Genomic DNA, 72,089 nt, shown 5'->3' with positions numbered 1-72,089 from the left:
GTGGGTGCATATCTCTAGCCATGGGCCAGGCCCCAAGCTCTCGGCGCAATAGCGCGTAGTTCGAATTATCTGTGGCAGAACCTACTCGTGTTCGAATTAATGGACTTTAATTCGCATGGGCTTCTATGGAGACTTGGCCGGACCAAATCTTACTGTTCGAGTTATGCATAAATTCGAATTATTGAAGTTCGAATTGACGAGCTTTCACTGTATTGTAATGGAAGAAGGAGCACGTACAGATTGGATTGCATGCCAGTTGGGTGGCCCTCTCACATGCGTCTTTGTTTTATTTTACATCCTCCGACACACGCCCTGAAATCAGAGCGCACGACCTGCAATGCACGGTGGGGTGCAAGCTTGGGACGGCAGTGCTGTGGCTGTGGATGTAGCAATGTGCGAATATTCAGAGCATTGAATACTTCGTAAATAGTGTTTGCTATTTGATTCGATTCACAGTGCAGCTTTACTGTTTGAAGTATTCGAAGTTTACGAACGATTGAGCTATAAAAGTTGCCTCTGTTGCTCAATATGCAAAGTTTTAAGCTTCACTGCATGGCTTGCCCTACTGGGTTGGCCTTTTTGCATAATGCTGGAGCAATGCAGAAAAGCCTGACTTGTATAAGCCTTGCGCAAAGCAAGTTTTGCATGCTAACTTTTTGGTGTATGCTAGCTGAAGTAGAGTGCTGCATGTGAAAAATTTGAGAGTCGAAGTTTACTGGCACGAGTGAGGAATCAAGGGTTATTACCTGTTGGCAATGCTTGAAGCCACCAGCCACTGGCATACCTAGCAAGGGCCTCTTTCGAGGACTGGAGGTAGCAGCCAAATAATTTCCTGTAAGTATGTTGTGGCTCCCGCATTCCTTCATGGCAATGTATGCCAAATATTTTTTTCACTGCTTTGCCATCTTGCCTTATATTTTTTAATTTTAGTACCGTTTTCTTATCAACTGAACTGGATCATACATGAACTGGATCTGTTAGGTCCTGACTGCCAAAGTTATGCTTTTTTCTGTAGCTATGTTCTAGAAGCTCTGTACACGCCAGCAAAGATATTTGTGTTCGAAAATATTCGCTTTGATTTGCAGTCCTAAATTTGGTGTTCACACACATCTGCTTACATGCAATACACAACATTTCTCATCTTTCATCCGAAGTTATCTGGTTTCGTATGGGGCACCAGGCATCATCTCAATGCCACAAACGAGTCCCATCTAGTTTGGCATAAATTTCTTAGTCTAGCTTGCCCCAAGGAACTTAGCCCTGACATGTACTTGGAAGCCGACGTCCTGGCTCGTCTTATAAAAGCGCATCTTTCTTTTTCCTTTTCCAGGCTGTTTTAGCTAGTGCATCTAAAGCTACCCGATGAGAGATAGAAAGGTTTTGAGCTAGCTCCCTGCGGTTGTTCTCCACAGTATTGTAGATCTTTAGGCACTTTGCGAGTTAGGCTTGGGACTGTCATAACCATGAAGGAGGAGGGTGAAGGGTGTCTATGTAGTTCCTTCGTGTACTGTAGTGTTGAGTGAAAATATGAGGAATGGTATTCCCACTCGTCCAAATCTCTCTGTTGAGGAGCAACGCAATGGGACAATGTTGTCGGTAATGTCTTGTTTAGCCTGCAATTTAGTTTTCCCGAGCAAGTTGTAGACCGCATGTATGACCCGAGAGTAAAATCTGTGCTGACATCGGTGAGAAGTTGACCCTGAGTTTTAACATCACACCCGACATTAGAGCCGATCTTCTGGTTCCAGCATTGTTACTATAATGTTCCACAAATGCTAATACTTACCTACTGAAGTTGTCGGTAGAGGGCCCACAATGTTCATTGCAGTATGCTTGAAAGTCTCACTAAGCCTTGCAGATGTTGTCAAAGGTGCATGCTGATTTTGGGGGGCTGTTACGAATTGTGTAAGAGGAGCTGTTATGACAGCATTCCAGCATATCTCCCGCATTCCAGGCCAAAAGCAGGCTTCACTTTTTTGCTGGCAAGTTTTACGGCGTACCTTGGTGGCCTGCATATGAGGCATCATAGGGAAGCTGCATCGAACACTTGCGCCACGAATGTTTCTGCATGCTTGCACAAGAATCTCAAGTATGGGTTCTGCAAATGGCATGTCATGCCTATATAAACGTATAAAAAAATGTTTAGGCCAAAATTTTGGCCCAAGTGCCTGATAACAAACCTCCAGACTCAGTGCTGTGCAAACCAGTTTCGTGAGGGCCCTTGAGTGCCACAGTTTCAGCACCTTCTTGTCAAGAAAGCTTTATCGCAGTGCCTAGGAGCATGAAGCTAGACAAGGTCCGATATAGAAAAAAAAGAACATTACACGTTTAAAAAAAAGATCTACATTTCGCATCATCTGATCAGAATACAAGGGACTTGGGGATTATGTCAATACGTAGCTGCGTTTTCCTATCTAGAGGGTGCTGACCAGAGCAGCTTGAGCGCGATTACGTTGTCATTATGTTGTGACTATACTAATAAGAGGTTCAGTCAACAACATGCAGTTATTTGGGAACCTGTTGCACAATTATTTAACCGGATGATTGAGGAGCACCGTTTTACAGCCCGTGTATAACCGGGCAAGTTCATTTGCTACTTTATGGTTTTATAATCTAGTGTTGTTTAGCATGCTTTGTAGGCTACATTTTTTAATGTTGCAAACAATCCTGGCTGTTTCAGGCACCGTTGAGAAGGAACACAAACCATCAATTGTAGGGCAGCCACAACAAAAAATTTTTTGTTCACCGTAAGGTAAGCATCCAAGAAGCTTGGCTTACAATGACAGGTTGCATAAATCTAGCTGGACCTGGAATGTTCACTGCACTGGCGCGTTAATCATTTCATTCACACCTCCGGCTGCACGCTTAAATAACTGATACGGTGGCATTAATTATCAAACCTACCTTCAGTGTCACCAAAATTTGTCTTAAACAATAGCTGCACATAGGAGGATGCCATTCGAATATTTGCAGCTACATCCGTGCGTACATTAAAACTGAGACTTTTACGTTGCCTCCTGCATGTTACAAGATATCCCAAGCTCCTGTTGTGAATGTGAGAGCCGTGCAGCGCTGTTAGCTTCTTGGAGCTTCCCACTAATGCAGTTATACATTACGATAACAAAGAAAGGGCTTGAAACTGCTTTCATTGATTGGCTCCCCTGAGATTCGAATAATTGTTAAAAGTCATTCTCAAGAGAGTGCTTGCTACAAGCCATGACATAGATGTTACATGTCGCCATTTTGGCCATTCAGTGATTCCCTGCTGGTCGCCGCTTTTTCAGCATAGCTATTCCAAGTTCATTGCCGCTTCCATGCAGTACATTGAACATTGAGGAACTGATCAATAGTGCACCCTTCTAGTCTACGTATTTCATGAGCACTTTACGTGCAAAATAGACACGTGTGCGCCCATAGCATGTAGGTATTCGCATGCTACCATCAGCAGAGCATCCACACTAACAGCGCGGCAAGTTACAATGAGCAAGTTATAATATCACTTCTGCGCCATTGTGCCACATGGGAGGCAGCGTCTCAAATTTTTCGTAGGTGTTTTGATGCTTTTGAAAGCTGTGCAAACCATCCCAATTGTGAGTACTTACCTGTCTGCTCCCAGCAGTATTTGAACTGTGGCCTTATAATCGTGTTTTTAAATTGTGCCTTTTATTTGGGCAACAGTTTGTACCTATTGCTTGCTCAAATTCCCGAGTGTTGCTTACTAGCAGGCGCCGGATAGCAGATGCCTTTAAGCCCTTTTGTGCTACCAAGGGATGCCCATGTTTGTTGTAACTCATGGGTTCTGAAACCATTTCAAATGAACGTGTGGAACGTTGAAAAGGTTTCTGTTTATCTTGCCTACGTTGTTTTTCGGTAGTGAAAAGGTAAAATTTGATTATTAGCTCCCTTTCCAGCCTTCTTACAGCTTACTGTGAATCACGAAGCACATGAGTTTTAAAACAATTGACATTTTCAGTCCAGTGGCCAAGAAGACTCTCCAAGTTCCCATTCAAACCAATCATCCAGAGACATTATTTCCCACCCCTTTTCACCTCTATGAGAGTGATGCGAATGCTGGCTGCATGCAGAATGCCGAATATGAAAACGAAAGGTCAGACTCCCCTCTGTTGACAGACAATAAAAGCAAAGGCACTTCCTCAGTGGCGAGTTCATTGGACACTGGAAACTTTGTAGATAAGAAGTTGACAACTTCTCCAAGAGGTATTTGTTGGGGAGCCCCATTCGCAGCCGCCAGAAAATTATAGGTTCACACACTCCGTCCACAAGACAGGCGGCAAAGAAGAGGAGAGATACTTGAGCCACTCGCATTTGCTTAAATTCAAGTGGCTTGTTTTGTCAGGCATTCAAAGACGTTTCTAATACAAATACTGCACATTGTTCGCAACAGACAGCATAGGAGGTTACCAAAAAAATGTCTGACTTCGAAAACTCGTCACAAGACTGCTCAGAACATTTGCGAGGCTGCTAGGCAAAGATTGTGATCTTCCTCAATATGAAGCCACTAGATACCATGAGGAAGCAGTGGTAACTGAACTTTCGTGTGTGTGCTGATGCACCAGAAAAAAATGTTGCCAACCAATTTTCCAACCGCCATCCTCTCCAAGTGACTGAGAACAGAAACCGCCTGCTACCTATCCTAGAATTCGTCACATTTCTAGGGCATCAAGGCATACCGCTCCATCAACATAGGGACGATGGAATGGTTCTTGGCAGCTTACAAGAGGTTTCGTCAGTTGCTAACAAGGGCAAATTTTGTGAACTTTTGATCTTTGGGTCTCCAGTGGTTACAAGGAACTTAAAAAACATCTTGCAAGCATGTGATCTCAGGCCACATATATCAGCAGTACAACTTAAAATGAGTTGATCAAGTGCTATGGGGAAAGAGTTCTTTCTAGGGTCCAACAGGTACTAGAAGCCAGCATGTACAGTATTATGTTCGATGACACCAGTGATAGCCCACATATCACAGTTGTGTCTTGTTCCACGATATTCCCACAACATGGTTCAAGAAGACTTTGTGCAGTTTCAAGACATTCGTAGTTGCATTGGGGGCTCGAATCCTGGCACCAGTATAAGTGAATCCATTGTAACAGGAAGGGTGCTCGGAGAACAAGTTATTAAGACTTTGAAGGCATTACGACTTTACCTTGAAAAGTGCATTAGATAGGTGTCGATGGCTGCAGTGCCATGGTTGTCAGGCTTGCGGTGCTGTGTCTGAAACGAAGCACTCTGCACCCAATGCTGTGCACTGTCCTTGCTTCAACCATGCGCTTACCTTGCTGTTGTCAAAGTTATTGAGGCTCCAATTCATTAGGAACGCTGTTGGAATTATGAAGGAAATAATTTCCTTTATGGCATCCCCTAAATGGACTACCATTCTGAAGACCATCCTTGGTGGCCAACTTAAAGGCCTCTGCGAACCAAAAGGGTTTTAATGACACAACAGCATTATCCAGTTTCAGGATTCACTTGGGAGCATGGCAAAAGCTCTGGATAGCACTTCCAGCGGGACAGAAATGCACAACTCTGTGAAAGGTACGAAACTGCATGCAACTATTAGCGACAGCGAATTCCTGGTTGCAATTATTTCCATGGCAGCTAAGCTAGCTTATACACTGCTTAGTCACCAGTTCCAAAAAAGTGCGTTGACATCTGAACTGCTAACAATGCTTTGGGTAGACACCAAGGCAGTTCTGGATAACCCAAAAGTGGACTCTGCAAAACATTTTCACAGCTCTACAAAGACTCTGTCATTTCGGCGGATGATCTGGAAATGGAGATTTGGTCCCCTCGTGTAACTAAAAGAAAGACATACGGTGCAACGCGCCTATGCTTGATGTAGAGAGCTACCACAAAACGGCTGTGTGCACTTCATTACTAAACAACGTGCTGACCGATTTAAAAACGAGATTCACAGTTGATGCGGAAAGTGCATACAAACTGTTCCTTTTTGTGCCATCTCAGATATGCCCTGTGAGAAAACCGCTCCTTGGCGTCTAGTGGCACCCGAGAAAGGAGAGGCAAAACCAGGCATCTGTGTCAGCAAGCGTCTTGTTCTTTCAAGTTCACAAAGCACAAAGCCCAGAGAGAGAGAGAGAGAGAGAATAAACAGACTTTATTTGAGCACTAGTTGGACTAACGACGAGGGGTGACCAGCGCTTGGAGGGTGCCGATGACCTGAGCTGGTCATTCAGCAAGTCCTCGCTGGACTTGAGGGTCCGAGCTGCCTAACACTGCCTCCCAGTGCTCCTCAGAAGAGATGAGAGGGAATGAGTTGTGGGGGCATTGCCAAATGATATGAGAGACCGTTTCAGGGGCTCCGCAGTCGGGGCATTGGCGAGAAGGAAATACAGTAAAACCTCGTTACAAGAGACACTGTTACAGGAGACACTTGGTTTTGTGGGACATTTGAATGAAGGCGGTTTGGTTGGTTTTCCTGTTTGCCATGTTAGCAACATTGCATACAAGAGACCTTGGTTACAAGAGATGTTTTTTGGTTCCCTTGAGTGTCTCTTGTTACAAGGTTTTACTGTATTGAGGGAAAAATTGTGTGTAGTCTGGCACGACAAGGGAGGGTATTGGTTTGGAGAAGGCGCCAGGATTGTTCCTCTGTGATAGAAAGTGACCAGTGGGTTGGAGAGTAGCGCTGGCGAGAGAGGCGGTAGTGGCAGGTAATTTCCTGGAAAGTTAAAAGGCTGCCGTGAGTTGATTGGAGCCCAGCACGTGCTTTGGGCCGCACATACATCCCTCCTTCATGGTCCTCTTCGTGGCATGGCTCATTCGAACCAAGTGACAGTTTCGCAGGAGGTTCAAACGCAATTTGCAACATGCACCTCAAAAGAGGATGATAAAAAATTTCTCGCAAATATCACTCAGTGATATTCCGCGTTTGTGGGGACAAATGCTTCGGTGGTAACAAAGATAGGTCAAGCTGAGCTAGGTTTGTGGCGGCAGAAAGGGCAGAACAAGGGCAAAGACTGTGCGCAAGTTTCCACTACATCATTTCGGATACTGGCCTGTGGTGGCTAGATAAGGAGATGAGCACATCGCAGCTGGCCGCCTATGCGAGGCGCAGTAGCAGTCGTTAATGCTAGTGACAGGTGGCACTTGCGCTTCAACATAGGTCTCTTCTCCGTCGGTTCAATGCTGGCCGATCTGCATCTCCATCGTCAGCCAGCTGTGCATGCCTTCTTTGAGTCTGCTCTGACCTTTTCTGTGCCATCTGCTACCTTAATGTGCCATGAATGCTAACATGGCAGTGGAAAACTGCCATGACCAACAAACACACTGCTTCACCCCCGTTCGCACATCAGGGCACGTCTCCATAGGACATCTCCAGGGTATGCCTCCACCTTTGCTGCCCCCAGTGATGGGAGGCTTGCGGTGTGGCAGCGGGTGATCTCATGAGCAGACAAGCCCCTGGAGAGGACATCTGTGCTTTGTGAGCTGCACTTTGAGCAAAGATTCATCGAGCGCGACTACACCCATGTCATGAATGGTGAGGTTGTAAAGATTCCCCACGACCAACCATGCTTCACTAAGGACGCAGTACCGACACTGTTTTCTAACACACCCTCGTATCTGCCTAAAAGATTGCTTGAAAAGTGGCAGCCAAGAATATAAAGAAGAAAAGTATTCAGCTGTGAAATGAAACGAATGAAAGGAAATGACGGAACGTTGTGGGTGGCTACAATTTGTGGAGCTGACAGCACTGATGAAACCATGGCCACAGACACCCTATCAGTGCTTCATGATGCCTGCACTGTGGACAAGTTAGACCACTTGAAACGTGAAAAGCTCCCAAGTTCAAGCTGGGCCAGAAACTTAGTTGCGAAAGTGCCAAACACACTCTCATTTAGTGAGATTTGTGTGCTGGCTGGTGACAGCATGTGCTTTAGGAAGCCAGTGTTGTGCTTGGCCGAGAGTGCGCACTACCACTGCTTCATGTTTGTACAAGGTGCAACTTTTAAAAAGTTGATGTGCCTGACACCCAAGCTGTCAAATATCTTCCTAGCTCTGTCGACGAAATGCGTGTGTGTCCTGGGTTTGAGCAGAGCTTGGTGCTCAGTGAAGTGTTGAAGCTGCAGCCAAGCTAACTGCTGGCTGAGTGGAAGTAAACTGCACAGTGAAGGTTTTCAATGGTTATTGCAAGATGAAAGGCCATGTATGCAATGCAGGTAGTTTAGGAAGCTGCGGATAAACCAAGCCGGTTATAAAAGAAAGATGACAATGCCTGCAGTGTGTCAAAAAAAACTCGCCAAATGTAACCTGCAGCTATGTCATGAAAAAGCAAAAGTTTGTAAACTAAAAACTGCAATTTCAAAAATGAAACAAGACAATGCCACTATGTCTGAGAAAAAGCTGGAACAGAGCCTCACGGGATTACCCGAAAAGCAGTGGCAGCAAGTACAGGCACGCTTTCAAGCATCCAAAAAAAAAAGGAATGTAGGGAATGGAGTACAGTCAGGAAGGGACTGTACTCCAAGGTATTAGACTGCATTTTAATGAGGAAAAAGTGCCCCAAGCTGTACAAGCATATTCGCAAGAACTACATAATGGTGCTTCCCAGCAAGATCTGTCTGCACAAATACATGAAAGGCTATCAGAGCTCTTTCAGTCTGAATGAGAATGCTTTTGTGCTAATCACAGAAAAAGCCAAGGACTTGGATGAGTTTGAAAGGCATGGGGGCATCTTGATTGATAAAATGAAGCTGTTGGAGTGCCTGAAAGGGACAAGCAGTGGGTCTATTAAAGGCTTTGTGGACCTGGGTGCTTACATCTCTTTACGTCAGGCCATGGAGACCTGTGACAATGGTTTGGTGGTACTGTTTCAGCCATTAGCCATTTTCCGGCAGCTTTCAACAGATTCTTGGCATCTTCAGGTCACACTGCAACTTAAAGGCAGACACTCTCTCCAATTGATCATCATTGACACCACGCTGACAGCAGAAAATTCTGGTCTGTTCCTGGGCTTGGTGTGAAAACAGGTGCTGCGTTCTGTAACCGCAGCATGTGGTGGCCATTTGGTATCAGAGGAACAGCTGACAATATGATCCGCAACGTTCAGCACCCTGCAGATGACAACAGGATTTCGCACTTTTTGTTGGGCTTTGCTCACCTGATTAAGTGTGTCCACAAGCAATCATATACCTGAATGATATATATGTCCGAATGTGATGACCAGGATGTCGTGATGCTTGATGCTGAAAGCAATGCCTCATGTGACTAACGTGGTAATTGAGGTGAACGGATTTCAAAAAATGAAAGTGAACTTTGCCTTTTCACTTTTTCACGATGAGGTGTTGAGAGGGCTGTATGCCTATTGTGATGACATTGAAAGAGTATGCTGTTCTCACTGAAGTTCAGCAACGGCATCCTTTGTAAGAGACGGTTGTCGAAGCTCATAAGAGCCATGACATCCAGGTGTAGCCACGGTGCTTGCACATTGGGTCGATTAGCCACACTGAGGTGAACAGTTTCCTAGCATACTTAAATGCCTGGGAGGCACATGTTGGGAAGCTAGGCTTCCTCACACCTGGCACTTCAGAAGGCTCTCGTGTGACACTAGCCAGCACATTCTCCGTGAATGTGTCATTACAAAGCTTGGCTACAAGTACCTTTATACTGCTCGTCTAAGTCGGGATCTGTTAGAAAATTTGTTTGGAACGTTAAGGCAGATGTCTGGGAGTAACAACAACTCTACTCCAGCGCAGTTTTAAATGTCTGTAAATTCTGTGTCGTTTTGTTGTTAGGAAAAAGCTCCGGCAAATGGCAATGCTTAGCCTGCGCTGGTAAGCGGCCTGCTGTCTAAAAGTAGTGAAAGACCAAAACAAATTCAGGGAAAACTGGACAGCTTATAGCTGTTGGGTGCCTGAATGAAGTCAACGAGGTGCTTTAATCATCTGACTTTAAAAGGGACCATAATGCCCCCCGTCTCAACTTTCAGGTCACCTACTATGTCACCAACTACATTGGTCAGAAGATGCTGAGAAATGAGGTATGCAGATTGCTTGAAGGCATTAAGCTCAGAACTTCCTGATGATGCCTGCTTGACATAGGGGGTGGACAAAGGTGGGTTGCTGAACCTGTCACCAGAACCTCAGAGACTAATTGTAAATCTGGAGGACTCATTCACACATTGTTTTAGTTTTAACAGGCTGAAGGCAGACAGCATGATGGATTTGGTTTCTTGCTTGGGTAGAAACAGACTGAACATGGTTGGCTGTGGCCAACACAACAAAGAATTGACAAACGCAGTCATAAGATTCTACTCTCTAACCATGCTTCATTTTACAGTCCAAGCAGAGAACAAGTCAAAGGAGGGGAAGAGGCAAAGAATGCGCCAGCTCAAGCTAAGGCGTGTTACTCGAGTGTGCCGTGACACTTTCTGCATTAGTTCCCTGCACGATTATCTCCGATTGTAGTTTCTTGTGCCTTTATCATTGGCTGTTTTCACAAGTTCTTGCTAGCTCCTAAGACTATTCTGCTGTCTTTACTTTGTCTATGTTCTCTGTGTTTATCCTAAGCTATCGTGCCACCTTGTGGTCTTATTGACTGGGATTGACAATACCTGTCTGATCCTGCAATAAAATCCCAGTGTTGCACTGCCACGTTCTTGTTTTCTTCTTGTTTTCCCCCCCCAGCTTGGATGCAAAGGAAAGGTGTGCAGGTCTGCCCTCGACATTTCTTAGGTGTTTGTTTTGACTCAGCATAAATAGAGGACAGGCTTCTTAATTAAATGTAAGTCCAACAGCTAGCAATGTCCTCTCTCAGCTTATTCCCATGCTCTACTCATATAGGTGCAGGTCAGGGGCCTTACTAGTTACCAGTTGAAGCTAACCTAATATTCCAAGAGCATTCAAAAACCTGTTCCTTTGTACATTTTGCTAAACGTTGCTTCGCAGCGCAACCTGGTCGAGCGATTTGTAGTTCACAGCTGGGTACACGCATCATAAAGTCTTAGCATGCTGGTTGATGGATATGAAACAAGAAAAACACAAGTGAAAGACTGTGTTTTGACCACCTGGGGATCTTCAAAGTGTGCCGAAATCTCGACACACGGGTTTTTTTTTTCTTTTTGCCTTCATTGGAAAAGCATCCACCGGGGCCGAGATAGAACCCGCATCCTTGGGCTTAGCAGCACAACGCCTTAGACACTGAGCCTCTGCAACGGGTAGTCACATAATAATTCATTGATCATTGTCATGTGAAACTCAGTTAATCCTTTTCACTCATTCCTTGCACAACATTCTCAGTAAAGGTTGTGGTAACCGGGCAACAGTGGCAGGAGACAGTCCCACGGGATGGACATGTGCCAAGTGAAGAGGAAGATGTGGCAACAAGACTGAGATTAGAACATGGCGGACTGGGCTGGACTAGGTGTGTGCAGCCAGATCGGCTGAGGAGTGGACCTTGGCGGAACGGGACTCCCAGTAAAGGTGTGGTTTTAGGGGCCACAGTGTCTTTCTGGGGAACCGTGGCCGGGCGCAAGAAGCCCAGTACCATGAGGTTCGCAGGCAGATTGCATTTTTCTTCATTTCCAGAAGGCATTTGATAAAGTTAACCACGCAGTGCTAATGTTACAATGCCGTAGATGAAATTTAGATGCGATAATATTAAAATGGCTTGAATGATTGCTTGCTAACCGTGAACAGTATGTCTCTAATAAAGACCGAAATTCCTCGCTAATCAAAGTTTATTTGTTTATTTATTTTAAATTATTTATTTATTTATGTAAGGGTACCCTCAAGGCCCGGGTAGGGCATTACAGAGCGGAGTGTGTATAACAGGTACACATATACAATAGAATAAGCAGACAAGATAAACAAGTATACAAGGTAAAATAAAGAAGTAACAACGAAACAACAAAATCAAATTATATGTCTGCTGTACCTCAAGGTCCAGTATTTGGCCAAGTACTGTTTGTCATTTACAATAATGATTTGCCCCGCTGTGTCTCTTATGTACATGTATATGCAGACGACTGCATCATTTATCATGACATTCATAATGACTATGACAAATTTAAACTGAAACAAGATTTAGGTAACATGTTTTGGTGTGAAAATTGAAAGATGGAACTAGATTGAGATAAATGTAAACCAGTGCGCATCTTGCTTCAGAACATGGATCCCCCAATAAATAGACTAAACGACATTAACTTAGAAAGCACAACATCTTACTGGTATCTTGGTGTTCACTTAACTTCCACACTATCATGGAAACCACAGCAATATTAAGAAAATAATATGCAGTGCAAACCGTATACTTTGTTATCTGTGGAGTAATTTCACCAAAGTCCGTTTTTTTTAAAGTGCTTTTGTATAAAACATTTTTGTATGAAATGGTAGTTCGTTAAAAACGAATAAATGTACACAGTGTCTAGAGTTACCTGCGACGTAACCCAAAATAAAAAAACTAAAGTTACGCCCGATGGAGCTTTAAGACAATTATTTTCGTCCGACGGAACCCAGAATTGAAAACTAAAGTTCTGTCCGATGGAACTTTAAGCCAACGTGTCTAGAGTTACGTCCGACTTAACTTGTAAATGATATTGAAGTTACATCCGACGGAAATGAAAATTAAAGGTACGCCGGATGTATTTCGACCCCAGCGGTTTAAGATACTTCGGACGTACGCCGACCCCGAAAATCTTACGCTACATATGAAGTCCCTCCTTCGTTGAACGGACTTTACGTCGGACATACTCGATGCCTAGAGGCTAAAGAAAGGTATGGCGGACTGACAGTGCAGGCCCGTCTGACACACCCGCAGGTGTATCCTGAGGTTGTGCTATGTGGTTGCTATGTGGTTGACTTGGTCGCTTGATTGTTTGTCTTGTTGGGCGTCTGTTGGTGCGATCCTGCCTGGCTTCATGGCAGCGAGGAACCGCCTTGCGCTCGCGAACACAAGTCCTAGGGTCGAATCACCATGGTTTACTTTCCTTTTTTTTTTTTTTGACAATGACCATTGTTATGCATTTTTCTATCATTTTTATAAGATGAACCTTCCTAGGTGCCAGCCGCCACTTGTAAGTTTTCCCCCGCACGCGGTGCGAAAAAAAGAGGACCCATCTGCAGCTTTTTATCTATAGGTCTCTTCAATTTGGCCTGCACTTTCTGCACGAGTTCAGAATGAGTTCAGCCAGTTCAGCGCAGGCGCCGCCACTGCAGAACCGGTCCTGCACTTTTGTCGTCTGCTTTTGCACCTCCTCCCTGGGAGGTGCAGGGAAAGCCGTGAACTCATCCTGCACTCTGCACCGTCGGTAAATCGAAGAGAAAAGTGCAGGCACTGTGTGCTGCACTCGAAAATCGAAGAGGCGAGTGCTGCACTATCTGAATGAGTGCAGTGAGTGCAGCCAAATTGAAGACACCTTATGTCTGTGTTGCTTTATAGCATCCTCGATAAACACACACACCGGGGGTGCCCTCAAAACTGGCGCGGAGCACCGTGCCCCGCGACGGTGCTCACCAGCACGGCCGGGCACGGTGCGTTGATCAAGGACAAACTGAGCAGTTCTACCCTAGCACCATCTCTTAGACTGCGAAACCAACTCATTAAAACGCTCACAAGTGGTTACAAAGCAGCGTAATATGACACAGTGCCTCGACGAAGTGATATTTATTGAAAGCCAATGATTATATGTACACACAAGCCATATCCGTCACACATGTGCGACAATGTACTTCACCGCTTCCACTAAACAGCTACCTACAAGCTGCTTCTCATCTTCGTGCTGAGAGCCATAACGCGAGTGCTTGTTATGCTCTGCCCTTCAGCAAAGCATGTAGGTCTTCGTGGTCTGGGCACTTCAGTAACTGTTCGTGTAATTCAATCGAACGAAACGAATGCAAATGTGACAGTCGTGTGTGTGCCCCGGCTACTCCGAACCAGATGGAAGAACTTTGGCCGTAGGAAGTTTTCCCGTGGGAACGCGCGGCCGCTTTGCTAAGGACACATGGTTCCTCTTTGCCTCGGGGCGAGCCAGACTTCCCTCCGTTCGACGCGTCCTTGGCGGATGGGCAGAAAGCCACGTCGTCCACCGCCGCTTGAAGCCGGCCCTTCTCCCCCTTTTCCCCGCCGCTGCTCGGACGTAGGAGGAGGAGGAGATAAAGAGGAGCGAACAGAGAAGATGAGGTTTGACTTGGGGCGACCGCCTTGCCATTCGGACGCAGCCGTAGGAGCAATCCGAAAGCGCGTCGCTCCCAGGATCCCGCTCGCTGCCAGTGTTTCCTGCCCCGGTCTACTTCTCGAGCCCGCCGAGCTACCGGTCCTGCCCGGCCTCCTCTTCCTGACCGTGGCCTGCAGTCCGAGCTCGCCGAACTACCGGTCCGGTACTGCCTCCCGTTCCTGTCCTCGGGTTCACCGCGTAAGAACCTTTCGAGCCACCGGCCCCGCACTGCCTCTATCTCCTGGCCCTGAGACTCACTTGGCCCGTCGGCGTCCCGGCGTCGATTGACCACCCCTGCAACCCGAACGATTCCGCCCAACCGGGTGAGGAAGCCGGCACCACTGAGGCACCCTATTAAACTAATTGTTAATGTTTTTCGCCCGCCTCAGTGTGTCTCCTTTCTTCCAAGCTCTGCGTGGACCCACCTTAATATAAGTTGTGACTAACCAATTAACGAGCGTCACACAAAGCTCTAGCTGGCTAGCCATGCATTTAGCCTTCTTTGCAGTACACAAAGTTCGCGTCCTCATTTCCAATCTCCTGCTGTTATTAACACCCGTTATGAGTCCGTCGCATTGTTGTCTGATGAATTCGCAAGCAATTCGTGCCTGTCAGTTCCGCCTTCACACGAGTGCGCCGATGCTACAATTCACTGTACCGATGCCCTGTCGCTGCAGCAGACGGCGGAGGAAGCCTCTTTGCTGGCGTCATCCGCGATGCAGCTTGGGATTGCACTCCGTCGCACTGTCGACTCTCACGGTGCGCGATGGGGCAACGAAAAATTGCCCCGCAACGGTGCACCCCAGTTTATCGAGGACAGGTGGTGCACACCGGTGGTTTGTCAATAATGAAAAGGCGCACCGGTGCGCCCTGGTGTGCACTGGTGCGGTTTATCGAAGATGCTAGTAATCAAGTCTGTCCTTCCTTGACCAGCCGAAACAGTGTTTCATCGACAACCCACAACTGTGAAACATTCACTCTGTGTGCACTGTAACAAATTTAACTTTTGTTCCTCTTTCGTAACGAGTTTATGGTGAGCCTGTCCGAAGTTCCCGAAATTTAAATCGTGTTTTTTTGCACTGTGTGGACCGCAAGCTTAAATGGTACCGCTCCACATCAGCTTCCAAAAAACGAGTGATCGTTGCAGTGCTTTGTGTAATGAAAGCAGTGCAATACGTACCACTGCCATCCATCTTCAAAACATGATGCAGAAATGCTTAGCAATGGTCATTGTCTCAAAAAAGAAAAAGGGAAGGCAAGAAAGTTCTGGGGCTGTGGGATTCGAACCTAGGAATCCTGTTCACGAGCGCGAGGCGGTATACCTTGTGGCCACGAAGCCAGAATGGACCGCATCTTGAACAGATGACTTGACAAGACGAACACCCGAGTGACCAATATCCCAGCGGTCATCTCGTCCGATGCATATTGCATGAGATCACACGGGAGGCTCTTCCTCCGTGGCACCGAATTTTCATTCCCAGAGGAAACCACATAGCACAACCTCAGGATACACCTGCGAGCGCATCCAACGGGCAGTCATGTACCGGCGAAGTCCGCCGTGCCTTACTTTAGCCTCTTCAGGTATCGGGTACGTCCGACGTAAAGTCCTTTCTTCGGAGAAGGGACTTTATTCCGACGTACCTTTCTTTAATTTTCACTTACGTCAGACGCAACTTCTATAACTCGCTTAAAGTTCCACCGGACATAAATTTAGCTTCCAATTCTGGGTTCCGTCAGACGTAACTGTGGAGACTGGTTTAAAGTTACGTCCGACGGAACTTTAGTTTTCGACTTAAGGTTACGTCGGACGTAACTCTAGACACTGCGATAAAATGCCATTGCCATGCGGGATCCCAGTCATGCAAATCTACATTAAGCCATTGAACTTGTTGCTTCATCCTATCTAGTTAAAATCACACTGCTAGTATCAAATCCATGAAGTCCACACTGTCGTTACCTTGTTTATTGCTCTGTCAGAAAGTTTTTTGCCTTACACTTTTTTTTTCAAGTTATAAAATCATGCCTCTTTTAAAAGCAGACTTATTTTGATGCCTGCATGCTGCTCTCCGTGTAGGTCATCAAAATAAAGTAACACAAATAAATACCTTGTTTTATTCATTTTTCCTAATACGTCCAGTAACTGGAATCGTCTGCCCTGTGACATTGTGTGGATATGGGACTTCTCTCTTTTTCGTCAACCTTTATGTGCTTTTTTTGGATGATGGTGCCTCATGATTGACTGTCGGTTTAATGCATTTTTGTGGGTCCATATCCATGGTTTCTGCTGTTACTGTGTATTTTTCAATACTGCTGTTTTGACCATTTTTGTATGATCAGTGCAAGATGTCAGCCAAGGTTTCTTTCTGAGTTTTTGTGCAGCATTTATGTCGCCTATTTTTTCTGTCTTTTCTATGTAACCCACTCCCCTCTACAATGCATTAGTACTTGAGGGTATGTGAAATAAATAAATAAATAAATAAATAAATAAATAAATAAATAAATAAATAAATAAATAAATAAATAAATATTGGGCAGCAATAAAGACATAGTTATCAGTTTGTTAACTGCACACTAGCATTCAATTGATATGCTCAAACGGAACGAGGGGCTCCGCTACAAACGCCCAGTCATGTTTCTTGGCAGTGGCTTAGGTTGATGGCCACCAATCGGGCCTTCAAGCTTGTGGAAATAAATGAAATGGATTCAATGAAATCAACACGGACAATGCTGCAGGCGTTATGGCCTCTGTGCCTTTGCAGCGCCTTGCACTTGGCTTCCAGGAAAACCGGACGAGGAGTTCAAGTTATTCGGCCCGAAAATCCTGGTTCAAGATTTTTCTATGATGGACAAAGACAAAGCAAATTTTTGTTTTGTGAATGTGCCAAAAGCGGGTGCCACGTACTTCACGCAAATCGTGGGTTTTCAGCTGCCTGCTATAATAGTACTTTGAAATTGTTGCAGGCTGTCTTCAGGTCCGAATTTTTCTGTGCCGGATGACGACAAAAAATTTTTTCTCTGATCGCTCCAAAAAGTGGTGCCACGTCGCGCATATCGTCGGCTTTCGGCCTCATGTTTTCATAATTTTGCCGTGCGTAACACACACACACACACACACACACACACACACACACACACACACACACACACACACACACACACACACACACACACACACACACACACACACACACACACACACACACACACACACACACACACACACACACACACACACACACACACACACACACACACACACACACACACACACACACACACACACACACACACACACACACACACACACACACACACACACACACACACACACACACACACACACACACACACACACACACACACACACACACACACACACACACACACACACACACACACACACACACACACACACACACACACACACACACACACACACACACACACACACACACACACACACACACACACACACACACACACACACACACACACACACACACACACACACACACACACACACACACACACACACACACACACACACACACACACACACACACACACACACACACACACACACACACACACACACACACACACACACACACACACACACACACACACACACACACACACACACACACACACACACACACACACACACACACACACACACACACACACACACACACACACACACACACACACACACACACACACACACACACACACACACACACACACACACACGCACGCACGCACGCACGCACGCACGCACGCACGCACGCACGCACGCACGCACGCACGCACGCACGCACGCACGCACGCACGCACGCACGCACGCACGCACGCACGCACGCACGCACGCACGCACGCACGCACGCACGCACGCACGCACGCACGCACGCACGCACGCACGCACGCACGCACGCACGCACGCACGCACGCACGCACGCACGCACGCACGCACGCACGCACGCACGCACGCACGCACGCACGCACGCACGCACGCACGCACGCACGCACGCACGCACGCACGCACGCACGCACGCACGCACGCACGCACGCACGCACGCACGCACGCACGCACGCACGCACGCACGCACGCACGCACGCACGCACGCACGCACGCACGCACGCACGCACGCACGCACGCACGCACGCACGCACGCACGCACGCACGCACGCACGCACGCACGCACGCACGCACGCACGCACGCACGCACGCACGCACGCACGCACGCACGCACGCACGCACGCACGCACGCACGCACGCACGCACGCACGCACGCACGCACGCACGCACGCACGCACATTGATTGATTGTGGGGTTTAACGCGCCGACGCAACGCAGGCGATGAGGCGCGCCGTAGTGGAGGGCTCCGGATTAATTTCGACCACCTGGGGATCTTTAACGTGCGCCGAAATCTCGTACACACGGGCGTTTTTGCTTTTCGCCTCCATCAGAAAAGCGGCCGCCGCGGCCGGGAATCGAACCCGCGACCTCGTGCCACACACACACACACACACACACACACACGCACGCACGCGCGCACGCGCACACGCACACGCACGCACACGCACGCACGCGTCACAGACACATGCGATTAGTGAGTAGACACGTACAGTAGAGGATTTTATTAGACTTTAATTATTCGAGTTTAATTTTATTCGACTCTAATTATTAGACTTATCTAATGCGCCGCCCATGTGGCCGCGGAAGAGCGCGAAGCATTGCGCAATGTTAGGGGCACAGAGTCGCCGCGCGTGGGAGTATACGCGACTCGGGAAAGAGGCGGTGGCGGGATTGGCTGTAACCACACTAAATACTAGCTTCGGAGATGGCCATGCTTCACTGCGCAACACAGTGTGTGAAAGCCAGCTTACAAAAACCATGCGTGCGTTCAATGAACCTCGTAAAGTCGGCTTCACCTCTAAACAAAAATGAATAGCTGGGGAGTCATTTTTTCAGGTGCAATATAAGCTGTTTTATATTACATTCCTAAATTAAATTTAATGCCTAATGACCGCGAGTGTACCAGGATCCTGGAAGAACGCGAACATCATCCTAATCCATAAGAAAGGTGACATGAAGGACTCGAAAAATTACAGGTCGATCAGCTTACTGTCAGTCGTCTATACAAGGTACTTACCAAGGTAATCGCTAACAGAATTTCTGCCACCTTAGATCTCAATCAACCTAAAGAACAAGCATGGTTTCGTAAAGGCTATTCAACAATGTACCATATTCACTCGATCTATCAGGTGATAGAGAAGTGCGCGGAGTATACTGAATCCCTATATATAGCCCTCATAGATTATGAGAAAGCATTTGACTCGGTCGAAACCTCAGCAGTCATTCAGGCATTACGGAACCGGGGTGTAGACGAGCATTATGTAAAAATACTAGAGGATATTTACAATGGGTCCACAGCTACCATCATCCTCCATAAGGAGAGCAGTAAAATACCTATAAGGAAGGGCGTAAGACTAGGAGACACAATCTCTCCAACGTTATTCACAGCATGTTTACAAGAAGTATTCCGAACATTAGATTGGGAACAGGTGGGAGTAAGTGTTAGTGGCGAATACCTCGGTAACCTCAGATTTGCTGATGACGTTGCCTTGCTAAGCAACTCTGGGGACGAATTGCAAAGCAGGCTTACCGCATTGGACAAACAGAGTAGAACCATGGGCCTGAAAATTAATATGCAGAAAACTAAAGTAATGATCAATAACCTCGGGACAGCACAGCGATTTGAGATAGGCGAGGTAGTAGAAGTGGTAAGCGAATATATCTAGTTAGGCCAAGTTGTGGCCCCGGATCCAATTCCCAACCATGAGGCAGAGATAATTAGAAGGATAAGAATGGGGTGGAGTGCATTCGGTAGGAATTTTCAGAAAATGAATGGCAGCCTACCATTGTCCCTGAAGAAGAAAGTGTATGACAGCTGCATATTACCAGTACTCACCTGCGGGGCAGAAACTTGGAGGCCCACTAAGAGAGTTCACTTAAATTGAGGACGACTCAACGCGCAATGGAACGGAAGATGAAAGGTGTAACATTAAGGGACAAGAAGGGAGTGGAGTGGGTCAGGGAACAAACGCGTGTTAAGGACATATTAGTAGAAACTAAGAGAAGAAATGGACGTGGGCAGGGCATGTGAAGGCAATATAACCGTCGGTCATTAAGGGTAACAGAGTGGATCCCTGGAGAAGGCAAGCGTTGCAGGGGGCGGCAGAAGGTTAGATGGGCAGGTGAGATCAAGAAGTTTGCGGGGATAAATTGGTCGCAGTTAGCACAGGACCCGGGTAATTGGAGATTAATTGGAGAGAGAGAGAGAGAGAGAAAAAAACTTTACTGAAACGCCTGCAGAGCGGTTAGGCTACCCCTTCATGGGGTCCGTCACCGTGACGTGGCCTGGACGTCGTCGCGACTGCGTCCTGAGGGCCGCTTCGGGGTTCCGCCCATGGGTCCAGGGAGGCTTGCGCCCCCCTCCCCGGCGGCTTCTCCCGGTCGCTGCCTCTCGAGGGCCGCCGCGACCTGCTGGCCGGCCTGGAGGTTAGTCCGTAGTGATAGCTCCTTGTTGCAACCTCCAGCTGCGGTGGGATCGTTGTCTTCTCGCTTGCCTCACGTGGGTTCACCTCACAGTTCCACAGGATGTGAGCTGCCGTAGCTCGCTCCGAGCACAACCTACACACGTCACTCTCATAAACACTGGGGCAAATGTACTTGGCAAGCACCGGGGTGATCAGGGATCCAGTCTGCAGCTGTCGGTAAAGCACATCCTCCGCGCGGGTGAGTCCCGGGTGCGGGGGTGGCATAGTTCTCCTATTCAGTCGATACCGCTTCACGATATCTATGTAGTTGGTCATCGTATCCTTGCTAATGTCGAACGGTCTCCACTCCGGGTCGGCGTGGCTGGCTGCCGCGCGGTTGGCGAGTCCTCGCGCGACGGCATTGGCCGTCTCGTTGTGGTTCTCGTTCCCCCTGCTCGAGACATGTGGGCCGGGAACCATTTGATTGGTACCGCTGTCGTGTTGTCTTCCGTCTTGCGCAGGATGTCCGCCGCTGCCCTGCACACCCTGTTCTTGGCATAGTTCAGCACTGCCGTGCGAGTCACACAGCACCGTCGTACAGGCCGGGTCCGCGATAGCCAGGGTGATGGCCACCTCCTCTGCTTGATGTACCTTCTTAGTATAAATGCTCCCGACTGTTTTGACCTCCCCGGTTGATGCCGCAACCACCGCAGTCACGTAGGCTCCAGGGGTGTCTTGATATTCTGCCGCGTCCACGTACACGGCACCGTTGTCGGTCGCGTGGAGGTCGATGAGGGCCTTGGCTCTGGCTAGTCGCCTTCCCTGATTGTGCTCAGGGTTCATGTTTCTGGGCACCGGACATATGTTAAGTCGGCGGCTGACAGCATCCGGCAACGAGACTGCACTCTCTTGTCGGTCTGCCGTGGAAACTAGCCCCAGTTGCTGCAAGATGTGCCGTCCGGTCCTCGTTACGGAGAGGCGTTCCAGCTGGGCCGTCCGTTGGGCTTCTGCAATTTCGTCCGGGGTATTGTGGACCATGAACTTATCCATGAACAAGGGCCATGAACTTGTCGGTGCTCGTGCTTCCCCAGCGCCGTCTTGTACGTCTTGCGGATAGTCGCATCAATCTTTGCTCGCTCGCAGGGCCGCCAGTTGTGGAAGGCGGCCACGTATACGCAATGTGGCTGATTGCAAAGGACTGGACGAGGCGGGTGAGGCTCTCCTCCTTCATGCCTGCTCTTCGTGTGGATATCCGCCGAATGAGGCGCACGGCCGCCGCGGCTTTCGTTGCCAACTTGGTGACTGTCGCTCCGTTGACTCGGTTGCGTTCAAGTAGCAGGCCCAGGAGTCGAATCTTGTCCACTTCGGGTTTCACTTGACCTCCTTCCGTGCAGACCGTTATCCGCGCCGTCTCCGTATACTTCTTTCCTCTGCCCTTTGGCGGGATCACGAGCAGCTCCGACTTGGACGGGGAGCAGATGAGCCCCATTCCACGTAGCTGGTCCTCGATCGCGTCCATGGCCTCCTGGAGAGTTGTCTCTATATGCCCATCGCTTCCTCCTGTTACCCACAGGGTCACGTCGTCGGCGTATATCGTGTGCCGGACATTCTCCACTTCCTCGAGACGGTTGGCCACACCAATCATCACCAAGTTGAATAGTAGCGGGGATATCACCGACCCTTGGGGGGTGCCGACGCTGCCGAGCTGTTTCTCCGGTAGTTGCAGGTCGCCCGCGCAAATCTTTGTGATCCGGCCCGTGAGGAAGTCCCTGATGTACGCGTACGTCCGCCGGCCCATGTTCTGTCGAGATACTTGTGCAAGGATGGCGGAGTGACGGACTTTGTCAAAGGCGCTCTGGAGATCGAGACCCAGCACGGCTCTGTTGTCTCGGTACCCACTGCGTCGTCGACAATCTCGTGTTTCAGCAAGAGCATGGCGTCCTGCGTCCCGAGCTTCTCCCGGAATCCTATGATGGAGTTTCGGTAAAGCCCAGAGTCCTCCAAGTATCGCTGCCATCTGTTCATGAGGACGTGCTCGAGGACCTTCCCCACGCACGACGTGAGCGAGATTGGCCTGAGATGATCTATGCTGGGCGGCTTGCCCGGCTTCGGAATGAGGATCGTCTTGGTCATCTTCCATTGCCGAGAGAGCTGTCCTGCGCACCAGCATCTGTTGAAGAAACGCGTGAGCGCTTCTATCGCCGCATCGTTCAGATTCTTAGGAGCCTTGTTGGTCACCTTGTCAGGACCGGCCGCTGATCTGCCGTTAAGGGTCTGCAAGGCCGCCCGGACCTCCCATACCTCGATGTCTCTGTCCAGTATCTCATTGTCAGCGCCTGCGTACTCCGGATGCGGTTCCGTAGAGGTAGTGGGCAAGTACTTGGCATCTAGATGCCTGCGCACCTCTTCCTCCCCATGTCTCGGATGGCCCTGTGAATGGTCTTGGTGAGGTTGTTGTGATGGAAGCCCTTCGTTTTGGTCTCGTCCAGCAAATGCCGTAGCATGTTCCATGTCCTACCCTTGCGTATCTGTCCGTCAGCCTCGCTGCAGACCGCGTGCCACTGCTGCGCGCAGAGCACTTTGCAGTGGGTCTATATCTGCTTGTTGAGCTCAGCGACCTTCTTTCGCAGGCGCCGGTTAGTCCGTTGCCTCTTCCAACGCTCCTGGATGGAGTGTTTTGCTTCTAAGAGATGCGAGAGCCAACTGTCGACCCTGTCGATACTCTCATCTGTTTCGAGCTCCGTAGTCGTGTCCGCTATAGTCTTCACGATGGCCTCTGTCCACTGCTCAATGTTCATGATTTCAGGCTGTTCCGCCGGGAGAGTTCGGCGGAAGGCATCTCAGTCAGTGAGACGGTGCTTCCGTGTTGCAGTAGCGCTGCCGGGGCCAGCGAGCGGTACGACGACTTCCACGAGGTCGCTGCCGAGGTCGCTGCCTGTGTTTTGCCACCGAGTGCCTCGGGAGTTCCCCGCAGTCCTGAGGAATGTAAGGTCTGTGGTAGTGTTCCGTGAAACTGACGTCCCGATTCTAGTGGGAAAGGCGGGATCCGTGAGCAGGTGCAGCCCCACGTCCGTAGCGTCTTCCATCAGGTCTCGTCCCTTGACCGTCGTCCTTGGGTAGCCCCACTCCTGATTCGGAGCATTGAAGTCTCCACATATCAGTAGCGTACTTTCTCCAGCTACCCGGGTAGCCTTGTGAATGAGTGCCCGAAACTTTTGTTGCCGATGCGCAGGGTTGCTGTACACATTCACCATGAACGCGCTCTCCTTCTGCCGCTTGCCCGTGAGGATTTCCACCGCGCAGTACTCTATTGCGCTGTTGCCAATTCCTTTGCGGATAAAGGTGCACACCCCACGTCCCACTCCTTTGGCAGTGTCCCGTGCGCTCGGTGGGCTGGCGTGCGCGCGGTAGCCAGGAAGCTTCGGTGTAATCTCACTGAGGGTCTCTTGGAGCATGATGACGTCGGGTACGCCGGCGACCTGCTGTAGATGCTGTTGTAACACTGCCCTCTTGCTCGGATAGCCGTTGCAGTTCCAGTGCCAGACCAGGAGTCTAGGCACCAGGAGGACCTGGAGCCATGAAGTCGGATCCATGGCTCCAGGTCTCTCAGACCAGGAGCCATGAATCCGACAGGTGCTGTGCGGGTGGTCGGATCCATGGCTGGTGGATTGTCGGCGTGTTCTGGGGTTCAGATGCTTTTGCCCTGCAGTGGGCGTAGATTCGCTAGTGATGATAATATTAAATTCTGGAAGCCTTAGGACCTTTTTTTTTATTTTCTGAATGATTTTTTTCCCATACGCTGAAAATTGTTTGTCTACGTTCGGTCTATCGCCGGGACGATCTGCTGGATCCTAGCCATAGACAGCTTCGCTGTAAAAAATGCAAAAAACAAACAAACAAATAAAGCATAACAAAGTGTACTGTTGGGCGAGTTGGTAGTACATTTAAAAAAAATAGCTTCAGCGCGAACAAACAATTGGGACACAGAAATTAAAGACACCACGCGGTCACGCACTTGGCACTATCGACACAGACACCAAGTTAAGTCATACCCGATGTACAGCAAGTGTTGGAAGGGAATCTATCTCTTTGTGGGGCAACGTGATTGACGCTCGGCTCACACATTAATACTACCCTGCCTTTCAATTTCGCGTGCTTCAATTATTTCTCGCGTAGTTTGGCGTGTTGATATGGTGGTGTACACCCGCCCAATTTTTTGTCAATATCACGGGAGCGTCGACCGTTCTGTTGATCAGCGCCCTATGACGGAGCGGCACGGCAAACTGGGCGAGAGCTGCCGCATGCGCACTAATTCACTGGCCGCGGCGGCCGTCGCTTATCACACTGCCTGCCGAACAGCCGCTAACGGTGCGAAGAGGGCAAGAGTGACGAATAGCAGCAGGCTAAGCATTCCATGAGCAAATATCAAAATGTGCATTTTTAGCGATTTATGATTTATGAAGTATTGGCGCAACAGGCCTTCTTGTGATCAAGATGGCACGTATGCTAATCATTGTGATAATCGAAGAAGCCGATTCGGGGCTACGCTCAGCTCCTAGCTTTCGCGGCCGGGAATCGAAACCGCGACCTAGTGCTGAGAATGAGGTCGCGGGTTCGATTCCTGGCCGCGGTGGCCGCTTTTCTGATGGAGGCGAAAAGCAAAAACGCCCGTGTGTACGAGATTTCGGTGCACGTTAAAGGTCCCGAGGTGGTCAAAATTAATCCGGAGCCCTCCACATGTATACGGTGCGCCTCATCGCCTGCGTTGCGTCGGCGCGTTAAACCCCACAATCAAGATCAAAAGGTGCGAGGTTTCACTTATTCAATTCAGTTGGAAGTCAACGGGAGCGTCGACCGTTCGGTAGATCAGCGCCGTATGCCGGAGTGACACGGCAAACGCGGCGAAAGTTGCCGCATGCGCACTAAGCACTGGCTGCGCGGCGGCCGTCGTCTGCTAAAGGCGAAATCTATTGGTTGATTGTAGGGGTTTAGCGCGCCGACGCAACGCAGGCGATGAGGCACACCGTATACATGTGGAGGGCTCCGGATTAATTTTGACCACCTCGGGATCTTTAACGTGCGCCGAAATCTCGCACACACGGGCGTTTTTGCTTTGTTTCTATTCGTGCTGTAGCTAGTTTTCAGTTTGGTCGCAAAATACACTCGTACATCCTTTGTCAAAATTTTGTAGGCCAATCCTAATTCCTTCTGAACCTCAAAGAATTCAAAGAATAAGCTTCATTTTAATGCGACAAAACTATTTTATAGCAGTACGAAAGAAAGGTGTTTCCTCTAGTTTTCCGGCGTAAAACGTTTCAGGCTCGCTCGGGACGTTAGATTGTACAGTGAATTTTTTGCGGGCTGTGCACTTTCGTCATGGCCTAGAAAGTTTTGACAAAGAGGGTACATACCCTGAGATTTTTGCCCCCTTTCCCGCAGGTCCGTAATTTCGCTCCGACGGGCGACAACAGAGCAATTTTGGTGCCAAAAAAGGGACAGTAGCAGGGAACGTAACCACACGCCGCAAACAATAACGGTGCCCGAATGAGCCGGCAGCTCGGCCATGGTACTGTCGACGCCGGTGACCTTTTTGGTTTTCTAGGTCTTAAGGAGACGGATCACGACGTTTACAACGACAAAAAAAAGGCCGCGGATCTGCTCCTTTCGTTGCAAATGTCGGCGAAAGACGATAGTAGACTGGCGCCCCTGCCAAGTAAATGCCTCCCTTCTTTTTTCCCGCGCACCTCTCATGCTGTTCCTTTCCCGTCTCGTTCCTCCCAAGATAACACGCTAGAGGTTTGCTCAAGTCCATTTAAATGTACCGCGTTCTACTGCTCTAAGTCGGGTGCCTCGATGCCAGCGCAGCCGTAGGGCGGAGACGCGCATGTATTGAGCCACCCTACTGCAACATTAATAGAACCACGATGCCCTACTGCGCGAGCGATCCAAGCGGAACGTGTATCCCATCTAGTGGAACCTTTCGTTGCTATTGCCGTTTGATTTCTTAAATGACGCCAGGAGGGAGCGCTGGCAACAGCAGGCGACAGTTTTCTGCCGTTGACGTAGTATTTCATTTGTTATCGCAAAAACCAAGCATTCATGCATTTTTTAATAAAGGAACGCTGTAAATACCTCTTGTGTATTGATTTTCTACCTTATATTTGCGTAATATTTTCATCTTGTTCAACAATGTTGAAAAGTATGAACATTGACACCGGACTTAGACGTTTAGATTTGGTTGCGAGTATATAAGACTATTGCGCATAGATGCTTTTGCTTTGGCCGGTTGGCTGAATCGAGCCACACACAGCAGACTGGCAGACAGACCAACGTTTCTGTGTTTAATTAAAGCCCAAGAAATACTATCGCTTTTAAGAAAACAACGGAGTAGCCCAAGAAAAACTCGTTTTAAAAAAAACGATGGTGAAGAGCCCTAATTTCTGTCTACTAATCAGCTATTCAGCCATTCCGTCCCTTAGGCGCTACCGCCGCGCAAGACTGAAAGGCCAACTGCACTCAAATTTTCGACAAAGTAAAAATAATGTCACCTAACAGTTCATATAAAAAGGGTGCGAAATGCAAAATACTGCGCTTCAAACATCAACGCGCGCGACGCAAACGGCTCGCGACATTCGCGTTTTCGGAACCGAAACTGAATAGAAAAGGCGGCCATAGCGGCGGCCGGACGTGACGTACGTGAGGAAACGGAAGCGACCGCGCCAGAGCCGGCGGCCGCTCAGACCCGCCTTCAAATGCGCGTGGTAGCGCCGCGTTTCCCTTTTTTATTTCCACAGAAGAACTTCCACTAACGTTTGCCCATGATAATGGAGTTGGGCGCAATTCCAGCATCCCGTTGCTATCAATCAAGATGAAGTAGACCGCCCGACAGTAATTTTTTCCATCATAATAACTGCCGGAATGCAATTTTCGGCATTGCAAGTAAAAAACGGACCCTGATTTACAAAGCCATTTGCTCGTATACGATATCGAAAAACAGCTTTTATTATAGCCGACCTCTCGGCTATCACGTCGCCCTCCCTGAAGGGAACAAATCACACGCGGGCGGAGATAAATCACTATTTCTACTATACATTACATGCAAACAGCTTCGTGAATATCGGCCCAGTATTTTTTCCCCTGTGTGCACATTGAGAATCGAATTATAAAAGGGATCTGAAAATATAAGCCCGCCTCCAGAGCTAAATGACGCACTAAAACACGAAAGCACTTCCTATCTACCGCTGTTTTCTACTTTAGCCAGAGACAAGTACTGTTGAAAACGTTTTACCTTCAAATAAACTAAATCTAATGCTGAAAGTAAATACTTCACTTGGGAATCGAACAAAAATATAATCTATTGTTTAGGAGAGGAGCAGTTTAGTTTTCGCACTTCCCAAATACGACGGCCAATATTTGTGCGAGTGTATTTGTTACTACGAGAAAGGCTGATTTTAGTTCACTCAGCTAGGGAGACAAAAGTCGCACAAATGTTTATAGCCGCGTGTACAAGAACTCTATTTGGGTCGTAAAACTTTTGGAAATGTCTAAAGGATACAGGTGGCGTTGGGCCAGCCCAAATGAGGCCAAGATTGGACGCGGAAGTGCAAGTGGTCAATAATTTATAATATATCTTTTTTTTTTTCTGTGGTAAATGCAATAGGAATGACAAATGTAAGGCAAGTGCTCCATTCGCGCTATTTTTTTTTGTTTTTTTGCTTGCGAACGTGTACACGTTCGCAAGCGCCTGAATAGGTTTAGGCTTCTAATCATTTTTTTTTTTTGCATTGAGAAAAATGGGGGATATTACTGCCTATGCGGTTAGTTTAAACACTTGATGGCGACGCCGGTACAGCGCGCTGGTGTAGCAGAGAAACCCCGGGCGAACGCATCCCTGCGCCCGGCGGAGCGCCCTGCAAGTCGCCGGAGAAGCGCGAGCTTCACGGGACAGGTTCCCCAACCTCCGTCACAGGCCGCTCGGAACTTGTTTCGGCGACTCTCCGCCAGGTGCAAACGTCGTCTGCTCGGAGGTACTTTGAACGGCGGTACCTAGCGCTCTCTGTGATTACGAAGCTAAGGATTTCGCCATGGTGATTTTAAGAGCATAGACTACTTATTTGGACAAAAAAAAATTTGAGTGCAGTTGGCCTTGAAGTGTTGCAGGTGTGGCTAGAAGACCCGGGGTTGTTTAACGTATAACACTTTCCTTCTGTCTTGCGTCTTATCACGCTGTGTTTTTTCTTTGTTTTGCACTTCTTTCGCTCGATGTGTCCACATCCTGTTTGATCTACCAAGTTGACGGCCTGCTTGACTGAGCAATCCCCCATTATTATGTTGGTATGCTACTCACCTACCTAAGTTAATTTTTTTTTGAAGGGGGGGGGGCGTGTTGTCTTATTTTGGGTAGAATTCAAGTTATTGAGTGATTGCTTGTTCGTGACTTCCTGGCTCATCCACGCTGCTCGAAAAAAAAAAAAACATTTTCTTGGGTGAGCCCCGTGCATACCAAAACTTCGTCCTCGAGAATCGTCATTATCATCATCGTCTCCGAGTGGTCACCGGCGCGTGGCGTCGCGTGCCTCACGTGGCGTCTCGGGAACACGTCAGCGTTCCAAAAGATCGTTCCATCGTGAAGCGCCTCCGGAACAGTCAAGTCGTCGACGTGGTGAGCTGGGTTACTGGCCGGGTGGGCCACTCGCATGGGGATTTGATTAAGCCTCAGTTGGTGAGGATGACGTTCTTTTTTGTTTGATTCTCTTCTCGCCGTAGGTCAGCCGCTGCGTGCTCTTCGCGAGCTGCAGCTGACTGCTCCTCGACGGTTCCAGGGCCGGTGCCACGCCAACCGTGGACCCCGCTGGCATGCTGCCGCCATTGCCGCCAACCGGCAAAGATGCGTGAGGCACGGGAGGCCGCTGAACTTGGAGGAACCCGGGGCGACGCCGCTACGGGTAAGTACCTACCTTCGATGCCGACATACTTACACGCCTGCACGGAAGACAATATGCGACATACTTATAGTAAATTGCGTTGCGCATATGAATCGTTCGAACTTTGTAACCCATGACCTTACTCTAACCATAGTGGTGGTGAATAGAGGACCCACTTGTCATTTTATTCATTAGTGATTACTCTTCATTTTTAGGAATGAGAAGTTCGCGTAGTATACACACATTATTAGATGCGACGCTGAGAGGAGCATCTCTTGCCGGCGGCCCTGTCCCGCGTGCCTCCGTCGTCCGCGTCCGCACAGCTGCGTCTCTCCTCCGCTCGCCTCCTCTCCTCTCTCCGATAGCGAACACTCTCTCCCAACATCTGCTGTCGCGCTGCGCGCGGCTGCGCACTGTGCGCATGTGCAGTACTCTCTCTCTCCGCGGTCTCCTCTCCTTCGGGCGCGCTCCACATAGAAGCGGAGTGCCGCGCTCCGGCCGGTCTCTCAGTCGACGGTCGTCCGCGCTTGCGCTTGCGCTTGCTCTCTTGCCGTACCCGACGATTGCTTGATGCGACGCCAATGGAACCCCCTTCAGCGTCGCATCACGCCAGGGTTCCTGCGAGGGGAGGTGGACGTAATTTTTGGCCAATGCTCGCCTCTCCCACGCCTTTTCTCCCGAATAACTCTTCTCTTCGTTATGGTCTTTTAGCCACCATATCTTCTTCGTCTCGGCTAGGCATAGTTGGCCTAAGCGATGACGTGATGCCGCCATGGACGTCATCAGTGACGTCGAACCCCACCGCCTGTAATGAGCGAAGGGAAGCGCGAGGTGGCGCCGCCACCGCTCTGCGCTGCACTCTTTTCCTCTTGTCTCGGAAAGCACAGTCGCAATCTAGAGCGTGTTTCCGGAGACTGGGGCGTGAAGGTGACCGCGCGCAAACGGCACGCACCGGGACGTTCTTTATCGAGTTGGGAGCCTAAACGAGTGCTTGTCCACTGGGTTCATTAGCCACTCAGCTGTCGAAGGTTGTGGTTGCGTTTTTAGGGGCGAAGTCCCTTTGGGGCTCATGCTGTCTGCGCCTCCTGTCGTCGTCGTCGTTTCATGTAGTCACGGTACTGAAACACCGGGACACTCATTTTCCAAGCCTCGCGCTAGAACGTAACGAGTACTAAAATAACGCACCGGGACACTCGTTTTCCAACGCAAGCAAAGCTGTATACCTCTACCTCCCAACGGTTTCATCTCCCTGGGCAAAAACGCCAAGGCGCCAAGGATACACTTACACACTGCATGCTTCGTTTCTCTCCAGGTTTCACGTTAGTGGAGATGGCCCGAGATTTTATTTCTTTACAGAGAAGGCTTATATGCCTCGGTTTTCGCGTGTAGCGGGCGTGGATAAATATACGTATACGGGAATTTTTTTCCACCCAAGAACTACTGTTTTGTGTTTTATTCTTCAAATGCTCCTTGTGTGTCTATTTGGCCGGTGTTTTTCTTGTTCAGTTTGAATGGCTTCCGGAGCGTCATATTTGCGGGTGTCTTTCGCGTCAAGCACGCACACATCGCCGGCTTTCGGTTGTGCGTGCACGGGTGGGTGGGGGGAAGCGGGATTGGAGAGGGGGGGGGGGGGAAGCGTGCCCGCACAGCCGGGCTTCACGCGCTCACCGATGACATACCCGTCGTGCTGGTGGGACATTTAAACATGGACGGCTCACTGCCCGATGCGACCGGAGTGCTGTTCCCCGTGATCGAGCGGTTTGGATTGTGTAACAGACAGTACACAGATGCTTACGGCGCACGAGGGAAACGGGCAGCCCCGTGTTTGTCCGATAGAATAAAGCTCGAGTGCATTTAAATTTCATTCAGCTAATTGGCTGGGAAGTGTGCTAAATCCCAAATTACAAACAAACGTTTTATTTTGTGCACTCCTTGGACTGCGTCATCCTTCACGGAATGGAAGGGCACTGGAGGCGCACGGCCGCGTCTACAACGACAAATGTTAGGAGCTGCAGCGTTATGGTAGTGTTCTAGGATTTCTTCGCTCGTACTTTTTACAGGGCTACATACCAAGACAAGCCTGAATGGGTAGTTTAATTATCTATGATGTATTTTCAGGGCCGGTGCCAGGGCCGGTGCACGCCAACCGCGGACCCCGTCGGCATGCTGCTGCCTTTGCCGCCAACCGGCAAAGATGCGTGAAACAGACGCCGCTACGGGTAAGTACCTTCGATGCCGAAATACTTACACGCCTGAGGGAAGACAATATGCGACATATTTATGGTAAATTGCGTTGCGCATATGAATCGTTCGAACTTTGTAACACATGACTTTACTCTAACCATAGTCGTGGTGAATAGAGGACCGTACTCGTCATTTTATTCATTAGTGATTACTCTTCATTTTTAGGAATGAGAAGTTCGCGTAGTATACACACATTATTAGATGCGACGCTGAGAGGAGCATCTCTTGCCGGCGGCCCGGTCCTGCGTGCGTCCGTCGTCCGCGTCCGCACAGCTGCGTCTCTCCTCCGCTCGCCTCCTCTCCTCTCTCCGATAGCGAACACTCTCTCCCAACATCTGCTGTCGCGCTGCGCGCGGCTGCGCACTGTGCGCATGTGCAGTACTCTCTCTCTCCGCGGTCTCCTCTCCTTCGGGCGCGCTCCGCATAGAAGCGGAGTGCCGCGCTCCGGCCGGTCTCTCAGTCGACGGTCGTCCGCGCTTGCGCTTGCGCTTGCTCTCTTGCCGTACCCGACGATTGCTTGATGCGACGCCAATGGAACCCCCTTCAGCGTCGCATCACACCAGGGTTCCTGCGAGGGGAGGTAGACGTAATTTTTGGTCTATGCTCGCCTCTCCCACGCCTTTTCTCCCGACTAACTCTTCTCTTCGTTATGGTCTTTTAGCCACCATATCTTCTTCGTCTCGGCTAGGCATAGTTGACCTAAGCGATGACGTGATGCCGCCATGGACGTCATCAGTGACGTCGAACCCCACCGCCTGTAATGAGCGAAGGGAAGCGCGAGGTGGCGCCGCCACCGCTCTGCGCTACACTCTTTTCCTCTTGTCTCGGAAAGCACAGTCGCAATCTAGAGCGTGTTTCCCGAGACTGGGGCTGTGAAGGTGACTGCGCGCAAACGGCACGCACCGGGACGTTCTTTATCGAGTTGGGAGCTTGTCCACTGGGTTCGCTAGCCACTCAGCTGTCGAAGGTTGTGGTTGCGTTTTTAGGGGCGAAGTCCCTTCGGGGCACATGCTGTCGGCGCCTCCTGTCGTCGTCGTCGTTTCATGTAGTCACGGTACTAAAACACCGGGACACTCTTTTTCCAAACCTCGCGCTAGAACGTAACGCGTACTAAAAGAACACACCCGGACAGTGGGTTTCCAACGCCTCGCGCTAGTAAGCTTCGTGCTTCAAGCAAAGCTGTATGCCTCTACCTCCCAACGGTTTCATCTCTCTGGGCAAAAACGCCAAGGCGCCAAGGATGCACTTACACACGTCATGCTTCGCCCCTCCCCAGGTTTCACGTCAGTGGAGATGGCCCGGGATTTTATCTATTTACAGAGACGTGGTATATGCCTCGGTTTTCACATGTAGCACGCGTGGATTAATATACGTAGACCGGAAATTTTTTCCGCCAAAGAACTAGTCACAAACCTTTGTGTTTCATTCTTGAAATGCCCCTGGCGATTTGGCCGGTGTTTTTCTTGTTCAGTTTGAAGGGCTTCCAGAGCGTCATGTTTGCCAGTGTCTTTCGCGTCAAGCACGCGCACATCGCAGGTTTTCTGTTGTGGGCGCACGGGAGGGTGGCGGGAAGCGGGGGTGGAGAGGGGGGGGCGTGCCCGCACATCCAGGCTTCACGCGCTCACCGATGGCATGCCCGTCGGGCTGATGGGATATTTAAACGTGGACGGCTCACTGCCCGATGCGACCGGAGTGCTGTCCCCCGTGGTCGAGCGGTTTGGGTTGTGACGGCGCACGAGGGAAACGGGCAGACCCATGTTTGTCTGATAGAATAAAGCTCGAGTGCTTTTAAATTTCATTCAACTAATTGGCAGGGAAGTGCGCTAAATCCCAAATTACAAGCAAAAGTGCTTTATTTTGTGCAATCCTTGGGCTGCGCCCAGCTCCGCTCCTTCACCGAATGGAAAGGCACTACGACGATGACAAATGTTAGGAGCTGCAGCGTTATGACAGTGTTCTAGGATTTCTTCGCTCGTACGTTTTACAGGGCTACATACCAAGGCAAGCCTGAATGGGTAGTTTAATTATCTATGATGTATTTTATCGCATGACAATGAATTTCATCTAAACATTTGGCCTTTCATTAAAAAAATGTAATATTATTATTCATCGTTGACTTGCACTTTTCACCTTCTGCGACATCATAACTTATCACACTAAAATTATCATAGCTTACGGCCGTAAGTATCACGTCAAGCTGCAATGGTTTCCCTCGCTGGTAACCACTAATTTGTTGCCTTAAGGAAACAAATTAGTGGTTACCAGTGAGGGAATTTCACACGCAGCGTAAATGCGCTTGCTGTGGAGCACTCTTTAGAGGCAAGCATTCCTTCCCGGTAGCTAAGCACTCACAGCTTAGTTACCGGGAAGGAGCGAGTTGAGTACCGGAATCACTTCGCAACGAAATATTGCGGCCGATGATGACTGTACTGGCTCTGACATAATGAAATGCGGACACCTTACCCGTAACATCCAGTGGCGTAGAATATTTGCCGTTTCTTCCAATCAGTTATAGCTGCAGATCTGACAGCTCCCAATCTGAAGCTAAGCTACCCACGCGGGTCAAGCTCATCGGCTGCGGTCAACAGGCGCGTAGTAGGGACGAGAGGAGAAAGGGCTTTTCTGCTTGTTAGGGCCCAGTCGAAAATGACAACAGCCGGCAGGTGTGTTCGAACAGCTCGCCGGCAAAAAAAAAAGAAACAAATATTTTGCAACTCACCCGCCCTTGACACATTCACAGTTCCGTAGCAATCCGCCCAAGATCGTTTCGGTCAACTTCTTTCCCTCTTTCGAAGAACCAGGGTTTATTCATAAAAAGCTTCAAAGTCGGCTGAGCCCGCCGAGAAGGGACGGCTATTCTTCCTATAAGCTTCTGAGTGATCTTGTAGACTCCAGGGCAGCGACCGCGAGTGTCAGAGCCACAGTCATGGCCAACCTGAGCGCACTAAGTTTCCACACGAAGGACAACTCCAGAGAATCTGCTCCGGACTCATGGCTTGTGGCCCCATTTGAAGCGGACGTAAATTGCTTTGTACCTGAATGTGTCGAAGCTGAAAATGAGTTGATGGAGTTCCAGAAAAACAGTCATAAAGGCAAACTTTGCCACTGCGAGCATTGAGTCATTTTCATTAAAGCTGCAGAAATGAGATGTTAGTCTGCTTACGTATGCCTCCCTCTCCCCTTCCCCATCCATCCTTTCCCCTTGCTGCTGTACGGCAGTGTTGTACACGTTCCTCCAAAATAGGAACGAAAGCTCGTTCCTCGTTCCTTGCCAATTTTGAAACGAGTTCCCGTTACAAGTTCCTTTATTGCGAAAGGAACGCGTTCCAGTTGCACTACGAAAATTGGAACGTGTCGTTACATTAACGTTACAATTGGGTTTTTAAATTAAAATATAGTGTAGGATAATCCTCGGTCGAAATTAAGTGAGACATTTAAAACTCACATCGAACTACGTATATTATACGAATATTAGCACCACCGCCAGCAGATTATCCGGAGATAAAGATAATCAAAAGAAACGCTCCTAGGCGAATTTTTTCACGGAGTATACCGGACAAACTCCAGACGGCTCGAGGACATTTCGGTGCAGGATATCGCGGTGCAGAAATGTCGGTGTACGGACATATCGGTGTACGGACATATCGGTGTACGGGCGTTTCGGTGCACGCACATTTCGGTGTACGGACATTTCGGCGACCAAATTATCCGGTGCTTGCCTGTTTGCGACAGCCGTTATATTTTTATTTTCGCTTAACGTGGATTATGGACAACAATCTGGAGCTGTCAATTTATTTTTTGATTGATGCCATATGTTCGATCTTTGCCAGGTATTTTTAGAAATTCTACATTATATATATATTTTTAATACCTCTTCCTGGGGACACCTGTTATGTAGCCGATTGAATTCTTTAGCACACGTTTTTTTATGACAAGTTGATAATTTATATTTGCTCTTTTTTAGCTAAGACAATTATCCGTGTTTACGATCGCCTCTTTTGTATTTTTTTAAATTACACAGCCTCAAATTACATAAATTACATGCACACTCTCAATATCCAAAAAGTAACAATATCCAAAAAGTACCCAAAAATTAGCTAGCCCCCCAGAATGAAGAAAACCTTATGAAGAGTATTACAAGGGCTGGGCAGCCTTGCTAAAATGAATTCGCGAACACTGGTCTAGGATATTGTCAGGCCTTTTGGAAACAGGCCTTTTGGAAAAGAGCCGCAGGTTCTAATGTCCTAAATGCTGATTAAGCGCGTACCGGTTGTGCATACAAATTCCACCCATTGTGTTCGGGATAACCAACCTTCGTTGTGATGTTTACAAGCCTACATTTACCACATTTTAATTCTTTGTTCTAGCGCTCCCCCCTCCCACCTCCCGTCTGTACTCTCGAATCTCGACCAGATTTCTTTTTCAGCCATATTATTTTCGGTTTCCCCGGAAAATCCTACTGGCATGGTGGAGGAGACGTTCACTGTCTCCGAAGCGTCACCGCAGTGATTTTTTATTTTTTTATTTAGAACGTACTGCTAGCCTCTTAGTGGAGGCTTTTGCAGGAATTGGGTGATACATTCAGAACAATGACATAGCACACTTCGCGTTTAAAACAGAGAAAAAGCTTTACATTCACAATGGGCGCACGAAACCTCTATAATGTGACACAAAAAGCCACCCAAAAAGCCGCTGAGAACATAATGGCCCCTATCGTTTGCTGGCTACACCCTTCCGCGCGTCGCGGTCATATCGACGGCGCCCCCACTCCAGAAATCGCTCTTTCTGCGCCTTCAGTCGCCCCCTTGGGAATTAACTCAACAAGTCGCGCATATCATGGACACCCCTGGTATACATCGCGTCCTCCCATTATCAGGAGCAAAAAAAAAATGGATAGGCGAGTGTGACGAGAGCGGCAACAGTCGTCTACAAGTTTTCGAAGTCCAGTCGACGCAATGGTGAAGCACAAGTGACACCCTTCTCTCTCTACTTAGGGGGATGATTGCCGGCGGGGCTCAGCTTTCCCCTCCCCTAAATAACGCCACCGTAAGTGCGATCGTTTGTTTGTTAGTTTTAAGTAGAACTGACACCGAATGCAACGAAGGTGAGATTGATTGAGAGTATAATTAAAACGAAATGCACACGCGCCTAATCGACCTCGTTTTTCTGTTGTTTTTTCGCGGAAGTTTTGCTTGGGGGGGGGGGGGGGGTAGTAGCGGTCCCAGAGATTGGTTTTGGGGGTAGGGGGGGGGGGGTGATTAAGAACCGCTCCTATCCTTCCGCCTGTTCTGCGGAGGAGGTGATAACCATGCCGGCGTGTGCGCGTATGTGGTGTAACCCGCTTGCGCACAAATCACTTAGCGACACAGTGGTTTTTGACTCCCCGTAGGCGGTGCAACGGCTGACTCGAGCCCATATTTCTGACGGTCGCAACACGTGACCTCGCACAAGTGGGATCTAACCTCGCGCAAGTGGAATGCTTCGAAAATAACAAAACAAATAAGAAGCTGAGGACCTCTTTGGGGGGGGGGGGGCGATCGCCCCCTTTGCCCCCCCCCCCCCTTAAGACCGCCACTGGGGGGGGGGGAGGAATAGACTAAAGGCAGCAGCGTCTTGCACCGTTCGGTGAAGTGAAAGGAAAGCGCTTTGGTAACACTTAAATACTAGGGTTGTTCACATGAATGTTAAAATAACAAAAAATGGTTGAACGGATGCAAATTAACAACGTTAATTTTTACCATCTGCTACAGAAATTGGGTTTCACATGGCAATGCTCCGTCAGGGTTTAGCTTTCGTTTCCACCAACGGCGGCGCAAGCCCAAGTCTCGAACGTAAAATCATATCAAGTCACGAAATTACAATATTAAAGCTAAAATGTTCAAAGAATGCCTGGGACATCCGCTCACTCAAAATGTCTGGGCCAAGACGTCGTGCACCAAAATGTCCGTGCACAGAAATGTCCACACCGAAACGTCCTGGACCGAAATGTCCGACACCGAAATGTTCGGATACCGTTTAGCAGTCCGTCCGTTTCGTTGGCTACTTTGTTACCGGGTTAACCGGAACCAGTCTGCTCCTGAGCGCGCGGAAGGGTGAATAGGAAGGGTGCGGAGGCATAGACATGGCGAAGGCAGGCCCGCGGAACTAATCCCCCTACCGCGACGAATGCCCAAGTGCCCAGCGGGTCCCGGTCAACCCAGTAACAACGCATACGACAGAACGGACGGACTGCTAAAACTCTCTGTTCTTTCCCCGCCAGGGAACAATTCTATCGGCCAGACGCGCATTCTGGCCTCCCCAGACAAAAGATGAAGGGTGAAAAGCATTCTCGCGGCTACGCTATTCACCCGTCGAACCCCGCGTAAGCAACCAGCATTAAAGCAAGCACAAGCTGCGGCCTGCTGCGTGGTTATTCTTCTGCATTTCACTTCCGAGGAAGCACGTACGGCTGAAGGGCGGGCAAACTGACCATCTTATAGGAAGAGAAACGCAGTAGCGCTTTGTGGGTTTTTGTACTCGAGCCTTGGCATCAAAAACAGCCAAATCCTAGCGATGTAACGGCAGGAACGCCGTTCCTGCCGTTCCTTTAGAAACGTAACGAGTTACCGTTACAGTTCCACCGACCCTTAATGGAACGGTGGCGTTCCTCCGTTCCTCCAAAAAGGAACTAGTTCCAGGAACGCCGTTCCTTGTAACGCCGTTCCCTACAACACTGCTGTACGGGTCCCCCATCGCTTCCGTCGGTCCACAAGGGGGTCCTCGGCACATCCATGGCTGAGAACCACGGCGTTAAAGGGACACTAAAGGGTGGAAACAAGTTGGCCTGTATCGATGGATTACTGTGCCGAGAACCGAAATACACCATTCTCGCAACTCGCAGTTGTTTAGTAAGAAAGAAAACACCAGAAACGTGTAAACAGGTGACGACGCCCGTGTGGTTTTGGGAACCGGTTTGTGACGTCACAAAAGTGGTGAGCTGTGAGAGCTCATTGCAGCAGCATCTGTAGCTGTTATCCTGAAATAAACAGTTCCGAAGTGGTTGAACACGGGAAATAAACGTAAATCACAGCTTTCTGTGAGCTCATCGTATCTAAAAAACACATATTACAGCTTTTATGCGCTGCGAGGCCAGCTGCTTCCCTCGCTATTCAGTGAGCTTTCAGTTTCGTTTTCGAAAAGCATGGGTTCGCAAGTACCGAAGTCAATAACCTATGACGGTGAGCGGCCGAGCTTCCGCAAGCAAAATACCCGGCAGGAAGCAGCTAAAGTCACTTCATTAGAAACGGCAGAAGGAACAAGATGCACTGCAGGTGGTTAAGCAAGCCGCCTGCCCGGACCTTCTAATCTCCCGTTTTCCGCGCGCGGATGGAGAGGAGTAGGAGGATGAGTAACACTTTATATCTAAAATGTTGCTACCGGTAAAGCGCGCCCGGTTCGAACATAATCGCCGGTGAAATAAACTTACTGCGAGTGGTTAGCTGACCGATGCGCCCTTCTGCTGTTCCGTTCGCCTCGAGCCGCCATTGATAATCAGTAAAGCGTGCGTCGCTCTGCCCTTTTTATGCTTGAGCAAGGGGGAGCGCGGGCGACGACTACTGCTGGGACAGAATTCTCCAAAGGGGGGGTCGTTTTGAAGTGACGCGGTAGCGCCATGCAAATGCATGCGTTCTTGGGGCTGGGTGGTCGCTTTGAGGTGTTGGGAGGAGCGAGAATGGCCTTGCGGAGGAGCACTGTAGCGAGGGCGCAAAGTGACGCGCACTCCCCCCCTCCCCGTCGTTTTGATTGTTGCTTTGCGCCCTTGGTACAATGCTGCTCTGGGCCATTTTCGTCCTTCCTCCACCCTTCAAAGCGACCACCCAGCCCAAGAACGCATGCATATGCATGGAGCTACCGCGTCGCTTCAAAACGTTACCCGTTTTAGATGCGACGCTGAGAGCATCTCTTGTCGGCGGCCCTGTCCTTCCTGCGTGCGTCCGTCGTCGTCGGCGTCCGCACTCTCCTCCGCTCACCCCCTCTCCTCTCCGATAACGAACACTCTCTCGCGAGGGGCATTGGATTGGATTCGATTGTATTGGATTGGATTGGATTAAAGTGGATTGTGTTGGATTGTGTTGCGTCATAGCCGCGGCAGACGCACTGGCGCCGGCGCGTGCCCAGGTGAGAGCGAACACTCTCTCTCAACATCTGCGGGTGTGCGGCCCAGCGCGCTCTCACTCCGCCGGTGGGCGGCGCTGCGCGCTGCGCGCGGTGCTGCGCATGTGCAGTACTCTCTCTCTCTCCGCGGTGTCCTCTCCTTCGGGCGCGCTGCGCATATAACCGGTGTGCCGCTCTCCGGCGGCCTTTCGGTCGACGGTTGCTCTCCGCTTGCGCTTGAACCCCCCCCCCCCCTCAGCGTCGCATCACACCAGGGTTCCCGCGAGGGGAGGTGGGCGTAATTTTTTTTGGAGAATTCGGCACCTGGACACGGCTGCCGTGAAGAGTGTTTTTCACGCTAGGTTCACGCCGCGCAAGAGATTATATGAAGTGGCTGTTAAAGGCAGACCAGGTGAAGTGAAGGCACCTTTCTGTTCGGCGTCAGCCGGGATCCCGGAAAGCCGTGCTTGATATTCGAAACGGCGCAATCGTTGCTTCAAAAGCGGCTTCGCCGCAGCCCTCCATGCTCGCAGCCGGCTCGATGCGGTCTGGGACGCTACACCGGCCGCTCGAGCATCTAATCGTGTTTATCTTTCCGTCGGCGAAAAATTATGAAATTCCAAGCCAGCCTCCTTGGCCAGAGAAACGTTGCCGTAGTCGGCCATGGCTTGAAGCCGTAAAAGTTACCGATGCCAGCGTTTACGTTCTAGACCGCACCGGTGCTTTGCCGGCTTCGCTCCTATTTTGTGGCGCAATGATTACGTCACAAAAAAATGAAGCTTTATTTACTTATTTCTCAGCAAATAACCAATCGTTGCTATAGTATAACAAAATCCGAGAGACCTACGAAACGTATGACCTTTCAGTTAAAACAAAATGTCATTCAGCCTTTAGGGTCCCTTTAAGCTGTTGCTGCAGATGTCGATTCCTACGCCTTGTTGGGCTCGCTTATCCAAACCATCCTGTCTAGCGTGGAAGCTAGGGCCAGTTGGTAAGGCATGATAGAAAATATAAAACAGCGCAAACGACACAGACGAAAGGAAGGGGCCGCCTATGTAGTTCCCTCTATTTCTTCGTTTTCTCTGTGCTTCACTTGGAAGAAATCGCATGCTTTTGAAGCGTAATACTCGCGAGTGGGTATTGTTTTTGTTAGCTCAATAGACCAGCGCTGTGAAACTTCGATTCGTGCGTCATTTCATTTGAACAGCGACGTACATGGCAAAGTTTGAGATATTTCTCATAGATGGTGTTACCTACGCTGAATATTAATAACAGTTGTGTTAAATTTTTTTCTATTTGCAGAAATTTCCCTGAATGTGCTGTAGCTCGGGGATACCCACGGTGTCCAACTGAACACGTCTGCGACCTTGTCGGCAGCCCTCCACGTGATAGCGATTTGTCTAGCCACGCATACGTGGAGCCCCTTGGCACACTCCAGCAGTGTTCATTTTGCAAAGAAGAGTGTCTGGATCAGGATGACCTTCTGAGTCATTTGCAAAGACACACGCAGCAAATTTCGCCTGAAGCTCATCTGCCTGTACAGTTGTGCTTTGGTTCGGAGTCCCAGCCCAGCCTTCCTTTCAACATCTTACTGAAAAGGCAGACACTTCTGAAGAAAACACCGCAGGGAATGGAACTTCCTGGAGATAGATCAACCAGACTACCGTTGCTAATATGACCATGTCAGCTAGAGCGTAACGTTGTCTTGCCAACAACAGCTCATCGCATTATGCGACAATGCAGATTCGCCGTTTCCTTCTTCTGGGACCTTTGCCAATGAGTTTGATTTTGAAAACCGCAACATGGCTTGCCCCAGCACACAAGCAGTTCCGCGCATGTCCGTAGCAAGCAGTTCGTTGGGCGGCCACTTTCACAGGAATTACAATGCTGGCAAAAGAGGGCGCCAACCGCCTCAGTTGGAACAGCAAGCCGGAGCACCACGCAGTGAAAGACCTCCACATCGAAGTTCTTGGACACCATCATCATCATGATCCCTGCTCATTTGTGAAGCGCACGTCCTGACTCAAAACAGTTCAGGGTCGTTTCAGCACACTGTCCACAAGACGAATGCGTTTGCTATGGGCACGTCGTTAAACAACTGCATCAAGGGGACAGGACTCGTTTGCAGCAGTGAGGAAACCTCGGCGTCATGTTGCGAAACACGAGGGGCATCGCCTGCCGATGCAGAAACGCTGCGGTCGGCCCTGAATACACCTTCTTTGTCGGCTAACGTCTAGAACCGCAGCGTGAGGTACTCCTGCGCGGGAGCATGCAGGCCCATCACCTGCTTGGAAATATCGACACTTGGCACATATTCGGAGATGAGCTTTTACTTCGCCGAAAACTCCTACCGCACAGCGCCACCCGCTTAGCAGCAATGTTCAAACCGTACGTCAGCACTGCCGCCCCGCGAGCGATGGAAGCCAAAACTTGGTTTCCTCGAGTCACCAGCCTTACCGGCGCGCGGAGCTCAACCCCAACAACTCGACAAAGAACCCTGTAGCCAGCCGCAGGAGACGACCGCGGAACCTCAAGCCGCGCACCTCGTGAGTACCGAGGAAGCCTAGGTCGCCGTCGCTTGCATCACGCAGCGTTGCACCCAGCCCCTTCCAGAGTACGCGCAACTCTCGCTCAACAACGGGGCCGTGCGGCGCACCAACTTCGCCCTGAAAGTCGCTACGGGATGGCGACAGCCGAAGCCCGAGCTCCGCGCCTGGCTATGCGAAGAATGCACGTCGTTCAATTCCACGTTATTATTCCACATTAAAATTTCCCATGGTTAAAAAGCTGAGCCAAACCCCCCGCGCGCACCTGCAAAGGCAGAGTGCGATTACACACGTGTTGCTATTTGTGAATAAATGTTGAACACTGATGGTATCATTATTCAGATATATATTTCAAATATACAGGGTGATCAAAATTAAGTCGACAGGTTTTTTTTTTTAAATGAGGTGCTTAGATTTAAGTGTAGACCATCTCTACAGTGAGGTATGCGCCCAGGGGGGGCACATAAATAGGTGGTAATTATTGACGTCGGTACTTTAACTAGAATTGAATAATTAACTTTTAAGTAGATGCAGTAAGCAGGCATGTTTGTATTGAATAGTTGGATTCTACCAAATGACACTGCGTAGAAACACTATTCCGTCTAAATTTGCAATACAAACATGCTTACTGCAGCCACTAAAAAGTGTGCGTGTGCGCGCCCGCACGCTAAAACCACTGCGCGAGCCGGGGACTCGGCGGCCGCCGCGAGGAACGCGCTCACGAGTGCTAGGCATTTTCTCGCTCCTCGTGGTTTTTGCCATATCTTTCTTGCTTGCTTTTTTTTTTTTTGCTTGAATACTTGAGCCATTTGAGGTTTACGGGGACGACATAGTATGTCTGAGTGAGACTGCAGAACACTTGCAAACAATGCTTGAGGAACTACAGTCAGAAAGCACGGCCGTGGGGCTAATAATAAATGAATAAATCTGAAGTAATGAGGAATAAGCATGCCAAAAATGTCCCCTTCAGCTTAGAGAACAAAACGATAGAAGAAGTAAAAGAATTTGACTACCTTGGACAGATGGTTAGTGCTGACCCCAGCCACGAGAGAGAAATCCTGCTCAGAATAGGTATGGGTTGAGGAGCACTCGGCAAGCACTCCCAGATAATGAAAAGTAAGCTACCTCTGTCGCCGAAAGGAAAAATGTACAACCAGTGCATACTGCCGGTGATGACATACGGAGGTGAAACTTGGCACCTTACTAAATAACTAGAAAGCAAACTTAGGTCGGCTCACCGGGCAATGGAACGAATAATGTTAGGAGTAACACTTAGGGACAGGAAACGAGCGACCTGGATCCGAGAAAAACTAGAGTAGAAGACGTCACAGTCCAAAAAAAAAAAAAAAAAAAGAAATGGACTTTGCCTGGCGATGTAGTGAGACGAACCGACAAGCGGTGGACAATTAGGGTAACAGAGTGGATAGCAAGAGCTGGGTCTAGAAGAAGGGGAAGGCCATTAATCCGAGGAGAGATGAAATAAAGAAATTCGGGGCTAAACTGTGGGCTCGAGCAGCGCAGGACAGGAGCAGTTGGAGGTCAATGGGAGAGGCCTTCGTCCTGCTAGAGGGCACTGAAGTCCGGCAGTGGACCTGAGTGGGCTGCTGCTGCTGCTGCTGCTGCTGATGATGATGATGAAAGCCACTACGCGTGACGGGAACGATTGGCGGTCGCCACGAGGCACGCGCTCACGAGCGCTCCGCATTTTCTTGGCATTTTTTTCCTGCAACACCGAACTTACGGCTTGTACAACAGCTCCGCTGTTAAATATAGCGCACTCCTCCGTCTAACGACGACGATGGTTGAACGCGAAGCTTTCTCGTGACAGATTCTTTGGTTGTCGTCTGAGTTTGAAATGCGTTTCGACCATACCGAAATGGAAGAATCGGATAGACCCCGGCTTCATAACGCGAGGGTCCCAGGTTCGATTCCAGCCACTGAAGCTTTTTTTTTTCTTTCTCTTCACCCACGATCATTCATCATCATCGTCAGAGAAAGTTGGCTTTCCTGCAGGGCGTTTTCGCGTTACAGACGCCACCAGTTAGAACACTAACACTAAGGCTTCGCTTTCTAAAGTTTTGAAGAAAACAGAACTCTAAAATGTGTTCGCGTGTCCGCTTCCCCACAATACAGAGAGAAGGCCAATCACTGCGATCAAAACGGTAAAATAGGCCAATGACGACGCCCAGCATAACATTTGACTCGAAAAAATGTGGTCGGCTCTGCGACATCGCGCAGTGGAAGTGTGACGGAAGCGTTGACGCGTGACAAGGCGTCGGCTGCTTCGTTTTCGACCCCGGGAACGTGGCGGATGTCTGTAGAAAACTCAGAGCCACAAGGCAGGAGGGGGAACGACGCTTGCTACAGGGCGGCGAGATAACGTCACAAGCGCTTGGCCAAAGGTAAATGGACTCTGCGAAACTTCGGATAAACGCTTTCACCCTTTCCTTCGCGTATGGAGCACTGTGAAAGCTGTAGTAGTTATCGTCCGCACGGAGCGGCACTGCAGGATTTGCTCGTACGTCGCACCAGATACGCCTTCCGTTTCTACTTTGCTTTTGTGGCTTTCTTGTTAAAGTGGCTATCGAATACGCCCATTGCTGCAACTGAAAGAAATCCGGCCGATAGCCGCTACGCCGCAGTAGTGACGTAATTCCAGCGGTCGAAGAACGCCAAGACAGCTAGGGTAAGAGAGTAAAATCTTTTGAGCAAGTTTCTAAGTTATCTGATGGGCATGGAATCATACATTTCTGGCTGAGGTACTTTGCGACCCCCTACTCTAAGTACTGGATGTGTTGGTTGACTCGTTCTGCAAGCATTTAAGATTTCGAAAATAAGTTAAACTATAAGTGCTGTCGCGGGAGAAGAAACTTCGCGACGTGTCTTCAGTGTTCCCGGCTGGCCCGTCTGGCGGCCGGTTTAGGCTACGCCGTGAATAATGTAGTAGTTTCAACAGAGTGAACGTTATGAGGGGGAGGGGGGGGGGTGAGTGCATTGCCAAATTCCTCGTTGAGTCCAGACATGCTGAGGTATTAGTAACTGCATAATTGAAAGATTGCACAACACCGCTGACCTTGTTAAAAAAAAACAACGTTTTCCATGTCCTCGTTAGGTTAAGAGAGAGAGAGCTCACTTGAAAATTTTTCGATGCGTCTGGAGTTCGTTCTAAGAGAAGTGGGAAAAATACAAGTCTTCGGGCGTTTTCGACATTGGGAGCAAGTGCCCTAAAATATTCCTTAATGTAAATGGCCACGGGTCAAGGCAGTTTATTTTTACGGGACCAAATAAACAGACCCGCCGCGGTGGCTCAGTGGCTAAGGCATTGTGCTGCTGAGCACGAGGGCGCGGGTTCGATTCCCGGCCGCGGCGGCCGCTTTTCTGATTGAGGCGAAAAGCAAAAACGCCCGTGTGTACGAGATTTCGGCGTACGTTAAAGATCCCCAGGTGGTTAAAATAAATCCGGAGCCCTCCACCACGGCGCGCCTCATCGCCTGCGTTGTGTCGGCGCGTAAATGCCACAATAAATCAATCAACCAAATAAATGGGATAATCCAATAAGGATCTCGAATTGTTAAAGGTGAAAGAAGCATCTTCTAATCTTTAAAACTGCCCCACAACATCACCTAATTTTGATGTAAGCTATTCAAACAGTGAACTAGATAGCAAAAAAAAAAATTCTGGGTAATACAGATTACGGAAGACGACTATAACGCTCTTTCATATTGTTCGTACACGAAGTTTGCTCGCACTAACCGCCAACTTGTTCTGCCTAACCTGAGAGAAATCACCTGGAACACGGGCCGTTCAGTCTTCTCCGTGCAAAGGTGACCTATTAACGATGTATTTTGCACTCTGAATATTCCTCCTTTCAATTATTGTCTTTTAATAGAAATAAAACAACACGCAAACTATACCGTGCTCTGGAATGAAGGGGCTGTGGAAGTACAGTGGTTTCAGTTTTTGTTCCAGTCGTGTTTTGTTATTTAAATAGACATCTTGTTTCTTCTTTATCGGTTTAGTGTTCCTCCCGCACCCTCGGCGATAATTTTTAGCTGCTTTTCACGAACGTAATGTATTCCTTGATATGGCTTTTTAATCGCCCTGAGGGCGATCGATTTTGTTCCTGGCTTTAAAAATATATGCGCAAACGAGCTTTATATGTCCACCTATGCGTACGTTCGCGCTTGTGTCCTCCTGTGTCGGGAGACAGTTCGGCCGTGCGGCTCTTGCAAGTTAAATGTATTAAAAATGGTTTTAGTGGATGGTTGTTTTAGCGCTTGATACATATATATTTTTCTTGTTGTACGCAGAAAAGCTCTGCTGTTCCTCGAGGAACGGCACTGGCTTCGAAGCCTTAACAAACAGAGAAAAAAAAATCGTCTGGTCGAGTTATCACTCTGGGTTCAAGTAGAGCCAGGAGCCACAAAACGTCTAAACTCCGCTTCAGTCCGCTGCCTGGCCTGATCGAAGCGTGATTCGATGAAATGTGCTAATCGCCTTTTTGAAGCTTGGAGGGGTAATAAAGACAAACGAATGGCGTGAAAGCCTAAGCACTAAGCATAGGTAATTGCGAATAATCAGCTTGTATGAAAACAGCACACCCTCAATAATTAAAAAAAAAAAAAAACTTGCGAAGCAGATAAAATGAAAAAAAAAAAGGCTGCATGGGGGTACATAACGTTCTGTACTCCAAATTATAATTTCCATCTTTAAAAATGGTTGTGTTGCTCAACAGAACGCTTTATCTTCAGCTGAAATACGGTACCCGTCAGCTAACACATCGCAGTAAACAAAACTTCAACCGCAAAATATACAAGAAAAAAAAAACTTATGTTGAAAGAAATCCCGTTTGGATAGAATAAATTCTAAGCATAATTCTAAGAAAAGCATACAGCTAAAAATGCAGAAAATCAGAAACCCAAAAAAAGTTTCGATCCCGCACTTTGTGACTCTTATGAGCCACAGCAGCGATCAAGTTACCTTAAATTTTACCTACTTTAAGGGTAAGGCAAATTTTGAGGAACAATTTTCAACGGCAGGCACAGAAATATATATGTTGCGTCCTCAATTACAGAAAATAAATGCAGAAAACCGCAAAATTACGAAAATGCGGAATCTTTTGTTATGAAATGTTGCATGTCATCGACCGCAGCAGCTGTTTAATTTCTTTAATTTCATCCCTATCAATGCCTTAAAGCGGAAATAAAAACTGTTTGAAACTACTTATTGGGAAATTGTAATGTAGTGCTTGGTATTCATAGTTGTATTGTATTCGTCGAGCTTTCTTTTCGGGCTTTTTTCCCTTCTGCGTTGCAGCGCTCCAGCTGAACGCGCGACAAGAAAATACACAGTAAACATCTACTATGCACAACACGGATGAAGTCGCTAGCAGCAGCGGGTGGGTCACGTATCTGCTCGTCAGCAGCGCCACTGGAGCTGACAGCGCCAGACTGCGTCGTTTTATTTACGTTTTGCTTTTGTTGTGTTCGACGCCGCTTTCGGCAGTGCGGGGCGGAGTCTTTTAACTGCAAAGCTGTTCAGGCCGACACAAATCCGCCCGGCGGAGACAGAAAACCCTTAGCGCATGTAAGCGCGTGCCTCGCGCTGCCCGCCCGGCGTCGCCCAGTCTTGCGCGTGGGCTTAGGCCACATGAGGAGCTCCCGCCTTCGTCGTCGTCGCCGTGTAGCGACCGGTGCGCCACGGGTCCGCCGCACCGAAGACTACGACGACGAATTTCTCAAGCCATCCCTTTGCAGTCCACACGCGGAGACGCCAACCGGACCAGCTGACGAAGAAGTGGAAGTCTGCCAAGGCGAGGACGCGCTACAAGAGGGTTTGCCCTACGCGGTTGTGCCGTCGGAAGACGACGGCGAAAGTGATGACGACGATTGCTGCTGAATAAAACACTGGACATACTTTAATTCTCGTTGCTTAACAGTACCGTCCAAAACGGCTTTGCACTGCTGGAGTCCGGCTGCTCCCTCTCTTCTGGGATCCGCTGTCAGTGTAGGGAGGAGCTATAGGTCGACCCCCAGCACTGCTGCTTCTCGAGCCTTGCACCACTTGTGTAAGCTGCGCCAGTTCTTCTTTACCTTTTGTTTTTCTTTTGCTTTTATCTCGCCTCTCTCGACGCCGTTTTTTAAACCTAAGTTTTATATTTGTTATCGTGAAAACCAATTCTACGGAATTTTTTATTTAAAAAATGCTGTATTTTCGTTTATGCATTTGCGTTTTACTCGAAATCTGCCAAATGCATCCTGTGAGTTAAACAGCGTTTACATGTATGAGCTGTAGTACTTTGAAAGGGTTTTACTTGGACAGTAGAACCTCGGTTATATGTCCCCGGGTTATACGACTACCGGCATTTACGATGGACTAGTCGAGTCCCGGCGAAGTCCCCGTAGGTGTGCCACCTGGGGTGTGTCTCCGGTCAAAAAGCTAACTTGCGCATCCTCCGTGAAACTGCTGATGAAAGTAGTAAAGCTTTGCCTTAAAAGCACGGATGGCTGAACACCCGAAAACCAGAGGTTTCTAGACAAAAATTACTCCCACCTCCCCTCGCGGGAACCCCTGTGTAGATGCGACGCATAGGGGGTTCCGTTGTTGTTTCCGTTAGGTTGATTCTCCCATCGCGTGAAACGTGCCGTGAACCCCCTGCCGCGGCTATGACGCAACGTGGCGCCGCTATGACGCAACACAATCCAACACAATCCACTTTAATCCAATCCAAATCCAATCCAATCCAATGCCCCTCGCGAGACAGTGTTCGCTATCGGAGAGGAGAGGGGGTGAGCGGCGGAGAGCGCAGCTGGCGCGGCGAGGAGAATGGGGGAGGGGTGTGGACGGACAACGACAACGCCGTATGGAGGGACAAGGCGAGTGAATGAGATGCCGTCGCATCTAAAAAATGCTACGCATTGATAAGAGCGAGATTCTATCCCCGCGAATGTAGGAACTGAACAGAACGGAGCAGAACAGAAACCAAACAGTATTAGTGAATTACACCATCAGAAGGCCATCCAAATCATGTTCCTAAATCAACACGCCACCTTAGAATTAATTCTAGGGTGTCCCATAGCAGGAGCTCAGTGACGATATAGTTCCGAAGCTGAAGCAATCCCGCTATTAACAACCATTACTGCTAGTGGCTCCTGCGACGAATAGCCAACAGCGATTACAAGCGCAATAGTGACGCTCACCGCGGTAAGACCCGCAAATGGCGCGAGGAATCCGAGTGCACTCGCGAGTGGTGAGCGGGGCTCACTGGGTGTGGGGCTCGCACTCACTCGCTTTCACACTCGCCAGTGTGATTGCGAGGCTCACTGACCACTCACTCATGAGTGGTGAGGCGGGGGTGTAAGAGTGCACTCGTGAGTGAGCCTGACGACCTATGGTGTCTGGCGACTATTTGTTTTTTGTATCAGAAAGCGAAACCGCTGTGAAAAGAAGTAAAATAAAAAGTTAAATAAAAAATTTTCAGGCGCAATATTTGCCACTGCATATATGGGAGAAGATGTGTCTACCGGTACGCCTGCACTTTTCCATTTTTTAAAAGGCGAATACTAGCTTCAAGTGCCCCATCATGACAAAAATCGGCGTTGTCTAGTTCATAAAATGGCCTCCGCTGTAAAGATCACGCTCAATCACGCATTTGAGTTCATATGGGATTTGAACCCGAGTCTCCAAAGTAGGAGCCGAGGGCTTGACCCCCCCGCTACCGCAGCTCTTCCCCTTTTTTTCATTTTCATTAAAAGTAGGTGCTATTTACAAGTAAAAGGGCTCAGCACATTTCCAGCGGCGGAAGGAGAGTTAACGTGGTGTGTTCCACGTGACAGGAGAAGGAGAGCTTCTGATGTCAGATAAAAGCACGGCGAGTTGAGTTCTCAGTTTAGGACCCCTGGCAGAACGATGCACGTGCCGCACGTGAGTAGAACAGGTGCACGCCATTTATGGATAGCTCTGCATCTGGAGATGCTGTGGCGTCAAGAGGTGCCAGCCGACCTGTCCAAGTAATTTGCACCAAAAGACGAATGAACGAGAGCGAATACAGAGGCGCAAACACGAGTAAAGAAGACTTTGGTAGGTATCCTCAGGCGAAGCCACAACGCTTTCGTCTTCAAAGCATGTAAGCAGACTTACGTGCCTTGATGAAATTTTTTTTTCCATTTCCCCACCCCTTTACAGTATTATTTTTACTCACCTGAAGTGGCAATCCCCGCAGTCAGCCCCTCAACAATTCATTGAAGTCGTCTCTATCTTTCTCTCTGATGGCGAAGAGAATAATGATCCCATTCTCCATTAGCGGTTTGATCTCCACGATCCCACTTACACGGGCTGCGAAGGAGGGCTTCGCGTCGCGGTCACATTCAATCCTTTTTACGTATTTTCAGCCCCCTTTTGCCCATGCTGTCGGGCACGGATGTCTGCGACTAAATATGCGTGTATGAGTGTGCACTGTGTTTCCAGAGCGGGAAACATAAATTTGGGAGCGCAAAACAGTTGAAGTTTAAGTTTATTTAGTGCAGCACGCGAATACAGCAGTCCAGCTAAGCTTTAAGTCAGGAGGAAAATCCGTTTAAAAACATTGATTCGTGAGAACAATTGTTTAGCCCGTAACAGCACCATGAACTTCGTGCAATTCGATTTTACGTGATGTCTTAGGGGGTATTGTTTGTGGCTGCAAAAATTAGTTACTAGCAAATCCAACTAAAAAACAAAGGCTCGATTTGAATTACTCGTTTATATCTTGTTTCTTTTTACGTGAAGCTTGACTGATAGAGAATATCGTTGAGTATAGTCTGTCTTTTTTAATGTTTTATTTCACACAAGGGTAAGTTCATTGAACTTAAAATTGCTGCGGCAAAAGCTTTCGCGTACCACGGGAAACGCGGGTTTGGGTTGTTTCTGTCCATTTTATTCTACGAGCCCAGTATTACGCTCCCTCTTCAAAAATAAAAAGCGTGTATAATAGAAATGCTTGGTAGTGCGCGAACTATACTTGATACTTGCGTATTTTGTGATCGCAAGAGTAGATGCATTACGCTGGATTATTGTACATCACGTCAAAAAGTATGGACGGCTCGCAGTATCTAAATACTAACTGAATTAACACTGTCCTGAGTCTTCTGGCGGCAGCCCGCACAGGTAAGAAATTGCTGCCATTTTGCGGAAGCGGATGAAAGAGCTATAATAATTCAGAACTTGTCGCTCTCTGTTGCAGTAAATCAGCCGAAACCTTTCAAGCACCACGCGCCTTTTATTGATGCTTGCCTAAAACGAATGAATCGTTCAATTGAAACTGGAAGTACAAACACATAATGAAAGTCCGCATTTTTCGTACGTTCTACTCTTTTTTACTAGTATTTTACATTTATAACCCGAGAGCACACATAAAGCATCTTCAAGCACGGCCACGAGCATTTGTAACTATATATTGAAGACAGAGCAGTGCGCAGAGTTTGGCCTTCTGAGCCTATAAATTTTTTCGCCAATGTTATAGTTTCTCATCGCTTCGTTGAAAACAAATATTTTACTATATGGTGCACGCCGCACTGTTTACACGTAACGAGAGCTTGGCTTTACAGGAAATTGAAGGGAGTTCTTCAGCCGGGAATAATGTCAGCAACAAGTAAAGCGACTACATCTGCAATGCCTGTAATCATACGGCATATTTGTGCGACATGCTCGCAGAATTTTTTTGTTTTGTTTTCGCGAGAGCAGAAGCAAGCTTCAAAGGCCAGTTACTGCCGGAAAAACATGCATTAACTTAACGAGTAGTCATGCGGCCCGTCTGGCATGACAGAAATTGGCAAACACAGCCCAAATTTATTTGCCAATGCTAGACGCTCCCTTTCTGAAAAACAACGTTGATTAAACCTCGCTGTATGGGTAAAATACCAAAAATGGAACTGTGAAACTAGAAGCAAGCTCAGTGTGGAGCGCATCTTCTCCTTTCCAGTAGTCTATGGCTGACTGAAGCCCGCTAACCGATGATGGAGATTGCAGATAGAGTTAATCCCTTTTGTAAGCAACTGATAACTAAGATTTTTTTGGCTTAGGGATTTACCTCTCGCAGTGAAGGAAAATTAAAACTGCTCTTTTCCCCGGCCGGGAAAAATTTTAGTTTTCGAATTTATGCTGGCAGACTTTATCCTGGCGTCAACATGCGACAATCAGGAGGATGGAAGCGCGGGAAAGAACAGCCTTTCGTGCGTGTGTGCGTGTGCGCGGTCATTCATTTGGTTTTTGGTATGTTGCACTGCGGGCATTCAAATCTATCTGATCATTGACCATAAAGAAAGTTTATTTATATAATATTACCTTTCCACGAAGGCCCCTGTGTCAAAGATTGAAATATTTTCCCAGCCTGAAATTTTCAACCGACCGTCATGTGCACCATTATTAGCCCATCTTAGGTGTTCCTTTAAAGATGCCTACGTAATCTAAATCAACCACTAGCTGTACATTCGGTGCACGTCATTAGAAATTTTTTCGGTACAAATTTTGACAGCAAATTTTTAAATTTGATTTGAACCAAGGGGTTCGGTGAAGTTTGGGAACTGACGAGGCTCTCGGTGTGTTGAATATTAGACACGTCCTGGGTTGCAGAGGCTGTTCAGAGAGATGAGAGGTGGGAGTGATTTCTTCGCATCCCGGGGAAGCCTGAGGAAACGTACAGTCACATGGCAGCATAAATGGGACGGTATAAACAACTGTAATCAAAATAACAAAAGCCCGCTCGAAATGAACATAAGCACAAGTATATGCAGGAAATTCTACCCTTGATGACCAGACCATTGAGAGGTTATGCGAAGATGTGGAACCTGCAAACAGCAAAGTAAAACGTCATTACTCACTTGTATGGGAGTTCTCAATGCCCATATGGAAAAGAGATGAACACTAGGAAATGCAACGTGAAAAATGGGAATACTTACTTATTAGGCGAGGCGACGTACCGTGCTGCTCATTGAATCTTCAGAGAGAAACCGCCTGAGAAATATGAATAGCTCCTGCAAACGGATGAGTTATAAATGGATCTGGAAAATCCCGACTCTAGAAACAAACAAAAAAGATACACATCATCTAAAGCACAAACCCTCGTATTGGGCATATTCAAAGCTGCTGGGAAAGATCAAGAGTAGTGGTAGAATATGCGAGTTGGCAAGCGGAGAGTGGGGATTATTAAAAAACAACAAAACAAGTGAATACCGTTTCTTGCACCGCATACACGAATAACGAACCTTTGTCGGCTTCAAATAAATGAACTGAATCAAGACCCAGCGAGATTAAAAAAAAAACGAATACGGATTAAATAAGGAGGTCGGACGGAGGCGAATGCCTTTTTATGTAGTCGCTGTCTTATTATGAAGGATTAACCAATGAATACGCAATCCTTAAAAAAATAAAAAAAGTTATAAGGATCATAGTCTAAGTAATGGCGGTGTGTGAATAAGCAGATTAAAATGCGGTACCAATCTCCCACATAGACTTGCTTCTTCTATTCATCTTTTTCGGTGTACGTTGTCAGACTTTGGATGTGATGCATGCGCCATTTTATTTTTTTTTCTCCAGAATTTTTTCACGAATTTTCGTATGAAAGAAATAATTCTTTTGAGAGTCTTACATGAAATTTCAATGTTATCATTGGGTTTTTCGAATGCACCGCATAACAAAGCGTAAGTTCTATACGACTTTGCGGGGTGTCCGGAACTCCTACTGGGTTTCAGAAAGTGTACACCTCATTCAGACCATTTATATAGTCCATCGAAAGTTTCGTATGTTTAATTCAGTTCGATTTCTCTAAATGCATTTGATTAATGTGAAGCTTTCCGGCTTTCACCCTTGTCCTTTCAAGGAACCCTGCAACACTTTTTTCAACTTTTTTTTTTTTAATCTTAAATGCTTGCAGAACGTAGTCGCCCAATTACTTAGATTAGGGGGTCGCAAAGTACCTCAGCCAAACATTACTGCTCTATGCCCATCAGATAACTTGGAAACTCGCTCAAAATATTTTCCTCTCTTTCCCGGTCTTGGCGTTCTTCGACGGCTCGAATTACGCCACTAAAGCCACGTAGCGGCTGTTGGCCGGTTTTCCTTCAGTTGCAGCAATGGACGCTTTTCGATAGCAACTTAAAAAAAAAAAGCTCCAAACACAAAGCAGAAATGGCAGGCGCTTCTGCGGCGACGAGCAAATCACGCAGTGGCGCTCCGTGCTGGCGATAACTATAGCTTTCGCAGTGGTTCCAGACGCGAAGGAAAGAGTGAAAGCGCTTGGCGAAACTGTTGCAGGGTCCCTTTAAGGACGCAGTGCTGAGAAGCTTTTTTGGTGTTACGCAAAGTGCATATTGACGTCATTATCATTTATCGGTTGTATTGTATCCCTGAACTCCAGCAAAGCGATAAGTCATCCCCCATCATCATTAAGCCAAACCTCATCATCATCAAACCTTATCATCATCAAACCGTAACTGGGGAGATGGAAGAGAGGGACGTTGACGAAATTTGGTCGGCGAGTTCGGCAGCCATTGCCCCTTTTTGCTCCAACAGTTAACCTTAATTTAACGCATTTCTTCACCTCCTGGCAGTCGAGTTCCCAGTACTGTCCGTCACAATACACACAGGTATTAATGAAAAACCCAGTTTTGGTTGTGCGCAGATTGCAGTATAGGATATTCAAAATTTGGAGTTCTATGCTCCGAAGCTACACTTGGGGGTATGAGGCGCGCCGTAGTGGACGGCTGCGGAGTTATTTTGACCACGTGAGGATCTTTAACGTGCGTAGATATCTCGACACAGATGAGTTCCGTTTTTCGCGTCAATTTAAAATATTGAAAAATGTCTACTAATGTGTAAGCATTTTTAAACTGTTTCTTTTATTTTAATTTTTTTCCTTCGGCAAAGAATGCATGGACAAATGAAATGAGAACACGGAGATATGAAATAGAACACGCAAAATTAAAGAATATGAATAGTGGTGATGAATAATGGCTCGCGAGTGGTATATTTGAAAAAAAAAAAACCCTTTTCAATCTTTGTTACTGTAATAAATCCACGCGACAATTCCACTTGCACTATTTTCGCAATCGCGCTACTTTTGTGTTTTGGTTCATATTTTCGTGTTCGCGTTCCATTGTCCATGACTGTACATATACACTATTGTAACGAATAAATGTGAGAGCATCGTCTGTTATGCATTTTAATGCAAGTACAGGGCGCTAAATGGTTCAAGCTTTTTCACATTTTTTTTTGTGTATTTCGATTTGTTTTTTCCGGGTCTTGTTATTTTTGTCTTCTTCGTGCGGGGACCGTGTATCAGATAGGAGTTTTCGATAGTATTAGTATTAGTATTAGTTGATTAGTATTATTTTAGTTTTATCTTTGTATTTTTGTTCTTGAAAATTTTGTTTGATGAATTATCTCTATTAACACTGTTGTAATGCCTAAATGTGTTAGTTTCGCCAATTTTGCTTTTCTGCAGATGCATTGCGGTACCCGGTGGGTGCTTTTTCACGATCATCTATTCGTGTTCTGGTTTTTTGGTATTTTTATTTTTCTCTTCGTCCTGTGAGGGTGATGTAATTTTTGGTTTTGTGAATTCATGATTGTTGTTTTTATTTTTTTATTTATTGCTTCTTACACTTCTTTCAACTCATTATCTCCGTTTGTACACTATTGTAGCGTTTAAATGTGTTAAAATCGCCAATTATGTGTGTTTGTGCAGACGCAGGGAGTTGCACAGTCGGTGCTGTGGGGTACTCAGCAAAGAATTCTTAGGCAGCCACGACCGGGTTTTAACCCGTCCACTCGGGTTCATCAGCACAACGCCTTAGACACTAAACCACCAGGCTCGCCGTAATCACGGGGATGAAGTTTTGACGAATAATTCGGGGAAAAAAATTAATTAAGCACTCATCGAAATATTTTTGCGGTGATCGTATTCCAAATTTATTCAAAGTATCACGTGTCTGTGATGATTTTCTTCGATGTCTAAATAATACGCCCTTTGAGCGAAATTGATGAGGTGGTTTTTTTTTAGAGTGCCTCTATATATACACGTTTATAGCTGTTGCACCAATTGTATAAAGCATACCACGAGTCACCTTGACTTGTGGTGATTCAGTGTTTGGGAAGTAGAATGCGTGAGGAGGAAAATCTTACACTTGAGAGGCGAGAGACAACGCGAAAGGAGCAAGAAAAAACGAATTTGGGATTGGGAAGAATGGGAGCGTGTTGGCAGAGCAGAGAATGACAAAAATAATTTCGAGATAAAAATTTTGCGACATTTATACGATTACGGCGGCAATATTAAAACAGAGATGAAGTTTGAGAGTAGTAAATAAAAAGTAGGAAATGTCTGAGATTCTGTTTGTCCACTGAAGGACAAGTCCAACAAGGATAATCCAACATGGCTGCGCCGTGAGGGCGCAGCCATGTTGGATTATGTCATGGCCGGCCTTACCTTATTCGGCGCCCTGTGTGCCGAATGAGGTAAGGCCACCCCCCCTCCCCTCGCCCCCGCCTGTTAAACTCATTTTTACAGCGAAGCTGTCTATGGCTAGGATCGAGCAGACCGTCTCCGACTACAGAGCGATGTAGACAAGGATTTCGCGCGAGCGTTGCGCTACATTGCGGCGCCCACTCAAGTCCGTGTAATCGTAACACTGCGCCACATCTTCAGCGTAAGAAAAAAATAGTAAAATTTATTAATAACATAACAAAACTTTATTACAGAAGGTGGACGCGTCGGTCAGCATGGGGAAGAAAGGGAAAAAAAAGTTCCTGCGTTTTTGCAGCCGCCCCTTTCCATAGGGGCGATTTCCCGTGCAAGCCGGGTGAATTTCCCAAGCGTTGTAGTCCCACACAAGGGCCGAGCGCCAGGCCGGGGAGTCGCTTGTACCTATTTTACCGGTAGGTGCCCGGCGCCACCAAGGAACACGAATTCACATGGTTTCCACAGCCACGATGGATGCTCAACTCGCAACCGCCTGTGGCAGGACATGCCGCCAGAATCTTTCACCCCCGGCAATGGCGTAACGTGGCATGATGGCCGGGGCCCTGCCAGATGGACAAGGGTCAGGGGCCCCTCGATAGGGTAAAGGCAGCTTTCCAGACGTGGATTCCCCTTTCAAGGGTCCGCACTCGACCAGGGACGCCTGTACCCATTAAACAAACCGGTGGGTGCCCGGCGGCACCAGGATTCGAACCCAGTACCTTCCGCATACGAGGCGAGTGCTGTACCTCTGAGCCACCGCTTAATTAATAATTTATTAATAAAAACTTCCTATGGTCTTCATATTTGCATATAACGCGCTTATATGGCCCCTGAAAATATTTTTTCCCAGCAATGAATTTGTGCTCGGTGTTGAAGACGACTTTAATTGGCCTTCAATTGTAAGCTGGGCTTTCCACATTGTGTACCGCATAGTGAAGCATGTCCATCTACGGAGATAGTATATTAGAGAAAACGGCTATAACATGTGTTTCATTGAAACTATCCTCAACTCAATTATATGACAACTAGCAGCTAAAAAGACTCTAAGATTACGCGAAACTTCATTTACGTTTCGAAATTACATACTTCGCAGTGACGGTGTAAATATTGGGGAATTGCCGTCTTCTGCCAATACAATGGCTTATACGGGAGGGAAACGGGCAGCCGCATGTTTCTTCGCTGCAATGGAACTCTAGGGAATGGAACTCTAGCCATCTGACGCAAGTTGGCTAGCCCTTGGCGTATGTGCTTCAAGTCAACGTCAGCTTAACTATAGTACAGACTCGTGACTAGAGAAACATACTTAAGCATACTGTCGTATGATTCGCCTCAGTGTTGCCAAAAACATCTTGCATTTTCTTTGAAACTTTATGCTGTATTTATGCCTTCCACTGCTGCAAAAAGCAACCAGTTGTTTACCTTGATTGCAGTTGGTTGCAAACCGGGAACCGGGCACGTACCCTTCCCCCCCTTACCCCAACCCCGGAATTTTTTTTCAGACATGGGATACAGAGCACAAAATGACACTCGACCACTCTGCCCCCCCCCCCCCCCCCCTTCATATAAAAAACGTGCAGCCTCCTCATCCGGATACAAATTTTTACCAACTCCACTGCAGGGTTGTTTAACTGCGTCGCACATACGCAGGTTGCGTGCGTGCGTTAAGTATAGATCAAGGTTATATAATGCTTGCTCGTTTTGTTTGTGCGCTTCAGTTCTAGGAGAAGAAATAACGCATAGTCATGCTATAATCAGGACATTTGAATTTTATTCCAGGATAAACATAAAACAACTTTACCACACTGTACAAAATCAGCACGTATAAAAATAAGTACAAAATGTTCGTGGGCACTACATGCATTATGATTTTCTTTACGCGCTGAAAAATTGACTTTACCCGTAACACATAGCATTATGAGAAATGAAAGCCTCAACAGCAGAACTACTTTGAAACAAGAGAAAAGGGCTAGGCACTGCATCTTTACGCAGAAAACCGGGCCGCAGGTATGCCGATTCACGAAAGTGCAGCGAGCACACCACTCTGAACCGCAGCTGTCTCGGCGTCTTATCAAGTAGACATCGGTTTCTAAAGAACTTTACCCAGGATTCACGCCTGCAATTTTCTGGTTGCATTGTTTAGGCAAGTGTCGCAACAGATAAGTAAAAAGAAAAAAAACAGACCAATGCAAAGAAAGCGACGGCAGTATATATGTAAAAACACATAGCAGGAAAGATCTGGCTGCAGCGCAGCACGGAGCAGCACAACACCGTACTGCGATGGAAATATTACTTGCGCATACAAACGCGGGAAGCAACGATCGCTACAAGCTTTGTAATGCACTAAAGATGGCACTGAGATAGCCAATGAAAGCGAATCGTTTGAATTTGAGTGGCGCACAATATTGGCGCTATTTGAATGCGCTGAGAAGTCTTAGAGTAGTTGACACCACTTGCTCAGAGCCAACCTGAGGTGAAACCAAGAGATAACTGTGACTAACAAAGCTTTAGACACATTTTTTTTCGAAGCGCCACCACGTCCCCTTACACAACCCCCCGTGCACGTATTAACCGCACTATAGTTTCGCGTTACCTGCACACTAAACATTTTTACGCCCAAAAGGGTGCTTCAGCTTGTCGCCGCAGGAGCACCCTAAAAACTGAATATTTTACGCCCTTTAGGGTGCTTGGATTTTGTCGCCGCAGGAGCACCCTCTGTGAAGCACCCCAGAAGACAGGTGCCTTATAACACCCTCTTCCGCCTAAAAGTATCCTAGGGTGCTACTTAGCACCCCAATCTGTAGGAGCATCTTCTGCAAAAGCACCCACCTAAAGGGGTACAAAACGGGTGCGTCATCCTCGGTTCACAGGTGCAGCAGGTGTGAGACCACATATTGCACAATATCACACACGATTATGGTATGAAACATTCGTGCTTTCCAAGCTCGGTTCTGTGAGACATACCATTGAAGCTCAACATCACCTGATAATTTCCTTGAACTTGTGTCACCGATTGTTAAAACATCAATTTAAAAAGTCAGGAGCCACATCTCAGTACAGTTATAACTTTAGAGGTAGTTGATTACCCAAAACTTCGTAAAAAACCAATTATATGTTCACTTTGCCGAACTGCAGTACACATCCTTCGAGATTCACTGCAGAGCCTAACCATGCTGTGCAGTGAAAGCAATTAGGTGTGCAACACTTCAACCACACAAAACTTCCTTGAACCTTAAAACCCTTGGCTTCTTAGTATTGCATCAAACTTCCAATCAAGGTAGCTACCTGCAATGTTTAGTTCCTTATTCTTGAGCTGAGCAGGAAGGTTCAATATCAAGGAAGACCAAATGCAAAATGTATAGTTTCCTCCATAATGCGGCTCATAGTATAGTTCCCTCCGTACTGCGGCTCATAATCTACTTATAAAAGTTGGGTACCCAAGCCATTTATTTTCGTTTGCATTATTCTTTTTGCTTTACGGAAAAATATTCATATGGTACAGCACTTGCAAGGTTTGGTGGTATTTGGAGTTTTATAAACATACCTTTAGACTAAATGACCCCACATAGCAATAACAAGAACTGCAAACATCACAGAACAATGCATACAAGTTCCCTGGTGAAGCCCATGGTTGAAATGTAATGCCATTGTTCAGAAAACATTATTTTATCATGAGGCAAGCTTGTACATGGTGCCTTGCATTATGTCCCTGCCGGTGGATGTGGGGTCATTTGTCACTGTTGCAAATGAAAAGCCAACAGCCAGGGCCCATTAGTTTTGGCTAGTATTACGAGGTGCCTCACGGTAAGCATTCTACGTCGATAGACTTTTTTAGAGTTGACTAGAACTGAAATCAGCAAAAGATTCTCTACAAAACATTCATTCTATCCGCAGCTTTAGGGTTTGCTAATTTCCATAGTTGGGTTTCTTCTGCCTTTCTTAACAACATTTTTCTTTTGATAAGAAGGTGCACAACCAAAAGCAAAAAGCTTTTCTGTAAACCTTTGGTAGCTATATAATTGTTACAAAATATTTTACTCTAAATATGGCAGCTTAAACTGAGAATATTTGCATTTAAAAACATTAAAATAAGTTTAAATTTATCATAAATTTTTAGCTGTTTTTACGCAAAACTGTACATGGGATATGAAGTGCACCACAAGGAGGGCTTTGGATTAGCTTTAGCAAATTTGGGACATTTAAGGTGCACTGAAATCTCTACACATGCGCTTTTTCACTTTCTGTATCCACCAGGAAAATGGCTGCCAATTTAGACAGCGATTCTAAATAGTAGTTGACGTGCATTTTAAAATAATCACAAACATTATAGCCACAAAATTAATTTTTAGAAGTTGTAGACATTGCCCGTTACACCAGACATTGGACTACACTGTCAAGAGCTTTGACATCTACAATGACGTCTACAAAGCAGGCTTATACTAGTAGAATGTTTCATACCATAATTACTGTGTGTTCAGAGCTCACGTGTGAAGTATGGATACTGCTGCTTCAGCAAGAACCGAGGATGAGCACCCTTCCTGGTTCTGGAAAAAAATAACAGAGGAAATGCCTTAAGCAGGATTCTGAAACGGGGTTGAATGAAACAAGAATGAACAAGAAATTCTTTCAAAACATGTAAAGCAATGCAAACAAATATTTATTTCAACTTATTTCTACAACAGACCACCTCATGAAGACTGGTGGTGGGGTATTGGCTCAAAAAAAAAGCAGAGAGCACTTATACAAATGCTACAGGGAGCCTTCGCAGCCAACAATTGTTTGAACACACCTAAACTAATCACTGTTCAACAAACTCATAAAAAATGTTTGAATGCATAAAAAACCAGTGGTAAACACAGGAAACAGTTAAAACAGAATGACGGCACAAGTTTGTCCCGTCGTTCTCTTCTGTGTCCTGGGTTTTCCTATAGTTTTTCATCCATTCAAACATGTACCAGCTAGCCCAGTCCAACGCCTTGGTATCAAAAAAATATGGATAGTCAATCCTTACACAAAGTTGAAAAAAAAGAAAGTATAAAGTAGGTGACAAAATTAAAACGACAGCAAATTGGTTGGCTTTTAATTTTAAATGATAATATAAAAAATAATGGCATGAATGAAAGTGAGCAGCACGCGAAGTACCTTGTTGCTAGCCCGACATTCCACTTGGAAGCAAAATGTCCGCTTTCAACACTACATAGGCTAAACATGCAATGAGGCATTCCTTTAGGCACACAAACTATACCATAATTGTTAAAAAAGCTACGAATTAGTTGAAAAAACCTGACCACGACAAATTGGAATTAGTGACTAGATACAGTTTCAGAAATACACAGCGACATCATATAAAAATATATGGTTCCCATACAAAGATCGATCATAACAAAAATTCAGGACATTTATCAGACTGGCATCAATGTGCAAAGCAGCTTAAAGGGACAGACAACCGATTTTTGTCGAGTATATATTCTCTATCCCAAATGAACGGGCATCACTTAAAGCACCTTGACGAGAAACGGTTTTGCTGATAACGCTCTAGAACTTTTTAAATCGAATTTTTTTATGTACGAGCCGTATGTGTCCCTCCCAAAACTAATGCTGGCAACCATGACATAGAGTAGCTCGGCAACATACTTTTGTCTGTATGCGAAATGAAAAACAATATTTAAAAACTTGTTCCCAGCTAAAAAGTTTGAATCGTAGGCTTTCCTGTTCCTCTGTGTTTTTTTAATGCAAGGGTCTATTTTACACGAATGCGCCATCTGTTGGGATAAACGATAGGTAGAATCTGGCTTCACGTTGTGGAGGCGGGAAGTTCGATTGTCCCCGGGGGCGACGTTCTTTTTTTTTTTTTTTAAGCTGCCGTTGGGTATTTGGAGACTGAAATCAAATATTTTGGCAGAACAAACGCCCCTGACCCTGACAGAATCATCACAGCTCCTTCGCTGGGTCTGTTTGCTGAACGCTGCCGTTGATTCTGGGCATGGTGGCTCAGTTAGCCACACTGAGAGCAACCCCGCGGCGGCGGGCGGCGTGTCTTTAGAATTTTCAAAGTAATATTTATAAATCCACATACTATTTAGGCTTGTACAAATACTTGTGTTAAAAGGTTTTCTATACGTAAATGAACGTTTCAGCAGTTACAGCAGCTGCTAGGTTTGCAGGTCACGTGACAGGGACACATATCATAGCGTCAAGTTTCGACACTAAGAACCGCCACCCTTCCGATTTCAGGAAGTTTGCTGCCGAATTAAAATTATTTCCGCCAGTTTGTTTAAAAATTGCTTGTGGTTACCGGGCTATGTAAAACGCTGGCTTTCATATGAGCTAGAGAACATATACGCGACAAAAATCGGTTGTCTGTCCCTTTAATGAAGGAAGACGGTCTTCACTAAAAACATGTTAATATTGGGAGCTCATGTGCTTCCCTGCAAGTTGGGTGTGTAAACCCACTGACATCTTAACTAACCCGCCTGAATCATCACTTGATAGACATTGAGGAATTTTACGAATTGGTTTATTGTAGCCAGCTGTCTAGTTTATTTCCCTGGGTTTTCTTGGCATTTCGTGTCTAATTGTAAATTTGGTGACTAGATAGCTTTTACTATGGTCATGCACTGGTGACATCGAATATTTGATTGTACTTTAAAAAAATTTCAGTTTTGTTTTATTGCTCACCAGCCAACGATCTGAAATATCAGAGGCGCTTAAAACGTATGTTGGCATTTCCTTCCTGCAGTGTAGTACAACTAATCATGACTTTTACCATAATTTGTTCACAAATCGTAATATGTGGAAAGTATTCAGCTTAATGAAAATGTCATTTCAGAAGCATGCACAATCAACAAGGCCTCAATGACTCTCATGACGTGGTCCACTTGTTTCTGTCACAAATAACCTGAGTGCAGACACATTCCACCGAAGACGAAGGTAACATGCCCTCTTGGGTGATGAATATTTAAAAAGCCTTACGAGTAAATTTGCTGCTGAGCACGTGAAATTGTGGCATTAAAACAAAAGATCCCTCTGCGGCATCTTTCACTTGGAGGAGCGCTTGACCACAAACTTTGAGAAGCTGGAAAATGCTCCATGAACCGCTCCAGCCAGCAGAAACGATGAGGACACAAGTTGGTAGGCGGACCGTTGGCATCCTGCGATTGTGAAGATATTTCTGTTTAGTAGATGCTCTTCTTTTTGTACCACTGTTTATTTCACCTTTAACAAGCAGCTGAACTCCTTAACGTTCGCATAATAAAATGCTGCAATGCGGAACAGTTAGCAGGGTTACCTCAATTTTGCTTTTCTACGAATTAACACAATGTAGGTAATCTGCACACAACTACAATCAAACTACAATTTTCACCTACTTCACTGCTAACATCAGCGTTTGACTGCTCAAGCACAAATACAGGTTAGACATGTGAGCAATCTGCTAAACGTATCCCCACAAACTGAACAATCAGGCATCAGAAATCGGCAAGGAAGGAGGTGTCACGTTTAAATGGCACTTTTTTTGTTCAAAACATAAACAACACCTGGAAGCTTGAAGCGTGAGAGGGGGTCTTTCACGCTGACAATGTCAGAACATAGCTTGCTAGTGGGCACCTGCACGATGTGCACAATGTGTTTCTTGAAAATGCGTGCGAAAGTTTGATTGATGTGTAGGACGAGAATTGCAGCACGTTTTGACACAGGCCTTGTGGACGCTTCTGCCTGCTAATGTCAATGTGGATTCTTGCTAGTCGCCCTCTTCGCTTCTTTCTGAATATAATGCTTTAGGCATTATATTCAGGACAACGACTGCATCAAAACGTGCAGCAATTTCCTACGTCCCACACATCGGTGAAACTCTCGCACACATTTTCAAGACACGCAGTACATACATTGTGCATGTGCCCACTAGCAAGCTGCGTTCTGACATTGTCAGCGTGAGAGACCCCCTCTCACGCTCCAAGCTTCCGGGTATTGTTTATTAGATTCCATGCGCTGAATGCAAATCAGTGTACATTGGCGAAACGGGCAATCTGCACAGAAAATTAATGCAGCACTGGAACGAAGTGAACAAGGGCCATGCAAAAACAAGTCCACTGGCAGAGCACCGTGAGAGGACGGGACACGTGGTCGACTGGAACAAGACAAAATTACTGACAACTGAGTGCAATCTATCTTCTCGATTACTGCTCGAGTCCCTCATTGTTCAGACGACGCCCAACATTATCAACATAATGGATGGCAATCTGCACCATATCTATGCAAACTCATTGCGCCGCGTAATGCCCAATATATAGCTTCGTTTTCCACGACACATGCTCACCGTGAACAAGCAACAAACCGTTAAATGGCTTTCTTGACTTGGTCAGTGACCTACGTTTCATCACTGCAATAATGCTTTTACCTGCCTACACGGCATTCCGTCAAACACTGGACTACACCACATGAGCCATTGGCGTTCTTAACCTGCACCAGAGTATATAACCTTTCACTACTGCTATGAGATAGACCCATAAACGCACTTCAATATGGCCTTTATATTTAGCTCTTGGAAACATTATGTATAATTTTACCTTTAAGTTGCACCTGCTACAGCAGCTGGTACTATACCAAAAACATGAAAAAAAAACGGTGGTTTAACACGCCAAAGCTACACTTGGGATATGGGGAGCACTGTAGGGGAAGGCTTCGCATTAATTTTGACCATCTGGGTATTTTTGTGCGCATCGAAATCTCCAAACACGGGCGTCTTTACGTGTTGCCTCCATCTGAACAGCGGCTACACCAAGCGGTATCTAAGCCTCCACAGCACACCACTCTAGCCACGGCAGTGGGTTAAACATATGAAATAAAGCGAGTTTTGGAGTGCAAATAAAAATATTAATCACACGTCTTATTTTCCCAATCGATGTACCTTTTGAAATCCACCATGCAATCCCCCCTCCTCTACCGGCCTACCAAAACACCTTTGTCTCAAGAGGTAATCAGGCTGTTGTTAATGAAGTAAGTATTTACAATCCGAGACTTGCCACCGTTAAAGTCATGCACTTTGTTTTAGAGATAAGCGACATTAGCCATTTGCAGCACCAGGAGTTAATTGTGTTAAGATCAGATTGAAAGCATTGACGGTAGTAGTTGAAAGAAATTGTGTGATAAATTACAACATCATCTGCAAATAGACCTACATGGGAAGATATGCAACATGGAAGATAGACCAAGCAACCTGCCTGGGGGGACAACAAAGTGGCACGAGCAAAAGAAGTATATAGTTATTAGAAGTAAACTGCATTTGAGAAGAATGAAAATCTTTTGCTCAAGTGAGGACATAAGGGTGAAGTTTGAGAAGTAGTATGTGGTGTGCAATGCAATTGAATGCTTTAGAAAAATCGAGAAAAACTACCGCAGTTTGTAAGCCTGTGTCAATGGATCAATGTAGATCGTGAACAAATCCTGAAAGTTGTGTTTCTCAAGTAACCCTTGTGAAAACCGTGGTGATACTGGAATGTGATATTGTGATTTTATAAATAATTAGCGACCTGAGAGTGGATGAAATGTTTCCTGACCTTGCATATGGTGCTTGTTAGGGAAATTTAATGGTGAAGTACCGTCTCCTGATTTAAAGACTGGTGCTACCTCGACTATCTTCCAACCATTGAGATTAGTGCCTGTCATGAGAGACTGCGAAAAAAGCGCTGTCAGAATTCTACAGACTGCGGGATGTACTTTTCGGTATAGTATGATTATTACCAGTATGATCTGAAGTAGACCAGTTTGTATTGCAAGTTTAAAACCATATCGAAAGATCCTAAATGTTTGCTTGGCTTGATTACATACGAATACTTGCTTCAAAGTCAGTTCAATTTCTCTTCTTGCCCTTTAGTCGTCAGCCCCAGATTCTCTTCAATATCTCTGCTAAGCAATGACACGCTCCATACGCACAGCACTGCTTCATGAAAATGTTTCAAATAATCAGAGGCCACAGCACTGCTAACAGGTATACATCATGGCAAGTTCCACAACATGCAATAACTAACCTGAAAGTACATAATCGGTGGGTGCACCGATATGGCAGCAGTGCCTGGACCGATGTGTCGAGCAAATGCGCTGACTTCTGAACGGGTGGTCCAAGCGGCCAGATGATGGATGAATGACCATTCCTGGCGGCAAAGCGTACGGAGCACCAACGAAAGGCCAGGCAGTACTTGGGTACAGCAGGTGCAGTGTCGGTTGGCCAAGGGAGGCCCTGGCAAAGCCTTTGAAACTGGACTGGAAGGCAGCTGACCCAGGACAGCCAGCAGCAGCACCTGCAGGTGCATAATCTGTGAGTGTGCTGACACTTGTTGAAATACAAGAAGAGCACACACAAAGCACGAATGCTTACATCAAGTAGATTTTTAATCGTTTAAAGACAGTAACCTCCAAGGCACTAATAAGAACATTCCCGGAACACCCCAAGTGAAATTTAGGTCACAGTAAGAATGTATTTATTAGACCCGCAGGTACTGTGAGTGGGGTATGCATGATATATGCAAAGCTAGCTACTGAGCTAATTTGCATGGAACGCATGCTAGCAGCTCATCTGTATCCCTTGCTTTCAATCGGAACTGGTGTGTGATAGTTGAGGCTCCTCCATTTCAATGTCTGACTTGTATCTGCACGTTCAATTCTCCAATATAAATCGAGTTGAGTGAGTGCCTACAGCTTTCTTGTTAGTCTCTGTATGGCCTGCGGTTTTGCGAAAATGAGAACTTGCGAATTGGCTCAATTTTCTGCACTAATTTAAACAATACATATGCCTCTGATATCAAGCCCCAGACTTCCCGAGAGCTACTCTGACAGAATCGGCAGGCGCCTCGTAGGCGTTGTGAAATCTCCCCCACTACCCCGAGACTATGCTAACTCCCTGCGAGGCCACATGCGCGCATTTCACCTTCAATTTGCACGTATGTGAATTCTATACCTCTATGAACTCTCAAGCGGGCGTCGTCATATTCGTGCCGGACTCGTGAAGCTCGGCAACGTAAATTACCGCACTCGCTCGCTGGCGCGCGGCCCGAACTCTCTCACCGTTTCCGGCCCTTGCATACTATTTTCTCCACCTTGCACTTTGTAAATTCTCATGTTTAACTACACCTCGTGCGCCCTCATCTCTTGCCTGCTTTTCTTCCAGCACAACTCCGTCAGCACCAGGTCGACGCGTACGCTGTCGGGGCGCGTTGGCGAGCGAGTACGGCAATTTCGCTGTTGTCGAGCTTCACGAGAACAGCACACATATCGCGGCCCGAAGACCGCGAGGCGTACGGTCGCTGGTCTCGCGAGCGCAATAGCTGCGAAGCGCACTGCACGGAATTCGTGGGGGGGGGGAGAGATTTCACAACACCTACGAGACGCCAGCCATGGAATAACGTGTGCGCGTTTTCACATGCACTTCCAGGGAACCTCCTGTTCATGTTATTTCTTGGTATACCGCGGGTATTCACGAGGGAGGACTAATCACAGCGTTGTGCCACTCACGCGAAATTGCGACTGCGATCTGCAACCGCAAGGCACTGTTTGAGAGACACATAAACAAACGCCCCGGTGTTAAAGAGCCTTGCGTGATGTGAAATTATTAGCAGCCGTGTACCATAGCGCGAGCATCGTAGCCAAGGTCTAGCTTCAGCGTAAATTGATGCTGACTTCTGCGGAAACGGTGGACTGGGCGCCAAACAAGTATACTAACTCACGTAGGCTCTCAGAGCAAACGAGATGGGGGTCTAGCGAATTACTGACCCATAAACACCAGAACTCGTTCCAACCAAATACAGAATAATATAAAATGCGTACTTACCCGAGCAAAAACGATGTTTCCAACGTACAATTCTCCTTCACTGTCGTCTTCATCTCGCGGACACACGAACATGCTTTGTTCTGATGCAATGTCATCCACTTTTGACGCGCAGTATTTTATCCGGCGATGGTCGTTCTTCCGGGGTCCCCATGTTCAACACACGCGTAGGTTGGAAGGGTAGACATCACCCATAAAGCTTCTATAACTATGATTTAAGCTTGAAATAGATAAAACAGATTAAATCACGCCACCAACAACTCGGCACAAAACGCCATGAAAAAACACACACAAAAGTGAGAGATAGTTGCCAGACTTCAAATGCAGCACCTCTATGTTTGACGAAAATTGTGTTACTATAATGTTGGTAATTATCTTTCTGCTTTCAAAGTCTGAAATGTGTTTATAACTTAAATTTAAGGTTTTTAAACACAAAAAGTGAATACACATAAAGTAATTGACATATATACTGATATTGTAAAGAGGTTTGACGTTTGTTTTGGTTTTGTTTTCACGGCGGGCTTCTCAAGAGAGAACGTGCGAGAAAACGAGCTACTTTGGGTTTAGGAAGAGGGCGGTAAATGTCGGCGTGATAGAAAGCAAGGAACAGGTGCTTACCCTGGTCGTTAAAAAAGGAGCTAATGAAACCCTCACGTAAAAAAAAAAAAAAAAAACACGTTCGACGAGGAATCGAACCATTGACCTACAAAACAGTAAACGGACGCGTTAACAAACAGCTAAGTCGGCGGGCGGTGTTCGAGGCGCCTAAAACAACTCTATACTTACGTAAGTTGTCAACGAATATTGTCGCTTGTGTCTAGTCATCGCCTCCTTTACCGATGGTCTAGTTTATGCTGCATTTTTTGAAATTCTGGCTGTCCTAACGCTTGTTTCTCACGCACCGGTCTTCCAGACGAGGCCGCCTTGCTAGCGCTGCAAGCGATTGAGCCACAGCTCCATTATTTGACTCAAGAAAAGCTATCGCAGTCAACCCGACCTTTTCTGCGCAAGCCACGGCAGCCACGAAATAAATGGAATGTGCCGTTAGAATTATGGCGTTGATAACGCTTGTTTGACCGGCACCGTCTTGCAGACAAGCAACGTCGCTCTAATACTACAAGCGATGTCACTCCTGGCATGTCAGGCGCATCAAACCCATCGTGTAAAACGACTGCTAACAGTGCGAAAACCTCTGAGTTTGTAACAAGTGGGGATTTGCGGTGGCGGCGACGTAATAGGTACAGCAAGCAGGTAGGCAGAACAGCAGCGTAGGGTTACAACCTTTCCCAGAAAAAAAAAACGGGCCTTCCGGGGGGGGGGGGGGGGAGGAGGGGGGATTGTGTTGAAAAAAGACGCCATGTTTTTTAACATGCAGTGCCATTTATTGTAGTGTTTTCTTAGAGAGAAATCAACATAACGTTTGTACTGAAAGTGATTGAGAGCTTGGTTAATCGCTCTGCATGTGCTTCACTGAAAAGTAACCGCAATTGCTGACGACCGCGGCGGTAGAATTTCGTTATTTTGTTCTTCCCTTAGGTCCCCCTCCATCTGAGGCAGCGCGCTCGCCCGCGTATTTTCTCTGCTCGCGTGTCTTTGCGCAGCTTGTCGACATAGGCGTGCGCAGAGTTCTCAATTTGGGGGGGCAAAGTCTTACCGCTGCGCCCCCCCCCCCCCCCCCCCCCCCAGAGCAACTCCCGACCTCTTCTCACTGAAGGCCTTGCGGTGCGAACGCAGTGCAAAGAGGGATGGTTATAAAATTTTTATTTCAATGTGATGGAATTGCAACACACACAAAATATTTCTGAGCAGAAATTTTACTTTCATGTGTTACATCGGCAAGGCATGGGGCAAATTTGGCGCCCCCTTCAGATGATTAGGGGGGGCGGCCGCCCCCCCCTGCCCCCCCTGTGCGCACGCCTATGCTTGTCGACACGTATTTATCGTCTTAGTTGTTGAATTGACGCTTATAAAACGCCAAAACGGGCATAATCACGGCACAAAAGCCAAAAAACCGGTGATGACGGCTGGTTTTAGATATGGACCGGCAACCGGCCCGCTGTTTAAAAAACCGGTCGGGCCGGTCCAAAACCAGGAAGGTGGCAACCCTACGGCAGCGACGAGCGAAAATGATTTTACACGACCGCCCCCGTCGGCCTGCGCAAAAAAGGAAGATAGAACCCCTGCATACACGCCCTCGAAGAAAGCTGTACAGCCGATTCAGTTTGTTGTGGACGAAGAGCAACCGAGGCTGCAGCCACAAACGATTGCGCTTGCCGTGGTATGAGCCAAAGCATATCTTCACATAGTTATGTTATCGTCCGTCTGACTGTTACTTACTGAAGGGAAAATTCAGAACACAAACGTTGACGTCTAGCGTCTATGCCAGACATAGACGCTGCTGTTTAGGCCCTAAAAACCATCTTCAGGGCGTCTGTCGGTTCTGTCTGATGGCGCGCTCGCGCCGCTGATTACGAACGAGGCGTCTGTTGGCGTTGACTTATCGTGTTGGCGAGCCGGTAAACGCCATCACGGTTAAACTCCCTGTTGGAAGAATACGCTGTTGGGACGATAGAGTGCCGACAGAGCTTCTTGTTGGCCCCACAAACGCCATCAAGGTTAAACTCCCTGTTGGAAGACTAGGCTATTGGAACGATAGAGTGCCGACAGAACTTCGTATTGGCCCCACAGGCGTGCTGTGAGCCCAACAAGAAAGTCTTGTTGGAATTTTTGCCCGGGGCATAATAATACGGGAACAAATTCTTAGGTAAATTCGATTTCGTTGAGGACACCGATGCCTCGCGTAAAAGTTTTATTTATAGGACTACAAGAGGCATTTTGTAGCCTTTCCTTCCCGTGCACCCAGACATCGAAACGAACCTTGTGATACACACGAAGCAGTAGATTAGTGCAGAGTGGAATTTAAACATTCAGCACGTTTTGTTCAATTTACGAACAGCAATTTTAGAGCCTTTCCCCTGGTCTATGTGGAGAGTTCATATTTATTCTCTCAACGGGCGGTGAACTAGTGCAATGTGCGGTTTAAACATTCAGCCTGTTTTTGTGCAATTTTGCATGCTTGCATTCACACACCATTCTTTTAGGCACCCTAACGATAAGGTGCCGTGGTAACACCCCAATCGAGAAGAAATACTTTTTAGCACCCCTTTAACGGTCGTAGCACCCTATGAAACTGTTGATTACACCC

General features: G+C 47.3%; 2 long non-coding RNA genes across 2 annotated transcripts; one reads left to right on the top strand and one right to left on the bottom strand.

The window, feature by feature from the left end:
- The first annotated feature begins 29,247 nt into the window (after positions 1-29,247).
- On the top strand, positions 29,248-42,864 carry LOC144172028 (uncharacterized). The gene is made up of 4 exons (XR_013322970.1): positions 29,248-29,393; positions 29,498-29,676; positions 31,774-31,874; positions 41,335-42,864. It is a non-coding gene; the product is annotated as an uncharacterized LOC144172028 (long non-coding RNA).
- An 18,838-nt stretch (positions 42,865-61,702) lies between these two features.
- On the bottom strand, positions 61,703-69,164 carry LOC144155236 (uncharacterized). The gene is made up of 3 exons (XR_013319538.1): positions 68,888-69,164; positions 67,092-67,361; positions 61,703-64,217 (listed from the first exon to the last, which is right to left on the bottom strand). It is a non-coding gene; the product is annotated as an uncharacterized LOC144155236 (long non-coding RNA).
- Positions 69,165-72,089: the final 2,925 nt, after the last annotated feature.

This window comes from Haemaphysalis longicornis, unplaced genomic scaffold (assembly GCF_048455015.1).
Source record: "Haemaphysalis longicornis isolate Haplotype H1 unplaced genomic scaffold, Haemaphysalis longicornis Haplotype H1 scaffold_1, whole genome shotgun sequence".
Classification (NCBI taxonomy): Eukaryota; Metazoa; Arthropoda; class Arachnida; order Ixodida; family Ixodidae; genus Haemaphysalis; species Haemaphysalis longicornis.
The sequence above is the reverse complement of the archived record's forward strand: the minus strand, read 5'-3'. Positions and strand labels throughout refer to the sequence as shown.